Consider the following 72,089-nt stretch of genomic DNA (forward strand, 5'->3'; position numbering starts at 1 on the left):
CATACGATGTTTATGCAGAATGGCGCTCCACCCCATATTGCTAGATATGGTGATGATCGTGTGCTCAGCCTCCACTTTCGTCATGCTTGGCCTCCCAGGTCCCCAGACCTCAGTCCGTGCGATTATTGGCTTTGGGATTACCTGAAGTCGCAAGTGTATCGTGATCGACCGACATCTCTAGGGATGCTGAAAGACAACATCCGACGCTAATGCCTCACCATAACTCCGGACATGCCTTACAGTGCTGTTCACAACATTATTCCTCGACTACAGCTATTGTTGAGGAATGATGGTGGACATATTGAGCATTTCCTGTAAAGAACGTCATCTTTGCTTTGTCTTACTTTGTTACGCTAATTATTGCTATTCTGATCTGATGAAGCGCCATCTGTCGGACATTTTTTTGAACTTTTGTATTTTTTTTTGGTTCTAAAACCCCATATCATTCCAAGCATGTGTGTCAATTTTTACCTCTCTATCTATATTATTCCGTGATTTATTCAGTTTTCAAGTTTATACTGAATCCAAAATGGCCAAAACTCGAAGATGACGGATTGGGATGGATTTAAGGACACATCGAAAAGACATTAGAATTAATTTAAAAAAGTTCAAATACATGCTCGTAAGCCAGCGCTACAGTGGAAATTAACAGATGTTAAGGATGGATTTGCTTGGTACTACAGGTTTATGTAGCGTCACGGACTTAGCATGCGAACTAAAACCAAAATAGGAGAAAGTATTATCTTTCCATTGCTTTATTATTTAACACTGAAAGAAAATCAGTGTGTAAGTAAGCCAGATAGTGAATATGGACGAAATTCCTCTGACATGTATTTGCTGTGCTAAATTTGTAACTATAAAAACAAGTGGACATGAAAAAAAGCACTAACTGTTGTCCTTTCATGTTGTGCTGACGGTACTAAACGTAATCCAATGATTATTGAAGAGCAAAACAATGTCAAAACCGGCAGGTGTCGTTGTTGTTCACGTGCATGACACGATTTGGACGGACGAGGCTGGTATGAAATTTTGGGTTAACAGAGAGGAAAGGTGCTTTAAGAAAGAAGAGTTCTCTTCCTGTGCTAATCAGTTTAGCAGTCATTTGAAAAAAATCTGTGAAAGAGAAACTGAGACAGAGAAATTCAGAGCTTGCTTTTATTCCGTGAGGACTTACTTCGCAACTGAAACCTCTTCATGTCTCAGTAAATAAACCATCGAAAGTGTATATCAGAGCGAAATGAAACAAATGGATGAAACCCAATACGACTTCATACCGAAGGGAGCTTTAAAACAACCTACAGTCAAACAAGTGTGTCAGCGGATAAAATAGTCGTGATCTAGAGAGAGAAGACATTATTGTTAAATCTTTCAAGAAGTGCCGCATGAGTAACGATCTAAACGGCACTGAAGATCATGTGTATGAAGAGAACAACGATGAAGAAGAAGAAGAAGAAGAAGAAGAGAGCTCAGATGACGAATGTCAGGGATTTTAAAGCTCTCGTCGGATTTATAAACTAAGAATTTTTTTCTCAGTCTGGCTTTGATGTCTAATAATAAAAATGATAAAAATGTCATTTTTTAAAATGCTTAAAAATTAAGGTGCGTCTTATAGTCGGTAGCGTCTTGTAATGCGAAAAATGCGGTAAGTAACGGTGTGTTATAGGGCAGGTGTAGCCAACGATACCTTCCTTCTGTCATTCTCTCATTTCTCCAGTACGAGATAGCTGAGAAGATTGCATATATATGACTGTCATATACGGTTCACTGGATCGATGGACGTCAGTGTTGGAAAGTCAACCAACAGCGCTCCAAACCGACAATTGTGCTCTTCTAGGGGAGTGATAAATGTTTTTCTTTTGTAACATTAATTCTCAGTGTATGATCAGTTGCCTTGCTTTTACTCTGAATGTATTCTGTATCAAGTCCCCATTAGGGTGAATTTATGTGCACCTTTCACTTGGTGAAGCCTTGGAGCCGAAGTTGTAGTAATGCAAAGGTATTACAAAGTGTAAACGTAGAAAGATTTCGTTGTAACTGACACGCTGGAGAAACCTCAGCACATATAAAACGAGAGTTTTACGAGACACGAAGGGACGCGCGCGAAGAGCTTTAGCCAGCTGTCGTTCGATAACTCCAGAGGCATTTGGAAGGTTGCAACAGATGTTTTTCGTCAATATATTTTGAGGGCCGTTGAGCGAAATGGCCCTGTTCCACAGAATATTAAGTTTATTCTGATTACGCGTTTCGGTAGACTACCATTATCACATCAATAACTTATAGAAGCAATAAAACGTTATACGTCAAATGATGCCGAGTACAAGCGCATATTTGTTTATACGATCATATACTAATTGACATTCTACTTTGTTGTGATTCTGTAAGTCATTGATCTGTTGATGGCATGCTGCCGAAACGTGTAATCGGGAGAAAACATAAAATTTTGGAAGTACATCATTTTCGCTGACCTTTATAAGGAATTTTTGTCATCCGTTGCCAAATAGCATTGTGTTACCACGCGTGAGACACTTCGAACTGGTAACTAATGCATTCTGTGCAGTAAGTAGGAGTACATAAAGCTGGTCGCGAGTAGCCGAGCGGTTGTGGGCGCTTCAGTCCGAAACCGCGCTGCTGCTACGGTCGCAGGTTCGAATCCTGCCTCGGGCATGGATATGTGTGACGTTCTTAGGCTAGTTAGGTTTAAGTAGTTCTAAGTTCTAGGGGACTGATGACCTCAGATGTTAAGTCTCATAGTGCTCAGAGCCATTTGAACCATTTTTGATTACATAAATGTAAATAACGTTTGTGGGGCTCTATAACTATTAAATTATTGATATGAAAATGCTTCAAAGTAGCTAAAACAACTCTAGCAACGTGGCGCTGAGTAGACAAATTCATTAGCCGTATATGCGCCCACATATTCTGTAAGGACACGACAGACTCCGTGTTTTCAAACTTGAAATCGAACTTAACTATTTTCCTGTATTTGTTTTTGAACATTTTTACGTAATCGAATTCTATGTGAGAGCCGTCAGTGAAATGAAAAATGTGGAAAAGTAATAAGAGCGGCTGTGAGAGGATGGTACAAAATTCGCTACCATATTTAAAGTCAGTGAGCGGACCGAAATGTAACTCCGGCGGAATGTGACAACATCATGTTGAAATATTAGTTTTGGCGATCCGAAACCTTTTTTACTGGAGCCTGCCACCCCCCCCCCCCCCCCTTGAACCGTTGGTGGGGATGCTTGCGTGCCCCAGCGATCCAGATGGCCGTACCGTAGGTGCAACCACAACGGAGGGGTATCTGTTGAGAGGCCAGACAAACGTGTGGTTCCTGAAGATGGGCAGCAGCCTTTTCAGTAGTTGCAAGGGCAACAGTCTGGATGATTGACTGATCTGGCCTTGTAACATTAACCAAAACGGCCTTGCTGTGCTGGTGCTGCGAACGGATGAAAGCAAGGGGAAACTACAGCCATAATTTTTCCCGAGGACATGCAACTTTACTGTATGATTAAATGATGATGGCGTCCTCTTGGGTAAAATATTCCGGAGGTAAAATAGTCCCCCATTCGGATCTCCGGGCGGGGACTACTCAAGAGGACATCGTTATCAGGAGAAAGAAAACTGGCATTCTACGGATCGGAGCGTGGAATGTCAGATCCCTTAATCGGGCAGGTAGGTTAGAAAATTTAAAAAGGGAAATGGATAGGTTAAAGCTAGATATAGTGGGAATTAGTGAAGTTCGGTGGCAGGAGGAACAAGACTTTTGGTCAGGTGATTACAGGGTTATAAATACAAAATCATATAGGGGTAATGCAGGAGTAGGTTTAATAATGAGTAAAAAAATAGGAGTGCGGGTTAGCTACTACAAACAGCATAGTGAACGCATTATTGCGGCCAAGATAGACACAAAGCCCATGCCTACTACAGTAGTACAAGTTTATATGCCAAATAGCTCTGCAGATGATGAAGAAATTGATGAAATGTATGACGAGATAAAATAAATTATTCAGGTAGTGAAGGGAGACGAAAATTTAATACTCATGGGTGACTGGGATTCGTCAGTAGGAAAAGGGAGAGAAGGAACCATAGTAGGTGAATATGGATTGGGGGGAAGAAATGAAAGAGGAAGCCGCCTTGTAGAATTTTGCACAGTGCATAACTTAATCATAGCTAACACTTGGTTCAAGAATCATGAAAGAAGGTTGTATACCTGGAAGAATCCTGGAGATACTGAAAGGTATCAAATAGATTACATAATTGTAAGACAGAGATTTAGGAACCAGGTTTTAAATTGTAAGACATTTCCAGGGGCAGATGTGGATTCTGACCACAATCTATTGGTTATGAACTGCAGATTGAAACTGAAGAAACTGCAAAAAGGCGGGAATTTAAGGAGATGGGACCTGGATAAACTGAAGGAACCAGAGGTTGTAGAGAGTTTCAGGGAGAGCATAAGGGAACAATTGACAGGAATGGGGGAAAGAAATACAGTAGAAGAAGAATGGGTAGCTCTGAGGGATGAAGTAGCGAAGGCAGCAGAGGATCACGTAGGTAAAAAGACGAGGGCTAATAGAAATCCTTGGGTAACAGAAGAAATATTGAATTTAATTGATGAAAGGAGAAAATATAAAAATGCAGTAAATGAAGCAGGCAAAAAGGAATACAAACGTCTCAAAAATGAGATCGACAGGAAATGGAAAATCGCTAAGCAGGGATGGCTAGAGGACAGATGTAAGGATGTAGAGGCTTGTCTCACTAGGGGTAAGATAGATACTGCCTACAGGAAAATTAAAGAGACCTTTGGAGAGAAGAGAACCACTTGTATGAATATCAAGAGCTCAGGTGGCAACCCAGTTCTAAGCAAAGAAGGGAAGGCAGAAAGGTGGAAGGAGTATATAGAGGGTTTATAGAAGGGCGATGTACTTGAGGACAATATTATGGAAATGGAAGAGGATGTAGATGAAGATGCAATGGGAGATAAGATACTGCGTGAAGAGTTTGACAGAGCACTGAAAGACCTGAATCGAAACAAGGCCCCGGGAGTAGACAACATTCCATTAGAACTACTGATGGCCTTGGGAGAGCCAGTCATGACAAAACTCTAGCATCTGGTGAGCAAGATGTATGAGACAGGAGAAATACCCAGAGACTTCAAGAAGAATATAATAATTCCAATCCCAAAGAAAGCAGGTGTTGACAGATGTGAAAATTACCGAACTATCAGTTTAATAAGTCACGGCTGCAAAATACTAACGCGAATTCTTTACAGACGAATGGAAAAACTGGTAGAAGCGGACCTCGGGGAAGATCAGTTTGGATTCCGTAGAAATGTTGGAACACGTGAGGCAATACTAACCTTACGACTTATCTTAGAAGAAAGATTAAGAAAAGGCAAACCTACGTTTCTAGCATTTGTAGACTTAGAGAAAGCTTTTGCCAACGTTAACTGGAATACTCTCATTCAAATTCTGAAGGTGGCAGGGATAAAATACAGGGAGCGAATGGCTATTTACAATTTGTATAGAAACCAGATGGCAGTTATAAGAGTCGAGGGGCATGAAAGGGAAGCAGTGGTTGGGAAAGGAGTGAGACAGGATTGTTGCCTCTCCCCGATGTTATTCAATCTGTATATTGAGCAAGCACTAAAGGAAACAAAAGAAAAATTCGGAGTAGGTATTAAAATCCATGGAGAAGAAATAAAAACTTTGAGGTCCGCAGATGACATTGTAATTCTGTCAGAGACAGCAAAGGACTTGGAAGAGCAGTTGAACGGAATGGACGGTGTCTTGAAAGGAGGATATAAGATGAACATCAACAAAAGCAAAACGAGGATAATGGAATGTAGTCAAATTAAATCCGGTGATGCTGAGGGGATTAGATTAGGAAATGAGACACTTAAAACAGTAAAGGAGTTTTGCTATTTGGGGAGTAAAATAACTGATGATGGTCGAAGTAGAGAGGATATAAAATGTAGACTGGCAATGGCAAGGAAATTGTTTCTGAAGAAGAGAAATTTGTTAATATCGAGTATACAGTTAAGTGTCAGGAAGTCGTTTCTGAAAGTGTTTGTATGGAGTGTAGCCATGTATGGAAGTGAAACATGGACGATAACCAGTTTGGACAAGAAGAGAATAGAAGCTTTCGAAATGTGGTGCTACAGAAGAATGCTGAAGATAAGGTGGGTAGATCACGTAACTAATGAGGAGGTATTGAATAGGATTGGGGAGAAGAGGAGTTTGTGGCACAACTTGACTAGAAGAAGGGATCGGTTGGTAGGACATGTTTTGAGGCATCAAGGGATCACAAATTTAGCATTGGAGGGCAGCGTGGAGTGTAAAAATCGTAGAGGGAGACCAAGAGATGAATACACTAAGCAGATTCAGAAGGATGTAGGTTGCAGTAGGTACTGGGAGATGAAGAAGCTTGCACAGGATAGAGTAGCATGGAGAGCTGCATCAAACCAGTCTCAGGACTGAAGACCACAACAACAACATCTTTACCTGCAGTCCTAAAGCCCGATTTGAGGTTATCAGGCTAGAAAACCTTCGTGTTACTATTGCTATTGTACTGTTTGCCTTTACTCAGATGAACTTTAGTAACGTGTGGTAGAAATTATTGCAGCAAATTTGAAAGATGCGCTAAAACTGAAATCCTAAAAGACTAAAAACTGGGTAATCAAAACGTCAAAAGGAGACCTGCACAAGTTACTAATATCGTTATTGAACCACTGGATTATTTTTTTGTGTTTAGTGTTGTTGAAAACTGGGACTGGATGTGGGGAAAGTGAAGGAAACACAAGAATTAAAATACGGTGAAGTGCTTTGCGTAAGCTATGGTAATCCGGATACGACTTCTGTTGCAAAACCATTGAAAAATGGAAGGTTCGTGGCACTACCACATAATATGTTACAATGCGGCACAGCGTTACAATTGAAATATTCATGTTTATTCTTTTTCACCAACGCATGTTTTTAAATTTGTCATGTGGAGTACGATCAGTTTCACTACTAGGTAGATATTGTAAATTAAATACGAGAAATGCGTTTGTTATACATAAAATATTGCCTGGAACAATTTAAGAGTATGGACACCTTGACAAAGTTAGAGACTCTGTTTTGTGTAGAGTCAGTGAAACTGTGTGGTTAAAACGAGATCGCCGAGGTCAGCAGCAGCAGACTGGTGCAGCTGCGAGTGTGTTAGAACGTAAGTGTGCCAGAGATTGTGGCGCAGCGAATGTGTACGCAGCAGTTCCTTGTGGTTGCAAGAGGCTCTGCAAGCTACAAAAAGCCTCAGTACATACGTTACTCACAAGATCGCTTAAAGGGAAAGTACAAGTACTGTTTACAAAAGGCCTGGCAGTGTTTTGAGTGATTTGGACAATATAACTTTTGTGTGAAATTGAATTATAATTTCACAGTCATCAATAACCGAAGTAATTATTACCTGGAGCAGCATTCATGCAGTATTGTGATATATTCCAAATGACACTGTACGAGTGCTAAATTTAATTACGAGGCGTGGTTTTTTTTAAAGTAAGTACTGTTTTTAAATTAAAAAAAGACGTGCTAAGATATCTCAATAATTTTATTTTTACATGAAAGCCTGTACCTTAATCTACTTTTCTAATAATTTCCGTCAATATTGAGGAACTTGTCATAGCGTTGTACCAGTTTTTGAATACTCTCCTCATAGAAGTCTGCCGCCTGACTTGTTAACCACCGCATCACCACTGTTTTGACTTCGTCATCGTTTTGAAGACGCTGAACGTCCAAGTGTTTCTACAAGTGCAGGAACAGATGGTAGCCACTGGGCGCAAGATCGGGGCTGTACGGAGGATGATCTAGAGTTTCCCATCGAAGAGATGTGATGAGATCTTTGATATGATTCGCCACATGCGGACGGGCATTGTCTTGCAGCAAAACGATGCCCTTGCTCAACTTCCATGGACCGTTGCTTTGATTCTGGTGTGGCGTAGGCCACCTATGTTCTAACGCCCGTAAGAAATCATCATCGTGGTACCGCTCAAGGAAAGTCAATGCACTGCCTAAACGCTTGCCGGCCGGAGTGACCGTGCGGTTCTAGGCGCTACAGTCTGGAGCCGAGCGACCGCTACGGTTGCAGGTTCCAATCCTGCCTCGGGCATGGATGTGTGTGATGTCCTTAGGTTAGTTACGTTTAATTAGTTCTAAGTTCTAGGCGACTGATGACCTCAGAAGTTAAGTCTCATAGTGCTTAGAGCCATTTGAACCATTTTGAACCTAAACGTTTGGTTTTGTGCACATCCGTCAACATTTTCGGTACCCAACTTGCGCACAGTTTTCGGTAATTCAAGTGCTCGGTCACAATGCCATACAAAACTCTACGAGATTGGGAAAGTCATCCCGCAAGGAGGAAATCGTAAAGCGTCTGTTTTCTCTCACCTTATTGTCCACTTCCTGCACCAAACTTTCATTAACGACCGACGGACGCCTACTGCGTTGTTAATCATGCACATTTCTGCGGTCATCTTTAAATACTCTCACCCACTTTCTTACCATTTCATCACTCATAATGTTTTCTCCGTAAACTGCACAGATCTCACGATGAATATCGACTGCTTTTAGGCCTTTAGCACTAAGAATCCTTATAACAGCCCGTACTTCACAGCCGGCGGGATTCACGATTATCGGAGGCAACACTTAGTAGACAACGTAAACAAGGAAGAATCAGACTGTAATGACGTCAGTGCGTAGATTAAGGTACAGGCTTTCATGTAAAAACAAAATTATTACATATTTTAGCACGTCTTTTTAATTTCAAAACGGTACTTACTTAAAAAACACGCCTCGTATACTGAGGACGGGAACCCTCCCAGAACGGAAAACAGAATTTTTCTTGTGTTTGACTGTTCATATTGTTGCTGATTGATTCACAAGTCGAAGACTGAGTAACAAGAATAGAGACAAATTTTTCAAATAAACTTTGAAGTTAACTGCAACCCACTGAGTCTGCAATTATACTTCTGATCCAACCTCATTAATTATTTTTCTATGATTCTGGTAATTTAGTGTGTAGATGTCTTGGTTATCGTATTGCAGCTTTGTCACCAACATTCGCTCTTGATTTCAAGTAGCTAACTTGTAAATGAAGTAACAGAGAGAGCAAATTTTGGAAAATATCGTCTATCAACATTGGCAACACTAAAGATTATAGTGAAGTGAGGCTACGTCATTATTATCGCATCGATAATATTGTACTCAACTTTCATTTTCCAGAATGAGATTTTCACTCTGCAGCGGAGTGTGCGCTGATATGAAACTTCCTGGCAGATTAAAACTGTGTGCCCGACCGAGACTCGAACTCGGGACCTTTGCAAAGGTCCCGAGTTCGAGTCTCGGTCGGGCACACAGTTTTAATCTGCCAGGAAGTTTCAACTTTCATTTTGTTTATCATTACTTTAAACAGTTCTAAAGTTGTGAATATGAGCATTGACTTAGCTAAATTATTTTAATTCCCCGTATACCAGGAGCTACTATCGCGCATCTGACTGATACCGTCAATACATGGATAGCTGACTGTTGCTCGCTTTTGGACTAGCGACGAATTATTTCGTACTATGATAGGAATTACACTAAAATAAAAATTTCAATTACTGAAAGATCGGAAGTGTAATCGAAACGGTGTATCTACCTACAGTATCGTTCATCAGTTGTAGACTTCTGACAAATTGCTTCGGAATCAACGCACTTCCGACAAATTAGGTACGGATAATCACAGTCGATCGTGGCGTATGCCGCAGGACGTGGTAGAAGTACTGGTTGCCCAGCGAGCAATTTATCTATGCAGGGACTTTAAAAATTTGAGTTACTCGATTCGTCCCACGCTATGACCTTTGCACAACAAAAAAGGTGCAGTGTCAGAAGAGAGTACGGTGCCTGTTCAGAAAATTGCGGAACTTTGTCAACAAAATTTTTCCACGGTTATTTTTTATTTGTTGTGCATGGCCTCCTTCGAAATACCCTCCTCCACAATTGATAGACCGCTCGCAACGCCGTTTCCACTTCTGGAAGCGCCGTCTGCGAATTTTATTTTATCTCGTTTACCGTTGGAAATCTCCTACCTTACAACGGGGTTTTCAACGTCCGAAATAAAAATGTGGCCGCAGGGCCCAGGTCTCGAGAGTACGGGGGATGAGACAGCGCAGTGATTTCGTTCTTTGTGCAGTAGCCACGCACCAACGGGGATGAATGTGCTGGTGCGTTATCGTGATGGAAGAGCCATGAACTGTCTCCCCACATTTCAGGCCGTTTCCTTCCCACATCTTCTCGCAGGCGTCGCAACACCTCCAGATAGTACTATCGATTAACATAATCATCTTGTGGTGTTGCCGATCATCTTGTTATGTCCGTGCTTGCAACGAAATGGGAAGAGGAATTCCGCCTTATGCAAGAAAACGTTTTTTCTGTTTTGTTTCACCCAGACATGTTTCCGCACGTTTTGTGCTGTCTTCAGTGGGTTCTCTTTTATTTTTTAACTTACATGTTACTACTGGATATTTATTTTGGTAGCTATTCTGCTACACAATGTACCACTTCTCATGGTTATGATATTGTGGTGTGAAAAATCGGAGAAAGTGCAGTGTCAAGCGACCATAGGCCATGAAATCTGCCTATTCACTTCGCCAACAACATATGAGAAAGCTCACATTTGCTAGTGCCAAAACAGCGGACATGCTTACAGTTTGTAGTGAGTGTAGGAAGCACTACGTTCGTTTGTGTACCGTCAACGCCGAAAGGTATTCCAATAGAAGTCAGCCTCTTTACAAAATTACAGTTGATATAAAACGGCGTATTATTCCTGCCTGCGCTGCAATTCCCCCTGAAATGCCAGAACGTGTGCAGCAGTCGTTGCGTGGAAAACTGCAACCTGGTACTGTGTCTACTGGTTCTTTACGTGTCAGACCCCACAGATACACTGCATTCACCTTTGTTCGTCTTTAGTTTGTCTTAGGAATGCACCGTTTATCAACAAGACACCTCTGCAGACGTATTAACATCTACTCGTTTACGCTACAACATGGAACACACAATTGTCGGAATGTACAATGTTCAAGTTAGAGCGGATCTAGGCGCTACAGTCTGGAACCGCGCGACCGCTATGGTCGCAGGTTCGAATCCTGCCTCGGACATGGATGTGTGTGATGTCCTTAGCTTAGTTAGGTTTAAGTAGTTCTACGTTCTATGGGACGATGACGTCAGAAGTCCCATAGTGCTCAGAGCCATTTGAACCATTTGAATTCAAGTTAGAATATTTCGTAAACTAGTTGCACTAGACTTTTCCGAAAACACCACTGACGTTCTAATTTCGTCTACTTGGACTGTGAAACTGTCCGTAGGCGATGTTCCATTGAAATATTTTTACCATTTTTTAAATACGACGGTTGGAACATCAATAGTGGCTACTATTTATTTACCGCTCGTGCAAAATATATATCTGTTTCAAAGTTTTACTGATTTTCAAATTAGTCACCAGCATTGTGTATAACCCGTTGCCAGCGTTTTAGAAGTCGAAGGATACTCTTAGCAGTGCCAGTTGTGTTGACCGTTTGAGCGGCGCGGTCTGTTGCCCAAAGAATTTGTTGGAGTTCTGAAGCGAATGCCGTGAAGTGTTTCCTTGGTTTAGAAATCGAGTTGAACTCATGAGGGCTTAAGTCAGGGGAGTTCAGTAGGCGGTATAGCACTTAGTAGCACCATCAGTCAAAAAAATCAGTAACAGCTTGCACTGTACGTGCTTGAGCATTGTCCTGGAAAATGATGGTCAGGTCCTGCAGAAAGTGTCATCACTTCTGTTTCTACGCTGTTCATTTATGGAACACAACCTACAACCAGCTTAGAGACTGCTAAGAGTATCCTACGACTTCCTCATTGCTGGCAACGGGTTATACACAATGCTGGTGACTACTCTGAAGGTCAGTAAGACTTTGAAACATATTTCGTACGAGCGGTGAATAAATAGTTGCCGCTATTAAAGTTCCAACCCTCGTAAGGGCACATTTGGAACTCATAGCACTCTGTGTATGGGCTGCGTAGGTGGGCCCCAGCCTACCACATCCGTGAAATCCGTATATCAATGGCGCTTCCATTATTGAAATATGTGCGATACAAGTTTTAGGTGATTCACCCTGTACATCAAAAACTTGTCACTGCTGCATTAGCCGCTCGGGATTAGCCGAGCGGTCTAAGGCGCTGCAGTCATGGACTGTGCGGCTGGTCCCGGCGGAGGTTCGAGTCCTCCCTCGGGCATGGGTGTGTATGTTTGGCCTTAGGATAATTCAGGTTAAGTATTGTGTAAGCTTAGGGACATGACCTTAGCAGTTAAGTCCCATACGATTTTACACACAACACACTGCTACATGAAACCTTGTGACCTGCTTTATTATAACTAACTGTACCTACTGAAATATAACCATGGTAGTGATTCGAACAGGTATGAATATAGGGGCTAACGTGCAGAAATATTCGTAATAATAATGGCTGAATGGTTTCAAAAATTATATTTTTGTTTCTTCAAAAATGTTCAAATGTGTGTGAATTCTTATCGGACCAAACTGCTGAAGTCATCGGTCCCCAGACTTACACACTACTTAAACTAACTTATGCTAAGAACAACACACACATCCATGCCCGAGGGAGGACTCGAACCTCCGGCGGGAGGGCCCGCGCAATCTGTGACATAGCGCCTCAAACCGCACGGCCACTCAGCGCGGCTTTGGATCTTTTGTATTTCATCCCTCAATTGTGCTTCAGTGGACATACACTGAAGTGGCAAACTGCATGGGATAGCGATATGCACATTGTTGTTGTTGTTGTGGTCTTCAGTCCTGAGACTGGTTTGATGGAGCTCTCTCCATGCTACTCTATCCTGTGCCAGCTTCTTCATCGCCCAGTACCTACTGCAGCCTACATCCTTCTGAATCTGCTTAGTGTATTCAGTTCTTGGTCTCCCTCTACGATTTTTACGCTCCACGCTGCCCTCGAATGCTAAATTTGTGATCCCTTGATGCCTCAGAACATGCCCCATCAACCGGTCCCTTCTTCTTGTCAAGTTGTGCCACAAACTCCTCCCCTATTCTATTCAGTACCTCCTCATTAGTTACGTGATCTACCCATCTAATCTTCAGCATTCTTCTGTAGCACCACATTTCGAAAGCTTCTATTCTCTTCCTGTCCAAACTATTTATCGTCCATGTTTCACTTCCATACAAATACTTTCAGAAACGACTTCCTGACACTTAAATCAACACTTGAAACGCTTTCCTTGCCATTGCCAATCTACATTTTATCTCCTCTTTACTTCGACCATCATCAGTTATTTTGCTCCCCAAATAACAAAACTCCTCTACTACTTTAAGTGTCTCATTTCCTAATCTAATTCCCTCAGCATCACCCGATTTAGTTCGACTACATTCCATTATCCTCGTTTTGCTTTTGTTGATGTTCATCTTATATCCTCCTTTCAAGGCACTGTCCATTCCGTTCAACTGCTCTTCTAAGTCCTTTGCTGTCTCTGACAGAATTACAATGTCATCGGCGAACCTCAAAGTTTTTATTTCTTCTCCATGGATTTTAATACCTACACCAAATTTTTCTTTTGTTTTCTTTACTGCTTGCTCAATATACAGATTGAATAACGTCGGGGAGATTCTACAACCCTGTCTGACTCTCTTCCCAACCACTGCCTCCCTTTCATGCCCCTCGACTCTTATAACTGCCATCTGGTTTCCGTACAAATTGTAAATAGCTTTTCGCTCCCTATATTTTACCCTTTGCCACCTTTAGAATTTGAAAGAGAGTATTCCAGTCAACATTGTCAAAAGCTTTCTCTAAGTCTACAAATGCTGGAAACGTGTAAGATGTATGCATCGCCGGCGATGGGCGAGGCATGGCAGAGTCTCTGACCAGAGTTGTTGCTTGTCGCGAGTCGCTCAGTCGGCTTTAGTCTTCAGTCCGTGCTAGTAAGCGGTAGTCTGCTGTCTGCGCGAGTCGACAGTAGTAGTCGAGTAGTAGTCTGAGTGAGTCGGCGGGAGTCGGCATTTGTCGGCTGTGTGCTCTGCTCGCGACTCTGGTCAGGATTCTGGACGATGGGTATTGTTGTAGAAGGTAAAGAAGCAGCATTGCGCATATTTAATTATGTATGTTAATTGTAATTTAATTTGTTCCAAAAAAATGCCCCAATAATAATTTTTACAATATAAACTAACTCTTTTAAAGAAAAGCATTCATTTCAATTTAAAGAATATTTCCAATGCATTATCATTCCTCCCAATTAAAAAATATATATATATATATATATATATATATATATATATATATATATATATATATATATATATGCCAGCATTGCACGAAGCTGTGTCGAAAAATATCTAATTAAGAGCAGATATAATTGCAGTTTTTATTGAGGTAAGAATTTTTTGCTTTTTTTATTCAGAATACAAGGCCGAAGGACAGCGCTACTGTCCTCATAAAATTTATCAGGTTACTGAACGTTTTTATTATGTTTGGGAGCCAATTTTGTTCAGAGGTCACAATATAAAAAAAAACGCATTTAATTATTATTTTTGTAGGGAGGTTACACTTGGCTCACATTTCTATTTTTTATTTTTTTTTGTGGGGAAGCTACACTTGGTTCATGGTTCGCGTTTTCATTATCAATTTTTGTGGGGAGGTTACAAACGTCGGTTTGCCTTTCCTTTATCTTTCTTCTAAGATAAGTCGTAGGCTCAGTATTGCCCCACGACTTCCATACACAGATGACTATATTATTGCGTAAACATGGTATAAAGAGGCAGTACATTGGCAGGGCTGTCGTCTGCTCCGACGTGAATCGTGTGAAAAGGTTTCCGACGTGATTCTGGCCGCACCATGGCGATTAACTGAGTTTGAAAGCGGAATGATAGTTGGAGCTAGACGCGTGGCACAGTTCATTTCGGAAATCGTTAAGGAATTCAGTACTCCGTGATCCACAGTGTCAATAAAGTGCCGAGAATACCAGATTTCAGGCATTACCTCTCACCAAGGGCAACTCTGTGGCCGACGGCCTTCTCTTAACGACCAAGAGCAATGGCGCTTGGGTAGAGCTGTCAGAGCTAACAGACAGGCAAGACTCCATGAAATAACTGCAGAAGGCGATGAAGGACCTACGACGAAGGTATTCGTCAGGACAGTGCAGCGGAATCTTGCGTTAATGTCCTACGATAGCAGACCACCGACGCTAGTACCTTCGCTAACAGCACAACATCGACTGCACCGCCTCTCCTGGGCACGTGATCACATACTTTGGACCATAGGCGACTGGAAAACGGTGGACTGGTCAGGTAAATCAAAATTGATTCAAATGGCTCTGAGCACTATGCGACTTAACTTCTGAGGTCATCAGTCGCCTAGAACTTGGAACTAATTAAACCTAACTAACCTAAGGACATCACACACATCCATGCCCGAGGCAGGATTCGAACCTGCGACCGTAGCGGTCACTCGGCTCCAGACTGAAGCGCCTAGAACCGCAAGGCCACACCGGCCGGCACGGTAAAACCCCATTTCAGTTGATAACAGCTGATGGTAGGGTTCGAGTGCGGTCCAATGGACCCAGCTTGTCAATAAGGCATTGCGCAAGCCGTTGGTGGCTTTATAACGATATGAGCTGTGTTTACATGGAATTCCGGCGGGAGTGGCCGAGCGGTTCTAGGCGCTTCAGTCCAGAACCGCGCGACTGCTACGGTCGCAGGTTCCAATCCTGCCTCGGGCATGGATGTGTGTGATGTCTTTAGGTTAGTTAGGTTTAATTAGTTCTAAGTTCTAGGGGACTGATGACCTCAAATGTTAAGTCCCACAGTGCTCAGAGCCATTTGAACCATTTTTTGTTGTTGTTTTTTTACGTGGAATGGACTGAGTCCCCTAGTCCAACTGAAGACATCGTTGAGTTGACTGGAAATATGTTTGGCTCCCTGGAGATCATTTACAGCCATTCATGGACTTCATGTTCTCAAACAACGATGGTATTTTTATGGACGACATTGCGCCATCTCACCGCACCACAGTTGTTCGCGTCTGGTCTGAAGAATATTCTGGACAATTTGATCGAATGATCTGGCCACCCAGATCGCCCGGTATGAATACCATCGAATATCTGTGAGACGTGATCGAGAAGTCAGCTCATGCATAATATCCTGCATTGGCAACACTTTCGCAGTTATTGATGGCTATAGAGGCAGCAACGTGTAATGAGGCAGTACATTGTCGGAGCTGTCATCTACACTCTATAGGGCTGCAGGGGATATCCATCGACTCGCTGAGTCCATGCCATTTCGAGCTGTTGCAAAAGGAGGTCCGACATGATATTAGGAGGTATCCCACGACCTATGTCACCTTATTGTAAATAACGTGGCTAAGTTAGCTGTAAAATTTTTAAATTTTTATCTTCATTGGTTAAAAAATGTTCAAATGTATGTGAAAGCTTATGGGACTTAACTGCTAAGGTTATCAGTCCCTAAGCTTACACACTACTGAACGTGAATTATCCTAAGGACAAACACACACACACACACACCCAAGCCCGAGGGAGGACTCCAACATCCGCCGGGATCAGTCGCACAGTCCATGACTGCAGCGCCTGAGACCGCTCGGCTAATCCCGCGCGGCTATCTTTATTGGTTCCGGAGATAAAGGCACATAAATTTGGCCAATTTAGCACTGACTGCATAGGCCCTGCAAACTACCCTTGAATTCAGTTGCAAAAGAAAGTAACATAATAAAAACGTATTAAAAGTACCAGCGGCGTTATAATAATCTATCCTTAGGGTCTGTTGGTCTAAAATTTCCTGTATAATACTTAATTAGAAAACATGAAGATTGCAGTAATAAAATGTAACATCTGCAGCCGTCATTTCGATGTTATTTATTATATAGCTAACAGTTTCGGTGTCAGTACACCATCTTCAGGCCTCAACTGATAGCGAGGGAGTGAACTTGATGTAGTGCATAGTGCAGTGGTTCCAAATCTTTCTCTTACACTACTATCCCTACGTAGCCCCCCCCCCCCCTACAGCACTGCCTAACTAAAACTTAGAATGAAAATATTTTTTTGCATTTTTTTTAAAGTAATAAAAGACAAACGATATTTACTTTGTGTTTGTTTGTTTGTTTGTTTGTGTGTGTGTGTGTGTGTGTGTGTGTGTGTGTGTGTGTGTGAGAGAGAGAGAGAGAGAGAGAGAGAGAGAGAGTGAGTGTGTGTGTGTGTCTTTTATGTCTTTGTGTGCTATAATGAATGCTGAAGCTATTCCTGGTGAACAGTGAGGGCAGTCATGGAAGCTAACTATCCACAGAGAGGGTAGACATTTGTTACTAAACATGCTTTTTCTGCACTACTCCTCCACCTAGCGGCAACTTCTTCACTCACACCATGCATCCCCATTTCAAACTCACTAGTTAACACTTGTGCACTACACTCTTTGTAAAGCACTTCGCTGCTGGACTCTTTACTTCTGAAGAGGCAGACATTGGAAGACTTCAGGCTGTTAACGTTATTGTCTGACCATTCAAATAAGACCAACAATGATAATAATTCTGTTTACAGCCCCGTAGTGTTGTGCTGCCAGTTAATTCATATACGTGTTTCAAAGTGAGTAATGAAGCAATTTCTGGTCTGTTGCAGGAACTATCTACAACTTGCAAAAGATATTTTCACGAGACATTTGTGACGTATGTCTTACTTCTTATCTTCATAGATATACAGTTAAAAGAACAAAGTATGTTTGCAGTCGGCAATCTAGGTGAGGTACCTGTGACCTCCACCGCCTGGTGTCATGCGTTAATGCTAGTAAGTGAGGAAAAAGTGATTACTGATAATTTATACACTGAAGCGCCGAGGACAGTGGTATAGGAATGCATATTCAAATACGGAGATATGTAAACAGGCAGATTACGGCACTGCCGTCAGCAACGTCTATATAAGACAACTAGCGTCTGGCGCAGTTGTTAGATCGGTTACTGCTGCTACAAAGGCAGGTTATCAAGAGTTAACTGAGTTTGAATCTCGTGTTCTAGTAGGCGCACGACCGATGGGCCGCAGCATCTCCAAGGTAGGGATGAAGTGTGGAATTTCCCGTACGATCATTTTACGGGGTGAATATCAGGAACCCGTTAAAACATCAAATCCCCGACATCGCTGCGGCCGGAAACGTATCCGGCGAGAATGGGACCAACGAGGACTGAAGAGAATCGTTGAATGTGACAGAAGTGCAGCCCTTACGCAAAATACTGGACGATTAACAAGAGTCAGCGTTCGAACTATTCAACGAAACGTCATGGATATGGGCTTTCGCAGCCGAAGGCCCACTCACGTACCCTCGGTGACTGAATGATACAAAGCTTTACGCCTCACCTGGACGCGTCAACATGGACATTGAACAATTGATGACTGGAAAAATGTTGTCTAATCGGACGAGTCTCGTTCAAATTGTATAGAGCGGATGGACGTGTACGTGTATGGTGACAACATCATGAATTCATGGGCCTTGCATGTCAGCAGGGGACTGTTCAAGCTGGTGGACGCTCTATAATGGTGTGCGGCGTGTGCAGTTGGAGCGATGTGGGGCGCCTGATACGTCTAGAAACGACTCATGCAGGTGACACATACGTAAGAACCCTACCTAATAACCTGCATCCATTCATGTCCACTGCATTCCGACGGACTTCGGCAATTCCAGCAGGACAGTGCGTCACCCCACACGTCCATAATTGCTACGGAGTTACTCCGGGAACACTCTTCTGAGTTTATACACTTCCGCTGGCCACCAAACTCCCCAGACATCAACATTATAGAGAATATCTGGGATGCTTTTGGAACGTGCTGTTCAGATCTCCACCCCCTCGTACTTTTACGGATTTATGGACAATCCTGAAGGCTTCGTGGTGTCAGTTCCCTCCAGCACTACTTCAGACATTAGTCGAGTCCATGCCACGTCGCGTTGCGGCTTCTGCGTGCTCTCGGGGGCCCTACACAATGCTAAGGGGGGTAGGACGTCAGACGGGCCGACTTGGAGCAGGAGAGGCACCACAGGACATTTTAATGTCTACTATCTACACTTTTACAAATAAGTTCAGAAAACTTTGTCAGCATGACCAGAAAGACTTCAGGATTCACACCACAGGACATTTTAATTTCTACTCCCTATACTTTTACAAATAAATTCAGAAAGCTTTGCAGCATGACCAGAAAGACTTCAGGATTCACACTCATAGAAGTGGAAGTTCAAAATCATAACAATTTTTTTTATTGCAAATGAAATTTGATCATTGTTTCACTTACTATGGGCTGCATTTGTTTCTGTAGGTACACTTTTCTTCATAGGTAAGAGAGATTCTTCGATGAATTTTGCACAGCATAGAAACCATACTTACAGGTGTATGAAACTCTAGAATTTATTTAATTTATCAAAAAATGAATGAGCTGTTACATTTTTAAACTTCATGATTAGAAAAACTCAAATTTTATAGTTAATTATCTCAATTTTTATCACAGTTTTTAATAGATTAGGAAAATTCTAGATTTTCATACACCTGTATGGTTTGTATGCTGTGCAAAATTCATCGAAGAATCTCTCTTACGTATGAAGAAAAGTGTACCTACAGAAACAAATGCAGCCAATAGTAAGTGAAAAAAATGATGAAATTTCACATGTAAAAAAATTTGTTTTGTTATGTTTTTGAACTTGCACTGCTAAGAGTGTGAATCCTGAATCCTTCCAGGTCATGCTGACGAAGTTTTCTGAATTTATTTGTAAAAGTATAAGGAGTGCAAATTAAAATGTCCTGTGGTGCCCCTCCTGCTCCAAGTCGGCCCGTTTGACGTCCTACCCCCCCCTTAAGCAGGTGTACCAATGCCTTTGGCTCTTCAGTGTATAATCTGTATTAAAGTCTTCAGAAAATTGTGATAGTAGTGTTGATGCTCTAAATGGTTCAAATGGCTCTGAGCACTATGGAGGTCATCAGTCCCCTAGAACTTAGAACTACTTAAACCTAACTAACCTAAGGACATCACACACATCCATGCCCGAGGCAGGATTCGAACCTGCGACCGTAGCGGTCGTGTGGTCCAGACTGAAGCGCCTAGAACCGCTCGGCCACTGCGGCCGGCAGTATTGATGTGTTAAAAGTGAATTAGTTTCATGAGTGAAACACAATGACGCCCTTTTGGTTTTGTTACCCCTTACAAATTTGCCCCAGGGTGAGAACCACTGATATACTGTAACACCAAAAGTGAGAGTTATGTAATAAATATCGGAAGGACGGCTGCAGGTGTTTCATTTTGTTACATAAGTGAACGACCGAAGTCCCTCAAAGCTTCAGTCTGGATGGATGTGCAAAAACGTGACTGCTGAATCTCGAGCGCTCTCCATACGTGCAGAATCATCTTCCACTACGATGAAAGGCGAACGGCCCGTGTCGCAATGGAAAGCGGAAGCTGGGCCGACGCAGCTGGGCGACTGGTCAGCCGGCGACAAGTCGGCGGAGGTTCCACTTCGCTGGCCTAAAGGTCACCCACCACGCCTCGTCCGCGCGGCAAGTGTCCGCGCGTCGCGACCGCTGCGGCCGAGCGAGCGAGAAAGCTCGCCGGCATCGTGTGGAGGGCCCTGCCCAGTGCGCGCTCCGGTCTGCTCCAGTGAAAGTAGTTCGCCGCCTCCTTTAGTGGCCGCTGCAGCTCACCGGGAGGTAAGGGGGGAAAAAATGCAGTCCACGCGTGTGTGCGACCTCTTCCCCCGCCAGCGTCCGCCGGTTTCCGATTCCCCACCCCGCGAGAAGCGCGCCGCACCTCGCTAACGGGTCACCTCGCGGGTGGGGGATGGTTTTGGCCGGCAAACTCCTCCCTTTCTCCGCGACCATCCGCTGCCCGCGCCCAGTTCGGTGGGTGTTTGTGTGTATATAAACTGGCGGCACTCTGGTGGAGGCATCAGTTGAGATCCTCTCGCAGCATCCACAGCATCTAAGCAGGATGAGGATAACTGCGCTGGTAAGTTCTAGTAGCACCACAGGGCTCAGTTCTTGGGCCCATTCCGCAGTTTCACAAACTATATTCAAATGGAGAAAATTAGAATACTTTTCTGGTCAATATCACAACTTTGGTCTGTAAGGACTCTCAGTCTTCTGCAGCCTCATCTAGGAAAAATCTTCTTAACTTTGTAGTGTCTCACGGATAGGCAGCTTCAGAACACTGGATGAGCGCAACAGATCCGGTAGTTTCTTGCACTACTACAGTGTTCAATTCAGGGACCAAATCTGACGGCTTCCACAGTTATACAAACCAGTTTCAAAAGTATAAAATAAGAATGCACCTGGCAAATCTTCTCTAAATGGTCTACAGAATCCATAATAGTTCTCATCCGTCAGGCAGTTCTTCTATTTTCTTAATTTTGTAGTGCATCATCTGGTACACTCGTGCAGAAAGGAGCCTGTTGAAGAACGCAGGGCAGATACTGTAGTTCATTCCTGTAGTGGGGACCAGTTCAGGGACCAAATTTTCAAACATTCTTGTTTGGAGATCTGTTTCAAAATCGATTACATCAAAAGTGAGTTCTTAAGCTAGTCCTTTAAATCATATCCTATGATCATTTTTCTGAACTATATTCTTTTCTACACTCGCTACATTCAAGAGGGCGAATTCTCTTTTCTCATTCGGTATTCGGTTAGGAAGCTTGTCTGAAAAAGCAGCTAAGATTACAGTGTGTCTTAAATTCGACTATCATAACTCCTCTTGTAAATTTCTCTATCGCTGCAACACTCAAACTTGAGGAAAATTAAATTGTGCATTTTGAGAAGGCAAGTTTGTTACATCTCTGCCGTCTTTCGCTACTAAGTAACCAGTCTTGTATGTCTTCCCAATACCCTACTTTTCTTCTTCAGTTTTCCATACTTTCTTGAACTTTCATACTCTAATCCCACTTAGCCCACTCTTTTCTTGCTGCATTAATATTTTGCAGCATCAGTCATTAGGTATTTTTTTAAAGTGTCTAAACCAACTAAATCACATCGTTGCAGTTGTTTCTTAATATCACCTCAAGTTCTGATTCTGTCTCTCATTTATTCATTTACTTTTCAAACCCTTCTTATTATTACAAATTCGCATTTCCAGTATTCCATTTCACTGCTGTTACTTTATTTTCCTCCCTGATTTTAATTTGTCGCATTCCTTATAATTTTCAACTGTTGTTCTGCATAATAGTCTCTTCGTATTGATTAGTCCACAGCATGCTCCATATTTCCTTTATGAGCTGCAACAAATATCTTGAAATGTCATTTGTAAAATCACTATTTTTACATTATTTATTTATTTATTCACTGCAGTCGCTTCCTTGATAACAACAGTGACCTGTTTCAGAACAAATTCCATTTATATAAATCATGAAGACGATTAATGTTTAGAAAGCTGATTATCTACACTACTCTCATGAAGTTACTCCATGACGTCTTTGTCCACTCAGTCTGAAAAAATTGCTTATTTTAGTCTGCAGTCCCATTTTTGAAATTTTTGTTTACAGTATTGCCTCCCGATTTTGACAAACAATAGGGTCCACAGGCGATTTGCTTGCACAAAGTCAGCATTCTTGCATCCCTAAAAATTCCTAAGACAAAATGAACAAAAAGGGTATTTTGAGCTCTGCAAGATAGAAGAATGTTTGCTGTTATGGCTCTTGTTTATTGTAATTACATGTTTGTTTGGTCCAAAAATATTTGATTCATTTTCTGACGCATTTTGGCCACTCTCCATACTGAGGAGTAAATGAAACAGGCTGATGTGAAGTATATTGCCAATACAAGTCGTGACACACTTTATTTATGATTTTTACAGACCAGAATGCGCAATGTCTTGTAACAAACTATGGCTCTGAGCTCAAATGGCTCTGAGGACTATGGGACTTAACGTCTGAGGTCATCAGTCCCTTAGAACTTAGAACTACTTAAACCTAACTAACCTAAGAACATCACACTCATCCATGCCCAGGCAGGATTCGAACCTGCGACCGTAGCGGTCACGCGGTTACAGACTGAAGCGCTTAGAACCGCTCGGCCACTGCGGCCGGCGACTATGTCACATCCTTTTAAGATCAGCAATGGTTGAAATGCCAATAAAAAATTTTCACACAGACAAACATATTATAAAAATTCGAATATTCGAATATGCAACTATGACACCTGCACCTCAGTCTGCGTTCTTACAATGTATTTTTAAAGGAGTGTTCGTCTGTTCGACAGGTATGCCTCGCGGCTGTGCTTCTGGCATCGGCCACAGCTGAGGATGCTGCAGGAAAGGGGGCAGAGGCCACCAAGAAGGACAAGCGTGGGATTCTCTATGGAGGTTACGGCCTGGGAGGTGGTCTAGGAGGCGCTAGCCTCGGGAGCTACGGAGGAAGCCTCGGAGGCAGTTACGGTGGCAGCTACGGAGGCGGCTACGGAGGCGGCTACGGCGGCGGCTACGGCGGTGGTTACGGCGGCGGCTACGGCGGAGGCTACGGCTATGGTGGAGGCTACGGCTACGGTGGAGGCATCGGCCTGGGCTCCGGCGGAATCGGTCTGGGCAGTGGCTTAGGCGGAGGCCTCGGAGGAGGTCTCGGCGGTGGTCTCGGCGGTGGTCTCGGAGGTGGTCTCGGAGGTGGTTTCGGAGGAGGTGCCGGCATCGGCCTCGGCGGAGGCGTCGGGGCTGTAGCCATTGCTCCGACCAGGACCGTCGTCCAGACGGTGACCGTCCCGGAACCTCAGCCCGTCCCTGTCCCGGTGGAGCGCCCCGTCCCGGTTCCTCAGCCCGTCCCCGTCCCCGTCAGTCGCCCCGTGCCTGTCCCGGCGCCTTACCCAGTCCGTGTGCCCCACCCTGTGCCTGTTCCAGTCCCCAGACCTGTCCCAGTTCCAGTGAGTCGCCCTGTCCCTGTGCCCGTTTCCCGTCCAGTCCCCGTTCCAGTCCCACAGCCGTACCCCGTGCGAGTACCCCACCCCGTCCCGGTGGCCGTTCCCCAGCCTTACCCCGTAACTGTACCTGAACCCCGCCCCGTAGCTGTGCCCGTCCCAGTCTCCAGCGGAATCTCCTCCGTCGGCATCGGCAGTGGAATCGGTGCCGGTGGTATTGGCGGAGGAGCCGCACTCATCAGCTCTGGCATCGGTTCCGGCATCGGTTCCGGCATCTCTGGAGGCATCATCTCGTCCGGATCACTCGGCGGTGGATACGGAGGCTCCTACGGATACGGTGGTGGATACGGTGGTGGATACGGAGGTGGATACGGAGGTGGCTACGGCGGCGGCTACGGCTCTGGAGCCATCATCTCCTCCGGCATCAGCAGTGGAAGCCTCTACTCTGGCAGCCTCTCGGGCGGCTACGGTGGTGGATACGGTGGCGGCTACAGAGGCCACTCGAAGATCTGGTAAAATCCTCACCACCCACCTCGCACCATTGATCGACAGTTCTGCACCGCCTCCATCTGCGCTATTGCCTCATACACGGAGTTGTCACATCGTCGCCGCATTTTCGTAGATGGCCACAACTAGTCCCACTCCAGAAGCGAAGACAGCACCTTCCGAACAGATCTGCAGCTGTGGTTCGGTGGAATGGGCTTCAGATCTCAGTTGACAGATGGAAGCAGCTTTCCCCCCACACAGTTTGGCCGCTTGTCTTACCAGCTTCATTTTCACTCTTGTGGCAAGAAAATACTGGGTTCATTTTCCTTCTCTTCCTTTAATTGAACATCTCATGCATTTCTTCAAAGTCATACATCTGCACTTCATCTGCACTTCATAATGCCTGCACATTTCTCTTCATGGATATTTTGTACTGTACTGTTTTTGTACCTCTTCTGCGTGTGATATACTTTGTAATTATTTTTAATACCTGAAATACAGGATTTTTAAGAAAATATACCTAGTGACTTAATTTGGAGCTCCATACCCTATCCCATGCAACGTTTTATGATATGCCTTTGACAATTTGTTGATCTAGGTTGGAGGAAAACATAAAACGGCGGCTGTTCAACAAAACTGTTGTTCTAAAATACTATATGTTTTTAATTTTAATTTGTAGTTTTTATTTTCGTGATATCATGAGTGCAATATCACACAATTAATAATTTTCCGTCGTCTTGTAGAGTCGTGTAGGCACCTTTAGCGGATGTTGTCAAAAGAAATAAAAAGAAATGCATATTGTAACTTTTATTATAATTTTATGAACTTAGTCTTTAGCACCAAAAATAATGAAATAATTCATTTAACGATTCTGCCGCAAAATGGTCCCAGAAGGGTATTAGCATTACACTATTCATTTAGTAGTCAGACATCTGGGAAATAGGGATACAAAAAAATAGAAGAAAATATATTTCTCGTATCCACAAACAATTATTTAAAACTTTCTTCCATTGACGTCACCAAGTTGGGAAATAGGGTTACAAAAAAAAGGAAAAAATTTATATTACTCGTATCCACACATAATGCTTTAAAAACTTCTTCCATTGTTCTCGAATTATTTCTTAAACAAATGCGTTTCTTATGTTTGAACATATTGAAAGCCTGTTTTACTTACCTTTACTACGATGAGTATTTTTAACAAAAAACAAGGTAATCTCGTTCTATTATATTTGCTAATTTGTGAAAAACATTACGGCGGTACGTCTTCAATAATTTACAGATCTGCAATGGCAAATACAAATTGCAAATACCTTACGAAATTGGACAATAATCTAAGGTTAATGGTTTTTCATACATAAACTGAAAACTTATATGTTTCGCTTAGGATGTCATTTTATTATGACACAGAAAAGTGTATCCTGTATCAAACACAGCAACGTTAAGTTTATATATGAAAAAGGATTAAACTTACATTACTGCACAGTTCGTAAGATATACTACTTGATATATACACTACTGGCCATTAAAATTGCTACACCAAGAAGAAATGCAGATGATAAACGGGTATTCATTGGACAAATATATTATACTAGAACTGACATATGATTACATTTTCACGGAATTTGGGTGCATAGATCCTGAGAAATAAGTACGCAGGACAATCACCTCTGGCCGTAATAGCAGCCTTGATACGCCTGGGCATTAAGTCAAACAGAACTTGCTTAGCGTGTACAGGTACAGCTACCCATGCAGTTCATCAAGAGTAGTGACTGTCGTATTGTGACGAGCCAGTTGCTCGGCCACCATTGACCAGACGTTTTCAATTGGTGAGAGATCTGGAGAATGTGCTGGCCAGGGCACAGTCGAACATTTTCTGTATCGAGAAAGACCCGTACAGGACCTGCAACATGCAGTTGTGCATTATCCTGCTGAAATGTAGGGTTTCGCAGGGATCGAATGAAGGGTAGAGCCACGCGGCGTAACACATCTGAAATGTAACGTCCAGTGTTCAAAGTGCCGTCAATGCGAAGAAGAGGTGACCGAGACGTGTAACAAATGGCACCCCATACCATCACGCCGGGTGATACGCCAGTATGGCGATGACGAATACACGCTTCCAATGTGCGTTCACCGCGATGTCGCCAAACACGGATGCGACCATCATGATGCTGTAAACAGAACCTGGATTCATCCGAAAAAATTACTTTTTTCCATTGGGGAACCCAAATTCGTCGTTGAGTACACCATCGCAGGTGCTCCTGTCTGTGATGCAGCGTCAACGGTTACCGCAGCCACGGTCTCCGAGCTGATAGTCCACGCTGCTGCAAACGTCGTCGAACTGTTGGTGCAGATGGTTGTTGTCTTGCAAACGTCCCCATCTGTTGACGCAGGGATCGAGACGTGGCTGCACGATCCGTTACAGCCATGCAGATAACATGCCTGTCATCTCGACTGCTAGTGATACGAGGCCGTTGGGATCCAGAGGGTGTTCCGTATTACCCTCCTGAACCCACCAATTCCATATTCTGCTAACAGTCATTGGATCTCGACCAACGCGAGCAGGAATGTCATGATACTATAAACAGCAATCGCGATAGGCTACAATCCGACATTTATCAAAGTCGAAAACGTGATGGTACGCATTTCTCCTCCTTACACGAAGCATAACAACAACGTTTCACCAGGCAACGCCGTTCAACTGCTGTTTGTGTATGAGAAATCGGTTGGAAACTTTCCTCTTGTCAGCACGTTGTAGGTGTCGCCACCGGCTCTAACCTCGTTTGAATGCTCTGAAAAGCTAATCATTTGCATATCACAGCATCTTCATCCCGTCGGTAAAATTTCGCGTCTGTAGCACGTCATCTTCATGGTGTAGCAATTTTAATGGCCAGTAGTGTATTTTGCAATAAAGCCCCGTAATTATTTTATTATGGCACGTTCACTTAAAAATGGCTCTGAGCACTATGGGACTTAGCATCTGTGGTCATCAGTCCCCTAGAACTTAGAACTACTTAAACCTAACTAACCTAAGGACATCACACACATCCATGCCCGAGGCAGGATTCGAACCTGCGACCGTAGCAGCCGCGCGGTTCCGGACTGCGCGCCTAGAACCGCTAGACCACCGCGGCCGGCGGCACGTTCACTGACAGACTTATTTTACACCTCTTTTATTTCCTTTGGTGTGATTTCATTTCACCAAGACGGGGAAGAGCCTGCAGCTAGGACTGGTTTCTTTTAAGATGCACAGTTTTTGTAAATTTCAACGTAGCAACAAGAAACGTTAGAAGGTGAAGAACAAATGGTTCAAATGGCTCTGAGCACTATGGGACTCAACATCTTAGGTCATATGTCCCCTAGAACTAACCTAAGGACATCACACACACCCATGTCCGAGGCAGGATTCAAACCTGCGACCGTAGCAGTCCCGCGGTTCCGGATTGCAGCGCCAGAACCGCACGGCCACCGCGACCGGCGGTGAAGAACAAAGAGTTGGAATTATCTAAACAGGTGACCATCGTCTGCTGCTAATGATTCGGACAGTGGTCTTCGTGCTGCTGATGTGAAGGGTTGTGAAACTGCTGGCTCTGCAGCTTGGTTGGAAAATAGTATCTGGAGGCATCTGAACAAACTCCAGGTAGACGGAAGGGAGTTACGGCACCATGCTGCGATTAAGAACGTTGAAATAGGATGCCGACTGAGCAGCTGATATTCGTGGTTGGAGATTAGAATTTGTCTGGCTGTAACCCGAGATTTGGGGTAGGGGAGAGAGGAGCTACAAGTTCCGATTTTTAGTTCAGCTCAAAATTCGTTAAGACTACTTGATTTTAGTATTCATGCGATGCAATCAAATTAACTTATGTATGTAACTTCGATATTAACGAAGGTTTTGTTGTCATTTGTTGTGAGATTTGCTTTAGTAGTAATGTTTTAACGTCTAAAGTCGTAAAATAATAACTTACCCCTACTTGGGGCAAGTTGTTAACAAGCCAGGATTAGTTGTTACCATAGTTGTTAAAACCGTTATTTATGAAATAAAAAACAATAAATGATTAAACCATATCTGTTTATTTAAGTAATAATCAACAATGTCGCACGAATCATCGGGTGAACATTTGTATGTCATATAACAAGTAACTATAATTTGTACTCAAACAGCTATTAACCCTTTAGTAATTAACAGATTCTCAAATTACTTGTAACTACTTAGCCTTGATAGTTAAGTCTTCAATCATATCAGCCTTGTCTTAGGCTGAAATTGTCTATCGCTGTCACTGGCAGAAAACATATATACTTATAATTCATTAATGATCACAAGATATATCAACCACAATCACAGTTCGGGCATACGTAGGTTAATAAGGCTACATCTAGAATGGACCAAGTTCTTACATTCTTGACACTGAATCCATTCTTCCCGAGAAAGTGAACTCGAGTAACTGTCACAGCACACTAGACGATAATACTCTAAACTGCCCTCTCCACGCTCAGACCTTTCACTACTCGTTTGTAAAACCTTTCGTTTAACACACTTCACTTCCGAGCATTTAATTTCAGTGCACATTGGTACGCTAACTTTTTGACTCCTTCTGGCAGAAGACCAAAGAAAATTGAAGCACTTTACAACAGATATTCTGCTAACTTATCTTCCTGTTCTTCAGTAAAGACCAATTTTAAATTTTTCTAACCAATCGCAATATTTCCTACCCCAGATCTTTGCTTTTGGAATATCTGTATAACATCATGTAACAAATATTTAATTCTTTGGCAACAGTTTTCATTTTCCTGCCATCGTTGAGAACTGCGTCTGCTGCTTTTTGCATCAACTCCTGTGACACAGAACCTCGTGTTGTTTTTAGGGTATACGTCCTCATACTACAAATGAAAAAAATAACGATACTTATATTCCATTATTGGTACAAATGAACTGGGGAAAGTTGTTTCGAGGTCGCAACGTCCCCCGAAAAACGGAACATCTAGCCCTCATCACACGTGTTGAAATAAAAGCAAGGTATTGGTTACGTTACGAAACGTAGGTAATTTACGCATTGTGTAGCAAAACAGTAGATAAATCCTTACCATAAAACACTGAAACATTAAAGGCTACTCGTTAAAATTCGTGAGGTAGATCAAAAATACCAAATACGAAAGTATTTACTTGCGTGAACCAGTGACGCACGTGCTGTCGTTCTGATGTTCAGGGGACCACTAGCCTGTTTACAATGGCTGCCGTGGATGCGCTGTGGTGTTTCATTCCACGGCGTCTTTACTTCATATTCATACCTCTTTCCATCGGGGAGTTATTTCAGTCGGAAAAACTTAAAAAATGGCTCTGAGCACTATGGGACTGGACTTCTGAGGTCATCAGTCCCCTAGAACTTAGAACTACTTAAACCTAACTAACCTAAGGACATCGCACACATCCATGCCCGAGGCAGGATTCGGTTCCAGGCTGTAGCGCATAGAACCGCTCGACCACCCCAGCCGGCGGAAAACCTTACCCCGGTACTTTTTGCCCCACTCTCACGTAATCGAATATGACGTGCTTATGATTGTACTGGGAGACTGAGTCCATTATGATCAGGATGTGATTCACATGTACCAAATAAGGGTATCTATGACCTGTGTATTTTTCTTCGTGGGAAATTTGTGTAACAGTTTTTCTGTGTTCACTACTCGTCGTATATAAGTTCAACCAGTAGCTTTCGATGATATTCCCCTCCGCGTTCTTCTTCATTAGATATACAAAGAAGATGGTGAATAGCTTTCAAAGCTCCTGTTGTAACTTGGACATAACAGATCCTGGAGGCCGAGAAAATGAAAGTAAAATGAGAGTGACGCTGAATGAAGCAAACGACTGCCAAGTGTAATGTTCAACTGACAACCAGTGTGACAAGTTGCGATGCTTTTCGCGGATGTTAGTGACAAAACGAAATCTTTGAGAATGAACTGAACACTTACTACCAAATACGACACAGCATGTCGTTCTTAGCGGAGAGAATCTTCAGAGGTGACCTGATAAGGAAAGAATGTAAGCGCAGCAGAAGCGAATGAGAAATCATTTTCAGTGACGATGTTGTTGTTGTGGTCTTCAGTCCTGAGACTGGTTTGATGGAGCTCTCCATGCTACTCTATCCTTTGCAAACTTCTTCATCTCGAGTACCTACTGCAGCCTACATCCTTCTGAATCTGCTTAGTGTATTCATCTCTTGGTCTCCCTCTACGATTTTTACCCTCCACGTTGTCCTCCAATACTAAATTGGTGATCCCTCGATGTCTCAGAATATGTCCTACCAACCGATCCCTTCTTCTAGTCAAGTTGTGCCACAAGCTCCTCTTCTCCCCAATTCTATTCAATACCTCCTCATTAGTTATGTGATCTACCCATCTAATCTTCAGCATTCTTCTGTAGCACCACATTTCAGAAGCTTCTCTTCTCGTCTAAACTATTTATCGTCCATGTTTCACTTCCATACATGGATACACTCCATACAAATACTTTCAGAAACGACTTCCTGACACTTAAATCGATAGTCGATGTTAACAAATTTCTCTACTTCAGAAACGCTTTCCTTGCCATTGCCAGCCTACATTTTATATCCTCTCTACTTCGACCATCATCAGTTATTTTGTTCCCCAAATAGCAAAACTTCTTTACTACTTTAAGTGTCTCATTTCCTAATCTAATTCCCTCAGCATCACCCGACTTAATTTGACTACATTCCATTATCCTCGTTTTGCTTTTGTTGATGTTCATCTTATACCCTCCTTTCAAGACACTGTCCATTCCGTTCAACTTCTCTTCCAAGTCCTTTGCTGTCTCTGACAGAACCTCAAAGTTTTTATTTCTTCTCCATGGATTTTAATACCTACTCCGAATTTATCTTTCGTTTCCTTTATTGCTTGCTCAATATACAGATTGAATAACGTCGGGGATAGGCTACAACCCTGTCTCACTCCCTTCCCAACCACTGCTTCCCTTTCATACCCCCCGACTCTTATAACTGCCATCTGCTTTCTGTAAAAATTGTAAATAGATACGGGATGCAAATAGATACAAGCGACTTCCACAAGCCCGCATCTCGTGGTCGTGCGGTAGCGTTCTCGCTTCCCACGCCCGGTTTCCCGGGTTCGATTCCCGGCGGGGTCAGGGATTTTCTCTGCCTCGTGGTGGCTGGGTGTTGTGTGCTGTCCTTAGGTTAGTTAGGTTTAAGTAGTTCTAAGTTCTAGGGGACTGATGACAGTAGATGTTAAGTCCCATAGTGCTCAGAGCCATTTGAACCATTTTTTTGACTTCCACAAACGGTTGGTTGTTACGCAGGGCGTGTGGGAATAAACATCGCTGATCCGCTGTTCATGTGCCACTGGGGGCCGAACCGCTCAATAACCCTTGGTTTTCATTGTGGGGTGGCGGTGGGGTGGGTGGACTGCTGTGGCCTGTTGTGGGGTTGTGAACCGCTACGGCGGTACGAAGCCTCTCCGTCGTTTCTAGGTCCCCGGTTTAAACACACAATACACACCTAATCTGAGTAGCTTTCTACACTACTGTGTAGAGAAGGGAAGAAAGAAGCATGGGATCCGGAAAAGACTCCAGCTTCTTAAACAATATTGATGACTTAGGCTCGGTGTGTCAAGGAGGCGATAACATTGTTTTGGCTCATCAGTGAATATTTACATGGTGACACTGAACACCGCTGAGAAAATGAGATTTTCAGTGATATATTGTGAGCATTTCGGCAGCGGGAACACGTGATCTGCGGTGACCGGTTTGAGAGTAACTTTATTTCATCTGGTTTCTTAACCAGATTTATTTTTGTGTCTGAACTGTACTGAAGCTGTCCGTCCAACTGTGCAAATTTCGACAGTAAGAGCTGTGTGTCTTGCTTGAAATCAAACTTGTTCCTTTAACCCGCTGTTCTTGGTGTTATACCCACATTACTCCTCGCACCCACGTTTTTATTGAGTACAGCTCGTACGTGGCTCGTATTTTGCTCTGCAATGTTAGTTGTGCGGCGGCATTAGTATTTGGCAGTATGATTAACTTAACTTACGAATAGCTGGCTGTACGCTCCTCGTGTGATACTTCACTTAACGCAGTGGAAGAGCGTATTACATTATTACTGTTGATCGAGCCACCTCAGACCACAGGTCCCTTACATGAGGGTTGGAACTTCAATAATAGCAACTATTTATTTATAGCTCGTACAAAATAGATACATGTTTCAAAGTTTTACTGACCTTCAAAGTAGTCACCAGCATTGTGTATAACACGTTGCCAGCGATGTGGAAGTCGTTGGATACTCTTAGCAGTGCCAGTTGTATTTGACAGTTTGAGCGGCGAGGTCTGTTGCCCGACGAATTTGTAGCAGTTCTGAAGCGAACGCCGTGAAATGTTTCCTTCAGGTTAGAAATTGAGTTGAACTTACGAGAGCGTAAGTCAGGGGAGTGAAGTAGATGGTATACCACTTAGCAGCCCCATCAGTCAAACAAATGAGTAACAAATCAGTTGGTGTTGGGACAGCAACCAGCCACAAATTTACTTTCAGTTCCTTTGTTCAAGGGTACCGTTGCCGGTATCGAATCGTTATAATTCATCTTCAGACGGTTTTCACGCTTTCCTTATAACATGGGGTGCGTTTTTTGCACATGTTACGAGGAAACCGTGTAAACCGTCTGAAGATGAATCATAACGAGTCGAAACCGGTAACGGTTCCCTATGAATAAAGGAACTGAAAGTAAATTTGTAGCTGGTTGCTGTCCCAACACCAACATTTGTCTTCAAATAACAGCAGCGGGCTCCAACCATGTCATCATATGACAAAATTGCACAAATCAGTGACAGCTCTCACTGTACGGGCTTGACCATTTTCCTGCAGAATGGTTGTCAGGTCCTGGAGAAAGTGTCATCACTTCTGTCTCTAAGCTGGTCGTAGGTTGTGTTCCAAAAATGAACAGCATAGAGACAGAAGTAATGACACTTTCTGCAGGACCTGACCATCATTTTGCAGGACAATGCTGAACCACGTACAGTGCAAGCTGTTACTGATTTGTATCACTGATGGGGCTGCTAAGTGCTACACCACCAACTGCACTCCCCTGACTTAAGCCCTCGTGAGTTCGACTCGATTTCTAAACTGAAGGAAACGCTTCACAGCATTAGCTTCAGAACCGCTACAAATTCGTTGTGTAATAGACCGCGCCGCTCGAACTGTCAACACAACTGGCACTGCTAAGAGTGTCCTAGGACTTCCACGTCGCTGGCATCGGGTTATACACAATGCTGGTGACTACTTTGAAGGTCAGCAAAACTTTGAAACACGTATCTGTCTTGTACGAGCTGTAAATAAGTAGTTGCCACTATTAATGTTCCAACCCTCGTATGATAAACATTGTAGCAAATATCGCTGAGATACCTCTGAAATCTTTTCGTTGGGGGAACAGATAACTTTATATACAGGGTGAGTCACCTAACGTTACCGCTGGATGTATTTCGTAAACCACATCAAATACTGACGAACCGATTCCACAGACCGAACGTGAGGAGAGGGGCTAGTGTACTTGTTTAATACAAACCATACAAAAATGCATGGAAGTATTTTTTTTAACACAAACCTACTTTTTTTTAAATGGAACCTGTGGTGTCACCGCCAGACACCACACTTGCTAGGTGGTAGCCTTTAAATCGGCCGCGGTCCGCTAGTATACGTCGGACCCGCGTGTCGCCACTATCAGTGATTGCAGACCGAGCGCCGCCACACGGCAGGTGTAGAGAGACTTCCTAGCACTCGCCCCAGTTGTACAGACGACTTTGCTAGCGATGGTTCACTGACAAATTACGCTCTCATTTGCCGAGACGATAGTTAGCATAGCCTTCAGCTACGTCATTTGCTACGACCTAGCAAGGCGCCATTAGCATTTGCTATTTATCTTGTGATGCATGTACCGTCAGACCGATGTTCACCAATTATGGATTAAAGTTAAGTATTCCAGCAGCTACGTACTTTTTTTTGCTAGTATAATTACTTTACCTGTTCCAGACCTCACGCCAGCCTGCGTGAGCTTAAACGCGTGGCTTTCGGCTTCACCTCGTAGTGGCTTGGCTGTCTTGCCAAGTCACAACAGGGACCACATTAGTTTTGTTAGCACATCTGAACATATAAACAAATACGTAATCAGTGCCGTTTGTTACATTGTAAAATGTTAATTACATCCGGAGATATTGTAACCTAAAGTTGACGCTTGAAACCTCCGACGTTCAGTTGCGTGTTGTAACAAACACTTCATTGCAGGGGCCCAAACAGCTGCAACATACATCGCGTTTCTACAGAATGATCTGCCAACGTTGCTCGAAAATGTCCCGCTGGAAACGCGTCGACGTATGTGGTATCAGCATGATGGTGCACCTGCACATTCCGCAATTAACACTATGCGGACCCTTGACAGGATGTTCGACGGGCGTTTCATAGGACGTGGAGGACGCATAAATTGGCCAGCCCGTTCTCCTGATCTTACACCTCTGGACTTCTTTCTGTGGGGTACGTTAAAGGAGAATGTGTACAACCCCAGAGGATATGAAACAGCGTATTGTGGCAGCCTGCGGCGACATTACACCACACGTACTGCGGCGTGTACGACATATATTACGCCAGAGATTGCAATTGTGTGCAGCAAATGATGGCCCCCACATTGAACATCTATTGGCCTGACATGTCGGGACACACTCTATTCCACTCCGTAATTGAAAACGGAAACCTCATGGTAATGTACATGTGCGTCAGTGGAAAAGACCAATAAAAAGGTGTTAGCATGTGGACGTAATGTGCTGTTCCAGTCTCTTCTGTACCTAAGGTCCATCACCGTTCTCTTTGGATGCCTACGTAATTCGGTGCTCTCCGATACACACGATCGAACAGCGGAGGAGTGGTGCTCAAGCGTCAACTGTAGGTTGCAATATCTCCGGATGTAATTAACATTTTACAATGCAACAAACGGCACTGATTACGTATTTCTTTATATGTTCAGATGTGCTAACAAAACTAACGTGGTTCCATTTAAAAAACGTAGGTTTATGTCAAAAAACATTCTTCCGTGCATTTTTTTATGGTTTGTATTAAACAATTACACTAGCCCCTCTCCTCACGTTCGGTCTGTGGAATCGATTCGTCAGTATTTGATGTGGTTTACGAAATATATCCAGCGGTAACGTTAGGTGACTCACCCTGTATATATATTGAATTTCGAGGAAGGACAAAGGAAAGAGAAGGGATTACTGATGCCAGCTGCGTCGGGAATTCACGTCTTATCAGCGCTGACGAGTGAAAAATGTGTTACGGGTCCGACCCTGGGATATCCTGCTCATTAGACAATTGCGTGAATCGCCTCGCCACCCGGCCACGGTGTTTATGGCAACTGCGCGGACATCTCGGCATGCCTCCCTGCCTACCCACAGTCCCACCCGACGACAACAATACGCAGTCCGTTTCCACGTCCTGGGCTTGGCGTGTGTCCGGAAGAGCAGACATCAAGCATTCATATAACTGATTTGCCTCGATGGTCAACGAATCCACCTTCTTCAGCACGGTTTCTAGATTGCGACCGACCTTCTCCGGGAATCTGACAGTAGCGACCATGTAGGAGATTGCGGATAGCTGGCGCTGGGTGGCAATGTGGGTCGGGAGAGAGGCGTGCAGAGACAGTTCGCGCAGCTGCGATTAAAATTGTGTCCGGGCGGCCCAGTCGTTCACGAAAATGCCTAGTAAGCAGGACATCCCGGGTTCGAATCCCAGTCAGGCACAGCTTTTTTCCTTCATCTCTTATGGTTCTGCGTAAAGTCCCGATGCAGCTGGAATCAATAATCCGTGCCCTTTCCTTTCCTTTCTCCCCACTTCCACCTTCTATTTACGTATATTGTGTCACAGCTGCGGATGCCGCATGGTGTCTGTTCTTTCGGACATACCCACAATTTACAAAGGACTGAACACTGTTTTTAAACTTACAAGGAGACGGCATGACCGTGGGTTCGAGGATTTGTCCGAAATTTTGTGTGGTGAAAGAGGACCCCTAACACCTCACGTTGTTAAAATATTAGGACGCACTACCCGGAAAATCCCGGGAAAAATCGATCCAAAGTTACTTAGCTGTCGTATGAGCATAAAATGTTAGTGCATTGCCGAGCCGCCGTCTGTCACAGATGTCTCTTACGCCAGAGGTCTCGGGTTCGATTCTTCCTCCGGCACTTTTTTTTTCTTCTGCTTCATTTTCTTTTGTTATTCCACCAATTATTCAGAAAGTTTCGCAAACCTACATTACCTTTAACAAATTAGTTACATTATTGAATAAAAATTATTTTCTTTTTGTCCAACAACACAATTCATGGCGGTGGGTTTTCCACTTTTCATTGTAAAGTATATGAGGAGAAACACTGGGTTTTTAATCAGAATAACAAAGTCGATTGTGAAACATTCAATTTTTATACATATAATAATTACACTCCTGGAAATGGAAAAAAGAACACATTGACACCGGTGTGTCAGACCCACCATACTTGCTCCGGACACTGCGAGAGGGCTGTACAAGCAATGATCACACGCACGGCACAGCGGACACACCAGGAACCGCGGTGTTGGCCGTCGAATGGCGCTAGCTGCGCAGCATTTGTGCACCGCCGCCGTCAGTGTCAGCCAGTTTGCCGTGGCATACGGAGCTCCATCGCAGTCTTTAACACTGGTAGCATGCCGCGACAGCGTGGACGTGAACCGTATGTGCAGTTGACGGACTTTGAGCGAGGGCGTATAGTGGGCATGCGGGAGGCCGGGTGGACGTACCGCCGAATTGCTCAACACGTGGGGCGTGAGGTCTCCACAGTACATCGATGTTGTCGCCAGTGGTCGGCGGAAGGTGCACGTGCCCGTCGACCTGGGACCAGACCGCAGCGACGCACGGATGCACGCCAAGACCGTAGGATCCTATGCAGTGCCGTAGGGGACCGCACCGCCACTTCCCAGCAAATTAGGGACACTGTTGCTCCTTGGGTATCGGCGAGGACCATTCGCAACCGTCTCCATGAAGCTGGGCTACGGTCCCGCACACCGTTAGGCCGTCTTCCGCTCACGCCCCAACATCGTGCAGCCCGCCTCCAGTGGTATCGCGACAGGCGTGAATGGAGGGACGAATGGAGACGTGTCGTCTTCAGCGATGAGAGTCGCTTCTGCCTTGGTGCCAATGATGGTCGTATGCGTGTTTGGCGCCGTGCAGGTGAGCGCCACAATCAGGACTGCATACGACCGAGGCACACAGGGCCAACACCCGGCATCATGGTGTGGGGAGCGATCTCCTACACTGGCCGTACACCACTGGTGATCGTCGAGGGGACACTGAATAGTGCACGGTACATTCAAACCGTCATCGAACCCATCGTTCTACCATTCCTAGACCGGCAAGGGAACTTGCTGTTCCAACAGGACAATGCACGTCCGCATGTATCCCGTGCCACCCAACGTGCTCTAGAAGGTGTAAGTCAACTACCCCGGCCAGCAAGATCTCCGGATCTGTCCCCCATTGAGCATGTTTGGGACTGGATGAAGCGTCGTCTCACGCGGTCTGCACGTCCAGCACGAACGCTGGTCCAACTGAGGCGCCATGTGGAAATGGCATGGCAAGCCGTTCCACAGGACTACATCCAGCATCTCTACGATCGTCTCCATGGGAGAATAGCAGCCTTCATTGCTGCGAAAGGTGGATATACACTGTACTAGTGCCGACATTGTGCATGCTCTGTTGCCTGTGTCTATGTGCCTGTGGTTCTGTCAGTGTGATCATGTGATGTATCTGACCCCAGGAATGTGTCAATAAAGTTTCCCCTTCCTGGGACAATGAATTCACGGTGTTCTTATTTCAATTTCCAGGAGTGTATAAACAAGAACCGCAGTGGTAATTATCGTAAAAACAAACAAAGCAATAATTTTTGTGACATTTTGCGCAACATATAAAAGCGGATTTTTTACAATTACAGGGCGTTTGCAATAAATCTGTACAAAAACATGCCCCATTAACATTTACGAAAATGCTTTGAGTTTCTGATAATTTTGAGGCAAACCAGGAATATTGAATCATGTCTCGGAATATTGTTGACGATAATTGATGGTGAATTATAGAATGAATTTTTATATAATCTTCCCGGGAATTAATTTCACGATTCTCGTGTAAGAATGAGGTGCAATTTTACAAGTAACAGAATAAAAAAAAATTGCAGAAGGAGGAATCGAACCCCAGACCTCCGGGGTAAGGGTCCGAGAGTTAACCATGTAGGCCAAACAGCAGCTCGGCAATGGACTAACATTTTACTCTCATACGGCACCTAAGAAACTTTGGCGCGATTTTTCTCGGGATTTTCGGAGTAGTGCGTCCTAATACTTTAACTAAGTGAGGTGTTAGGGGTCCTCTTTCACCGCACAAAATTTCGGATAAATCCCCGACCCCAAGGTCGTGCCGTCTCCTTGTTAGTGGGAGATTAAAACTTTGTGCCACAAATGAATGGTCGTATGAAGACCGCTGGAAAACTGTAGCGAACAGCAGGGAAACTTGTAGAGGATCGTGCTTGTGGGCGGGATGGGAACTGGCACTCAGTATGTTACGGCTGATCAGAGTATACTAGGTGATCTGAATGAAATCATAGATTGCTTACGACTGAGCTGCGAGAAAGACCCATCGTCGAGTAATTAGGGACACAGTCACTCATGAGGTTCACAGGCCCGCATGCAGAATATTTCTGCATAGAGCGTTGTAATCCGAGGACTGTATGATTTATCGCAAGCTGGTCTCGTAGATATGTGAGACTACTCTCGATCGAATATTCATTTCAAGAATATTCTAACAGATACATATTGCGAATTGGCTTGGAGTCTCCCTGTGTAGGAAGGACTTATCAGAAGCTTTCAGCAGTCCGGAAAGAAGCGATGTCCTTCAGTCCGACCATGGGGGTGAATTTCACAACAGACATTTCAAAGAGGTAATGAAACGATATGGCATAAACCACACTCAGCATGCTCCCATGTGAAAGATAGAACTGTCGAACAGTTGAGCATAAAGATGAAAAAACCGAATGTGGAAGGAATTTAATCTTCACAGGACATACAAACGGCTAGACATCCTACCACAAATCATTCACGACTATAATCGCACTATTCACCATACAATTAATCTCCGACATAATGGACTAAGTGCACTCTACAACCATATCGAGGAGGTGGATTTACGAGAGAAGAAGTTCAGCGTAGGTCACTTGTTACGCATTTTCAAATACAAAACCGCGCTTGAGATGTTCTATCCAATGAACTGGTCAACAGAGATATTTACAATTTTCATGGTGTTGCACACAAACCTGAGAACACACATCATAAAAGACAGTGCTGGTGATGTAATTGTAAGGAATTTTTACACGGCGCAGCGTCTCCCCAGACTGATGCGCCTAGAACCGCTCGGGCACAGCGGCCGGCCAAACGGAGGTGTAGCGGTATTCTCGAGAATCTACCATTCGTTACTACACTTGAATCCGGTTGTAAAATACTACAGACGGGAGATCGTTAGGTGATCGAAATGAACAGGAAAAGAAGTCAGTCAGATCGAAACCAAGGTTAGGGGAGAAATGTGGCATCGATAGCGAGGTTAGCAGGATCGGCTGCGTTCTTCGCAAAGGAAGAATCCCTGCACGGAAGAGTAAAACCTGTTTGTAAAATCACTCTGTTCGTCAAAACCAACCTTTGCAAAACTAGGTTTTGATTCGCAGATGATCTGTGTCTACGACTGCTGATATTTATAAAAGGTCGGGGATCAGATATATCGATATTTAAAACGTCATAATCGATTCTCGACGTATGGAGAAAAAATATCGATGTATCGTTATATAGACGGAGAAAATATCAACGTACGGGCCCATAAAAATATAAGCTTGACATTGTGAATATACTGCCTGTTTCAGAACTGTATGTTAAACTATTGATTGGTTATTACATATTATGTATATCAACAAACTAGCCGCCTGCCTATCCCCATTAGAGAGAGAATTGTAAGGAAAACGATGCACGTTGACGTTTGGCGATAACCACTTTGCTAACGATGGTAACTGCATGTAAGTGGCACAATAAAAGGTGTCCGATGGGTCCTTCGTCCTGTTCTGTGACATATCGTATTTGTCCGGAACAGTTTATGTCGACTTCCCTGTTTTTTTTTTTATTTTATTTATTATTTCTGCCAACGCGAGCGATCTAGCAGTTGTGGTGTCAAACTTGTGTTGTGAATTCAAACGCTACAAATACTGTTGGTAGCGTCGAGCGTCCATTACGTCAGCATTACGTCACACATCTCCGCCCATCGCTAACACCGATCTTGCAACTGTTTTTGATGAATGCCGACGTGAAGAAATGGGACACTAGTTTCGTTAAAAATTTCTTCACACCGGAAATCTTGTTATACCATTCACCTCCCCCCCCCCCCCCCCCCACCCCAATTGCACTCGAACTTTTTCTTTTATGCCACGTATACTATCTTCATACAGTGAAAGAGAAAGATTGGACGTAATGAAAGCTCGAAAAGTAGTAAGACTCCTTCGCACAGTGAAAGTAAAATTATGTTCTACGGCAATTTCGAAAGAACAGCTTTAAATATGCACCATAAATTGTGAAAAAATAAATGAATCAAAAATATCGGCACTCAATACAGCCGTTTTGATATCGATACATCGGCGGAAGCATGTCACCAATATATATATCGGGTTTCGTTGGAAAAAATATCGATATATTATCATCAGCCTACTGCGCACCACATCGAAAACGGTTTAAAAAAAATGGTAAAAGAATGACTCGGTGTTTGTCCATTAAAAAAATTACTTATCGGTACTGAAAGGTGTGCCACTGCACATTGCAAAGTAGCAGATTAACACACGTGTTGCTCCTAAATTTGTTCCGCGCCTTCTCACACAGGAGCAGAAAACCACCCGCATGAATGAGTGTCAGGACTTGAAAACAGAGATTGCACGTGATCGAAACTTCTTGAACAAAGTCATTACAGGGGATGAGAGTTGGTGTTACGGGTATGACCCAGAAACCGAGCCAGTGGAGGACTCCCAACTCTCCCAGACCAAAAAAAGCGAGGCAGGTGAGGTCAAATGTGGAGACGATGATCATTGTCCTTTTTGATGTTCGTGGAATTGTGCATCGGGAATTCGTACCCCCTGGCCAGACTGTTAACCAGCACTTTTACTTGGATGTCTTAAGGAGTCTGCGAGAGGATGTGAGGTGGAAACGCCCGGAACTTTGGCGATCAGGTGACTGGTTTCTGCATGACGACAACGCTCCAGCACACACGGCCTTACGAGTGAGCCACTATTTGGCATCTCAGAGGTGATCTGTCGTTCTCCACGCTCCCTATTCGCCGGACCTAGCCCCGTATGACTTTTTCCTATTTCCACGAATGAAAAAAACGCTAAAAGTGGAGCGTTATGACGATGTGGAGGCGGTAAAAACAGCTTCGCAAAGGGCACTGGACAATATCAAACTTGAAGAGTTCCGAACATACTTCCAACAGTGGGAAAAGAGACTTGACAAGTCGCATCGCATCTAATGGAGAGTATTTTGAAGGTGACTGAAGTAAATTCGTAAAAAGGTTCATCAATAAATTTTTTATGACAACAATCCGGATTCTTTTGGGTCCCCCCTCGTATACACAAGGTATTGCCTACGGAACTGTTCTCGACGCGCCGTACAAACACGAAACTTTCACTCTTTGCCTCTGAGCCTTTTGGTGCCGTACCAGCCAATTTCCGATGCGCCAGTTTAGCCACGCTCTGTTTACAGCGCCCCACAACACACCTCCAACTAATGGCGTGTAATCTGTACGGTTTGAAAAGACGACCACGTTGCACAAGTGCTCAGGTGGTGGCTTGCATAATTTCCTGACAATCCAAACAGCTGAAATGCGTATGTAAGAGATATTTGCAGAGAGTACTATGGCGAATTCGAGTACTGTCTGTCGACAAATTATACTGTGGCAGTCAATTTGTTGTCTGTTCACCCAAAGACAGTACTATGAAAGAGCTCATATCGTTTTTAGTGAGTGCACGGCGCGGTGAAATGAAGATGAACTATTTAGCCGGTCGGGGTGGTCGAGCGGTTCTAGGCGCTTCGATCTGTAACCGCGCGGCCGCTACGGTCGCAGGTTCGAATCCTGCCTCGGGCATGCATGTGTGTGATGTCCTTAGGTTAGTTAGGTTTACGTAGGGGACTGATGACCTCAGATGTTGAGTCCCATAGTGCTCAGAGCCATCTTTTTAATTATTTAAAGCAAATGTTAATTGATGCAATAGTGATATTCGCAGCGCTTTTTCTGTCTGTCCTCAGTTCCCTAATTGTCCATTTACATTACGTTAGCTTCCCACTCCACACAAGGTGGTACACGTAGTCGTAAGTGACACGTTGACACCTCAGAAATACCAATTAGGTTTCTCTGTTCCTCTTTTTTTTTTTTTTAGATCTCATTTTGTTCTGTATTGTTCGTTGAATTTGTTCGTGGCGGACGTTCGTTCGTTGATCCGTTCACTCAGTTTTTTTTTATTACAGAGGGTAGCTAAACCCTCTGTCCGAACACTCTGAGCTACCGTGCCGGCGCCAACTGTAGGCTCTCGAAAGATGTTTGCCTGAAAAATTCAGCTTCTTCGTCACAGCAGATTTGTGATACAAGTTGACACGAGGAAGAGAAGAGGAACTACTGGTGTGACGACGCGAGTATAGAGCTTCTGTCATTGAAATGTTAACCTCACCTGTCAGAGATGTTCCCCGCCAACTAGCGAAGTTTTGAGGACGAAAATGAGCGGTATAACTCTAAAATAGAGAGCAGAGGAAATGCTGTACTAGGCATCATTTAAGAAGAGTGAGACATCTGACCGGTAAGAAAACGGCGACCCCATCGTCAGTCGTACCCACCAGGCTTACCTGCTCTGGGTTTGTAATCCATTCAGACACATTTCAAAATGCTGAATGGTTCTTCGCCTACGCCAAGTTTTCATGTATTTGATTCTACAGATACGAGGTGGAATCCAAAATTTTCGGGACTGCTGCTGCCATCTGGTAAGTAGCAGTTGTAGATCTTTGCACCGCTAGGTGGCGAGAGCTGCGTATCTGGTGAGTCAGTGTGCGGAGTGGCACTCAGCTGGGATGACGTGTTGCGTGCCCACAGTGATTTCTGTAATACTCTGTGTTTGGTGTGAGGTGAATTTACGATGGATCTGCGAACAGAAGTGTGCACGGACCTTCGACAGACCGCGTCTAATAATCGAACTCTCTTGTCACGAGTAATCACCGGCGACGAGAGCTGGATTTTGGTTATGACCCAGAGACAAAGCAACAATCATCTCAGTGGAAGAGCCCGGGCTCTCCAAGACCCAAAAAACCGAGACAGGTGAAGAGCAAAGTGAAGGTCATGATGATCGTTTTGTTTCATACCAAGAGAATTGTGCACAAAGAATTCATCCCACCCAACGAAATTCCACTTACTACTGTGACGTTCTGGGACGCCTCCGTGAAAACGTGGCGGCAACGTCGGCCCGAACTTTGGTGTCAAGGGAACTGGCTGCTGCATCACGACAACGCGTCCTGTTACACGTCCTTGCTCACCAGGACATTTTTGGCACAAAAACAACATGGCGGTTGTACCCCACCCACCGTACTCGCCAGATTTGGCACCCTGCTACGTCGCTCTATTCCCAAAACTGAAACTGAAGTTGAAAGGCCGTTGGTCGGACACTCTACAGAGATTCAACACGCATCGCTGGCAGTGGTAAACACCCTCAAAGAACAGGACTTCCAGAAAACGTTTGACTATTGGCGGAAGCGCTGGGACCGGTGTGTACGTGCGGATGGGAACTACTTGGAGGGTGATGGTGACCATTAGTCCAACGGTAAGGTTTCGAACAGATGGCAGCACCAGTCCCGAAAATTTTGGATAGCACCTCGTATGGTCTTACATTTGGTTTCTGAAGTAGATTTTACGATATTCGGGTTTTTGACTGTCACTCTAAATGTATGTTTCTCCAGGATCGGTTCACTGTTTGCCAGGAGAATTGCATCGTAAGCGCAACAAACGATTTTTATTTCTTTGTCCCCCAGTCTATAATCTCTACAGGCCACGTCTGTGACTGTTTTGAAAAGTAGTGGGCTCAGTGAGACACCTTGTCTAATGCCACTATTAACTGGTATAGAGCCAGTTAAGTTGGAACCGGTGTTCTAGTGGATGTGGTTGTTGGAATAAATGTCTTCAATTTTTTTTATTGAGTTGGAAGGAATGCATCGACTATAGAGCAGGTTTATCGCATCTGTTAACTGTGTCCTATCGAAAGCTATCTGTAAGACAGTAAATCAGAGATAAGCTGGTCTGCTGTATTCGATGGACTACAACATGTCTAAGAACGAATACTTCATCTGTGCATGACGTACCAGATCTACGACGGCGTGCTGAAAAGTAATGCCTGCGATTTTTTAATGTGAAAACTCGTAACTCTTTTTAAATAAAACAAACGTTAATAGTATTCTATATTTTTATTCTTCATATCTACATATTTGCAGCCCTCTTCCCCTAGAGGGCTGCGAATTGTAGGATACAATACGGCGGCGTCTAACATAACTATGCCGGTGCGTGAGAAACAGTGTGCTGTAATTGAGTTTTGAATTCGAAGAGGTCGTCAACACATGGAGCACACTGTACTTCACCATAACAATGCCAGACCACACACCAGCACTGCGACGTCTGCAACAATCCGACGCTTTGGGTTCACCGTCACCAATCATGCTCCGTAGAGTCCTAACTTGGGCCCATCCGATTTTCATCTGTATCCAGAACATGAAGAACACCTTCGGCGATTTCACTTCGATAGTGATGAAGTAACTTTGAAGTTCGCCGATGACATTGTAATTCTGTCAGATACAGCACAGGTCCGCAGCTCGTGGTCGTGCGGTAGCGTTCTCGCTTCCCCCGCCCGGGTTCCCGGATTCGATTCCCGGCGGGGTCAGGGATTTTCTCTGCCTCGTGATGACTGGGTGTTGTGTGATGTCCTTAGATTAGTTAGGTTTAAGTAGTTCTAAGTTCTAGGGGACTGATGACCATAGCTGTTAAGTCCCATAGTGTCAGAGCCATTTGAACCTTTTTTTTTTTTTGACAGCAAAGGACTTGGAAGAGCAGTTGAACGGAATGGACAGTGTCTTGAAAGGAGGATATAAGATGAACATCAACCAATGCAAAACGAGGATAATGGAATGTAGTCGAATTAAGTCGGGTGATGCTGAGGGAATTAGATTAGGAAATGAGACACTTAAAGTAGTAAAGGAGTTTTGCTATTTGGGGAGCAAAATAACTGATGATGGTCGAAGTAGAGAGGATATAGAATGTAGACTGGCAATGGCAAGGAAAGCGTTTCTGAAGAAGAGAAATTTGTTAACATCGAGTATAGATTTAAGTGTCAGGAAGTCGTTTCTGAAAGTATTTGTATGGAGTGTAGCCATGTATGGAAGTGAAACGTGGACGATAAAGAGTTTGGACAAGAAGAGAATAGAAGCTTTCGAAATGTGGTGCTACAGAAGAATGCTGAAGATTAGATGGGTAGATCACATAACTAATGAGGAGGTATTGAATATAATTGGGGAGAAGAGGAGTTTGTGGCACAAGTTGAGGAAGGGAACGGTTGGTAGGACATGTTCTGAGGCATCAAGGGATCATAAATTTAGCATTGGAGGGCAGCGTGGACGGTAAAAATCGTAGAGGGAGACCAAGAGATGAATGCACTAAGCAGATTCAGCAGGAAGTAGGTTGCAGCAAGTACTGTACAGGATAGAGTAGCATGGAGAGCTGCATCGAACCGGTCTCAGGACTGAAGACCACCACAACAACAATAACAACAACAAGTGCTGAAGTGATGCGGTAAAGCTGTAGCTCTGTAAACATAGTGAAACATTCAACAGTGACTGTATCGACAAACTGGTCTCTCGCTGGAAGAAATGTGTTCGTCACCAGGGTAACTGATGAAAAATAAATATGTGGATATGAATAATAAGGATGTAAATGTTATTGCTTTTATATCAAAAGCTTTAATAGTTTTCACGAAAAGAATACGGAGGAATTACTTTTCAGAACTGCCTCGTACAGCCACATCGCTCCTCTGCAAGGGTTGTAATTTTTTTTTTTAATTTTATATCCTGTTATTTTTGTTGTAAGCTTAATAACTGAAGTTAATAGATTTATCCCTCTGTAACTGGACGGGTCTTTCGTATCTCACATTTTGTACTTGAGAATAGTAATACTAGTTCTCCGTTTATGTGGAATTTTATTACGAGTTATAATAAAAAATGGTTTAAATGGCTCTGAGCACTATGGGACTTAACGTCTATGGTCATCAGTCCCCTAGACTTAGAACTACTTAAACCTAACTAACCTAAGGACATGACACACATCCATGCCCGAGGCAGGATTCGAATCTGCGATCGTAGCGGTCGCGCGGTTCAAGACTGAAGCGCCTAGAACCGCACGGCCACACCGCCGGCCGAGTTATAATATTGTTAACTAAGTTGCTTAATTGTTTAGTTAGTGGATATCCTCCATAACTCAGTGCTTCATTGGTAATCCTATATCTCCCTTGGGACCCTATTTTTATTAGCAGCTTCATCTATCTCTACATGGGAAACAGACACATCAACCTTCACTTGTATGCCGAACTCTGATTTCTTTCCTTTTTCTGGTATTTTATAAGGTAATCAGGTTATAAAGAAAACACTATTACTTTTGAATCTTCCGCTGATTCTTAGCACCGTCCCGCTAGAGCAGGGTCATACTTTGGGTCAATGAGCACCATTTCTTACGTCTAACGCTTCTTGTGGATTTAGGCCTCTTGATCTTAGATCTGCATTTGTAGTATGTGGGCCGCGCAGTTTAGGTCTTCGACGTTGTCTGTAGCCTTCGACAGTGAAATGATAGGCCGAGCCGATGACTGATGTAGACGGTGTCCAAATGATGGATACACACCACCAAAATTTGCATTCTTGCGTTTTTTCCTTGACTGGAACCACTCCAGTCGAATGATTGCAAAGTAAAGATGATGTCACTGGGGCTCACGCCATGAGTTTGCACCCGCCATCGTCGTCAAAAACCGTTCGCCGCCGCAGACCGAATACAAACCGCTGCATTTCTGTCAGAGAGTGAGTGAAACATCATACTCCCTTCTCCACAGTTTACGGCACCATCCCAGCGATTATTTTGCCTTACAAAGCTTTGCTGCGCAGCATGAACAACAGAATGGAACATATTAGCCTCAAGACCAGATACACAGGATGTAATGGATGTGCTAGCATATATTTCTATTGGCGACCGAGGACGGTGTACTGAACAACACTGCATCAGTAGTTACGTCATTTGCAGACTAATAATTATAGGTACTACGTTTTTTTGTTGCTTAGTTCCCCCACGTACGAGAGGCAAGAACAAGCTGTCACTGTTTATTTTCCCCTGGGTAGCAGGTTAGGTGTTGAAGAGTGGACGCGCGAGCGCAGATACTGACAGATGCACTCCACTTAATGGTGCAGTCACGACCATGCAGAGAACAACAGGTCGTAAAGTTTGCGACATGTTTGTAGAAAGACTATTGGACGCAGGTATCACATATAAAAATATCTGCAATTATACCCGTTACATCCTGTATGTATATCACAATGAATCATTTGCAAATCTGGAAATCAATTATAGAACGGAGCAGTAAGTGTGAAGCTGAAAAATAGCCACGCTGTGTACTGCTTGACGGGAAAATAGGTATGTTATTAACGACATTGCACCTGATACGATTATAGGTTACAGCATATACAGGGTGTTACAAAAAGGTACGGCCAAACTTTCGGGAAACATTCCTCACACACAAAGAAACAAAATATGTTATGTGGACGTGTGTCCGGAAACGCTTACTTTCCATGTTAGAGCTCATTTTATTACTTCTCTTCAAATCACATTAATCATGGAATGGAAACACACAGCAACAGAACGTACCAGCGTGACTTCAAACACTTTGTTACAGGAAATGTTCAAAATGTCCTCCGTTAGCGAGGATACATGCATCCACCCTCCGTCGCATGGAATCCCTGATGCGCTGATGCAGCCCTGGAGAATGGCGTATTGTGTCACAGCCGTCCACAATACGAGCACGAAGAGTCTCTACATTTGGTACCAGGGTTGCGTAGGCAAGAGCTTTCAAATGCCCCCATAAATGAAAGTCAAGAGGGTTGAGGTCAGGAGAGCGTGGAGGCCATGGAACTGGTCCGCCTCTACCAATCCATCGGTCACCGAATCTGTTGTTGAGAAGCGTACGAACACTTCGAGTGAAATGTGCAGGAGCTCCATCGTGCATGAACCACATGTTGTGTCGTACTTGTAAAGGCACATGTTCTAGCAGCACAGGTAGAGTATCCCGTACGAAATCATGATAACGTGCTCCATTGAGCGTAGGTAGACGAAACTAAAATGAGCTCTAACATGGAAATTAAGCGTTTCCGGACACATGTCCACATAACATCTTTTCTTTATTTGTGTATGATGAATGTTTCCTGAAAGTGTGGCCGTACCTTTTTGTAAACCACGTTAGCCAGCACGTCCCGTGTGTCGACGGCGCCCTCTCTCGGATGTCCCGTCCGCGTCCACGTCAACGTTAGCAGCATCGTCCCGTGTGAGGGGGACGGCTTAAGAACTGAATGCAAATGAGACGTGTCTGATTTTCGCCTATCAGTTCGGAACACTTTCTGCAGCACGGCAGACCATCATCGCAGGCCGCACCTGGCGATGCGTTACCCAATCCTGTCCCGATCTCAGTAAGTGGTGCGTATCTAAAGACCGCGCCGCCGGCAAAACGCGTCTCTCTGTCTCTCTCTCTTCTTGTAACTGTGCATGCCAGCTTATTATCTGCCGCAACTGGATCAACGGGTTGCCAGCCGCCAGCTGTTAAGCTTTGAGGAAGCCGCTGAACACGTAACACTCTGACATCTGGGTAATAAACGACGACCAACAGAAAAGGGAATGGCACAGTGACTGGACTGATACGTCGTGAATGCCGCTGGGTTTTTCCGTCCGAGTAGCGCTAAAGCTATTTCCTAAGAAATAAAACAGTGATCCACTGAGTATAACATAAGTAATTTTTTGATTTTAAGACACTGACAACGCCGTATGTAGCTTCATTTTAACTGTTATGCTAATTTATTTCGATATCTTATACGCTGGGACATTGTCAAAACTCGCATAAGGGACGCATTTTTTTTTCTCTTTTTACTTATGAGGTTCGCATCTGAAAGAGTTGTCCACCCCCGGTAGCTCAGTGCTCAGCGCGACAGAATGTTAATCCTAACGGCCCGGGTTCGATTCCCAGCTGGGTCGGAGATTTTCTCCGCTCAGGGACTGGGTGTTGTGTTGTTCTAATCATCATCATTTCATCCCCATCGACGCGCAAGTGGCCGAAGTGGCGTCAAATCGAAAGAGTTGCACCCGGCGAACTGTCTACCCGACGGTAGGCCCTAGTCGCACGACATTTATATTTATCTGAAAGAGTTGTGCCCGTAACTGCGAAGCCTATTCGGAAAGTAAATCCAGTTGGACTTTAAATGGGAACCACAGTGAAAATGCGATGAAGCTTTGCACAGATTTGTTGAGATGTGTCTCTAGTATGCCCTTCCATTGGATCAGATCGTTCTTCTCTGTTCTAACAAGGGAACCTCCCCATCGCACCCCCCTCAGATTTAGTTATAAGTTGGCACAGTGGATAGGCCTTGAAAAACTGAACACAGATCAATCGATAAAACACGAAGAAGTTGTGTGGAACTACGAAAAAATAAGCAAAATATACAAACTGAGTAGTCCATGAGCAAGATAGGTAACATCAAAGATAATCTGAGCTCAGGAGCGCCGTGGTATCTTGGTTAGCGTGAGCAGCTGCGGAACGAAAGGTCCTTAGTTCAAGCCTCCCCTCGAGCGAAAAGTTTTTCTTTATTTTTGCAAAGTTATGATCTGTCCATTCGTTCACTGACGTCTTTGTTCACTGTAATAAGTTTAGTGTCTGTATTTTGCGACCGCACCGCAAAACCTTGCGATTAGTAGACGAAAGGACGTGCCTCTACAATGGGAACCGAAAACATTTGATCGCAATGTCATAGGTCAACTGATTCCTCCACAGGAAAACACGTCTGATATATTCTATACGAAACTGGTGACGGCATGTGCGTCAGATGACAGGAATATGTTGTCGACCCACATAACTTGTACACTTGGCGAATGGGTAAAAAGATTCTTCTACCTTGCCCGATTTAGGTTTTCTTGTGGATGTGATAATTACTCCCAAAAAAGTGATGAAAACATAAGAGTTTGTCACTTATACTGCAAAAAATGAATCCAACAGTTACACAGTCGCACACTTTTCACTGTGCTCTGTCAAAACATATGTTTTTAACGTTTTCAAATTTTTCCGTGTGTAGACCGTCAAATCCTGCATATGTCCAAGCAAATCTGAACATGTCCTATAATTTTGGAGAGCGAAGTTGATTATGTGTGAGTGCCTGAACTTTGATAATTGTCTGAAAATAAAAAAATAAACTTTTCTCTTGAAGGAAGAATTGAACCAAGGACCTCTTATTCTGCAGCTGCTCACGCTAACCACGGGACCACGGCGCTCCTGAGTTCAGTCTATCCTTCATTTTGCATATCTTGCACATGGACTACTCAGTTTGTATAATTTGCTCATTTTTTCGTAGTTCCACACAACTCCTTCCTGTTTTCTCTTTGATCTGTGTTCAGATTTTCAAGGCCTATCCACTGTGGCAACTTATAACTAAATCTGAGGGGGATGCGATGGGGAGGTTCCCTTGTAAGCGCCGAGTCAGAGCATGAAGATCACTCGAAAATAGCGTCTCCCGCCAAGTATGGACGCCCATCTTGAGATTTCGAAGTGTTTGAAATAAACCACATAACGTAACTGTCATGCATTTCCTTCTTCGTTACAAAGTTCGGCGCACATTGTAAGGGCAACGAAGATTCTCCTGCAGCGTTTTCGGTGGGAAATCTTTGATCACCAACCCGTACAGCCCGGACATGGCCACGCCTAACGTTCATCTCTGCTCAAATGAACCGCTGGCTATGAATACAACACTGTGGCACAGACAACGAGCTGCAGAGCAGAGCAGAGAATTGGCGAAATGCATAGGTGGCTGCCTTATACGACGAGGGTACTGGAATGCTGATATGACGTTACGACGATGTAGCTGGAAGATGTAGCTAGCTGTTCCAAATAGCCGGCTGAAGTGGCCGAGCGGCAAAACCATAAAGTCATATTTTTGCGGAGAGTAAAATATGTACGTATTATTTGTTTTTGGTTCATGAACCGCAAAAAAAAGTTGGTAGAGTACTTGCCGGCGAAAGACAAAGGTCCCGAGTTCGAGTCTCGGTCCGGCACACAATTTTAATCTGCCAGGAAGTTTCATATCAGCGTACATAAAAAAAAAGAAAGCGGTTGTAGGCGCTTCAGTCTGGAACCACGCGACCGCTACGGTCGCAGGTTCGAATCCTGCCTCGGGCATGGCTGTGTGTGATGTCCTTAGGTTAGTTAGCTTTAAGTAGTTCTAGTTCTAGAGCACAGATGACCTCAGAAGTTAACTGCCATAGTGCTCAGAGCCATTTGAACCATTTTTGATGTTTCTTCACATTAGCGTTCATCAAAAACAGTTACTGAAAATGATGACTTGATGGACAAAAATCTAAATAACAATATTGATTTTTGCGATGGGAGGAGAGACGTGTGAGTGAAACGCTCATTTAATCGGCGCTCTGCACTACAAGGAGAAACTGCAACGTTTAGCTTGACCACGGGATTTTGACGCTGAAACTGCTAGGTCGCTGGCGCTGGCAGAAATGAGAAAACAGTGAAGTCGTCATAAAGTGTTCCGGACACATCCGATACGTGACTGAACCGAACGAGGCACACCTTTTATTGCATCACTTACATGCAGTTACCATTGTCAGCCAAGCGTGAACGTGCGTCGTTTTTCTTTTAGTTCGTACTCTAATGGGGATAGGCAGGAGGCTACCTTGTTGACGTACAGAATATGTAATAATCACTCAGTACCTAAATATACAGCTCTAAAAGCGACATTATATTTACAATGTGCAGCCGATAATTTTATAGCCCAGTACGTCGATACTATTTGCTAGAGATAACGATATATCGATAATTATCTCCGTAGTATCGAAAGCCAAAAATTACATTTATATTTAAAAATATCGATATACCGAAGTTCCAATCGTTTTAAGAGTATCAACAGGCAGGCCGCGGTGGCCGGGCGGTTCTAGGCGCTTCTGTCCAGAACCGCGCGACTGCTAGGGTAGCCGGTTCGAATCCTCCCTCGGGCATGGATGTGTGTGATGTCCTCAGGTTAGTTAGGTTTAAGTAGTTCTAAGTTTCAAGATTTTAAGATTTTATACATGGCTGAAACAGCAACTGTTGAAACTCTTCACGGTAAATGATAACAGCCAAACAGTTGCAGGATAAAGATTTATTAAAATTCTTGACCACGGTTTCGGTATATCTAAATATACCTTCATCAGAAGCAAAATACACTAAAATCACATCCTGCACTGGAGATACATAAAACAATTGTGCCAAAGGTGTCATCAGTAGTTAAGATTATGTTGTATAAATGGAGATGATGTTTTAACTACTGACGACGCCTTTGGCACAATTGTTTTATGTATCTCCAGTGCAGGATGTGATTTTAGTGTATTTTACTTCTGATGAAGGTATATTTAGATATATTAAAAAACTAGAAACCCGCCTCGATTGCGAAAAAAGCACCTAGTGTTAACCTAGGTTTCGGTGTAGATGACTACGGCTTCTTCAGAACAATAAAACCCACAAGTGCCTAAGAAGACCTTTGTCAATGATTAAAATAACACCAGAGCTATACATTTATAAACGAAAAAAAGTAAAACACAAACAGTACATGTGTACGAAGTCTAAACCGTTACTTAACTTAATGGTGTAACCTCCACCTCACACCGGCCTATGTTCGATGGGCCATGACCCGCCATAAACTGCCAGTTTATCATTGACAAAGGTCTTTTCAGGCACTTGTGGGTTTTATTGTTCTGAAGAAGGTGAAGTTATCTACGTCGAAACATAGGTTAACACTAGGTGCTTTTTTCGCAATCGAGGCGGGTTTCTAGTTATTTAATATATTTACCAACGATTGCTGACGCACTGCGATGTTGAAGGTTCTTATTTTTAGATATACTGAAACCGTGGTCAAGAATTTTAATAAATCTTCATCCTGCAACTGTTTGGTTGTTATCATTTACCGTGAAGTAGTTCTAAGTTCTAGGGGACTGATGACCTCGGATGTTAAGTCCCATAGTGCTCAGAGCCATTTGAACCACTTTAGTATCAACATTCCTAACTCTCTCTCTCTCTCTCTCTCTCTCTCTCTCTCTCTCTCTCACACACACACACACACACACACACACACACACACACACACACACACACATTTTTTATGATATGTATGGCTTATGAACATCTGTTCCACGACCCCTATTCAAAACGGGAATGACCTGCCTTTTTTGTTTCAATCATTCGCTCTTCGTTGCTTCAGCGACCTACGATAAACTACTGTTGGAAGCGAAACATCTTTCTCATAGTCTCTGTAGAAACTTGCAGGTATCTCACATAGTCCATGTGCGTTTCCAGTACTAAGCGATTGTAGTTGCTTTCCTATCACGCGATTATTTATCTCCACATATTGTGAACGTTGGGTGTAGGTTTTTTTCGTGGCGTGAATAGAAACGACTAGATAAGAACATGAAAACATACATAGCTTTCGTAGATGTAGAGAAAGCCTTTGATAATGTTAAATGGGATAAGATGTTTGAGGTACTCAAAAAAGTAGGAATAGACCATAAAGATAGAAAAATGATATGGAACCTGTACAAAAACGAGACATCAGTTATCCATGGACGGACAAAACAAGAAGAGGTGCAGATACGGAAAGGTGTCCGACAAGGTTGCGCACTATCCCGTTATCTTTAACGTATACATTGAAGAGGCGCTGAAAAAAGTAAGGGAAAATTCACAGACAGGTGTAGTAATTCATGGCCAACGAATAGATATGATAAGATATGCCGATGATATAGCTGTCCTGGCTGAAAGTGAAGAAGATCTTGTAGTCCTACTGAATAGAATGGATAAAGTTATGGGGGAAGAATATAATATGAGAATTAATAAAGCAAAAACAAAAGTAATGGCATGCGACAAAGAAGATCAAGTGGAAGTCCAAGTTCATGTAGGCAATGAACTGCTTGAACAAGTTGATAAATTCACTTATCTGGGCAGTAGTATTACCGGGGATGGAAGGAGGAAGGCAGAAGTGAGAAGTAGAATAGCTCAAGCAAAGGCTGCTTTTAACAAGAAGAAAAACATATTAACATCTTAGAGCATCAGCCTTGAAATCAGGAAAAGATTTTTGAAATCATATGTTTGGAGTGTGGCATGCTATGGGTGTCAAACATGGACTCTCCGGACAGAGGAAGACCAGAAGCTAAATTCTTTTGAAATGTGGTGCTATAGACGCATGCTCAAAATAAAATGTATCGACAAGGTCACAAACGAAGTGGTTCTGGAAAGAACAGGTGAGAAGAGAAGCTTCTGGAGTTTCATTGTTAAAAGAAGAGTGCAATTTACAGGCCATCTATTAAGACATAAAGGACTCCTGAACACAATCATCGAGGGATATGTCGGGGGAAAAAGACCAAGAGGAAGACCACGACTGAGGTACATGGATCAAATCGTGAAAGATGTGGGATGTAACACCTATAAGGAAATGGAGAGAAAAGCAGAAAGACGCACAGAATGGAGACAAGCTGCCATTGTAGCTGTTGCAAACCAATCCTTGGATTGACCGCTACAGAAGAAGAAGAATAGATTGGCACACGAGGGGAAATCCCGGCAGGCCTCATCGAACTATTCAGACAGTTAATCGCTCAATAGAAAAATACAAGGAAAAAAGGAGATGACGTCGTTTGCAAAGGTACAAGCGAACAAAGCAACGTCTGGATGCTTTTCCCTACTCTTTCATTGTACCGTTTGTGCTGCGTGTCTAACGACTTCGTTGTCGGCAGCTCTGCTTTCTTTCATTTTTTTGCGTGTTACCGTTCTTCTTAGTGTATTTATTACCCACAGCAAGCAACCGGAACGTTTTATACAATGGCGCCTATTACACCTGCGACTGCAGCACTAATGCTAGTCATATGTTGAAATGAACAGCTATACTGGCTCTGCTGTTATACTTTTGTCCCTCGGATCCTGCAGCCGCTGAAGTGGAACTGCTTAATGGATAACGAGTACCATTGGCAGTAATATGCCAGTATTGCCACAAATGCGAAATGTGTAGCCATACGGAGAAAGCTTTAGCAGGAAGAAAAGTAAATGGTCTATGACACTGATGATTGGGAGACCGTGAGCCGCCTGTTCAGGAAAGCATTTCCGTCCTCTCGGTGTTTGGGAGTTGTATCTTTTGGTATCGTCCAAAGGCTGCTGTACCACAGCACAGTAGGCAGCTCACGTCGATACCAAAGAATGGGAGAGGTTGAAGATGGCACGCCCTCAGCACAGCAGCACCCTCTCTCAGAAGTAAATATAGAGCCGAGCTTGGAAGCATTCAGCCTAGTTCATGACCTGAGCTCAACAGTTCAACATGATACAGTAGGAGGGTTGGGTTGTTTGCGGAAGGAGACCAGACAGCGAGGTCATCGGTCTCATCAGATTAGGGAAGGACGGGGAAGGAAGTCGGCCGTGCCCTTTCAAAGGAACCATCCCGGCATTTGCCTGGAGCGATTTAGGGAAATCTGGGAAAACCTAAATCAGAATTGCCAGACGCGGCATTGAACCGTCGTGCTCCCGAATGCAGATCGTCTAACCACTGCGCCACCTCGCTCGGTGACCCAGTAGGATTAAAGTATTATTTCAAGGCGTAAACGTACTTTTGTAAATGGTGAATACTGACCTTCCAGAGAAGAGTTTTTTAATTAGTGCTTGAAGTGATGTTTTAACAGTCAGTGACAGTTGTAAGTTATCAACCACTCTTGTGCCAAAGAATGGTATCAGATTATGTAAATCTTTCAATCGTTCATGTAATAAAGTGAAATACGCTGAACAGCCAAAGAAACTGGTACAGGCAAGCATATTCAAGTACAGAAATTTGTAAACAGACAGAATACGGCGCTGCAGTCGGCAACACCTGTATAAGACAACAGGTGTCTGGCGCTGGTGTTTGATTGATTACTGCTGCTGCAATGGCAGGTTATCAAGATTTAAACGAGTTTGAACGTGGTGTTACAGTCGGCGCACTAGCGGTGAGACACAGCATCTCCGAGGTTGCGGGGAAGTGGGGACTTTCCATACCATCATTTCACGAGTACAACATCAAATCTCCGACATCGCTGCGGCCGGAAAAAGATCTTGCAAAAAAAAAAAAAAAAAAAAAAAAAAAATGGTTCAAATGGCTCTGAGCACTATGGGACTTAACATCTGCGGTCATCAGTCCCCTAGAACTTAGAACTACTTAAACCTAACTAACCTAAGGACATCACACACATCAATGCCCGAGGCAGGATTCGAACCTGCGACCGTACAGTCACGCGGTTCCGGACTGCGAGCCTAGAACCACGAGACCACCGCGGCCGGCTAAAAGATCCTGCAAGAAAGTGGCCAACGACGATTGAAGAGAATCGTCCAACGTGACAGAAGTGCAACCCTTCCGCAAACCGCTGCAGATTTCAATGCTGGGCCATCAACATGTGGTAAGCGTGCGAACCATTCAACGAAACATCATCGATATGGCCTTTCATAGCCCTTAATGACTGCACGACACAAAGCTTTACGTCTCGTCTCGACCCGTCAATACCGACATTGGACAGCTGATGACTGGAAGCGTGTTGTGTGTTCGGAAGAGTCACGTATCAAACTGTATCGAGGGGAATGCATGTGTACGAATATGGAGGAAACCTAATGAATCCATGAACCCTGCCTGTCAGCAGGGGACCGTTCAAGCTGGTGGAGGCTCTGTAATGATGCGGGGCGTCTGTAGTTGGAGTGATGTGGGACCCCTCATACGTCTAGATACTACTGTGACAGGTGACAATTACGAAAGCATCATCTCTGATCACCTGGATACATGTCCATTGTCCTTTCCGACTGACTTGGGCAATTCCAGCAGAACAATGCATCATCCGACACGTCTAGAGTTGCTACAGAGTGGCTCCAGAAACACTCTACTGAGTTTAAACACTTTCGCTGGCCGCCAGACTCCAAAGACATGAACATTATTGAGCATATCTAGGATGCCTCGAAACTGCTTTCCAGAAGAGATCGCCACCCCCTCATACTCTTAAGCATTTATGGAGAATATCCAGCAGTACCTTGATTTCAAACAAATGATTACAGAGCATTTGTCAAGGGGCTAAGAGGAACAACATACTGAAGAAGAAGATGACAATTATGAAGAGGTGAAGAGTATTGCCTTCGCAATCAGCTCACTTTCTGTAGCCCATTTCCCAGAATGTTGAAAAATAGCATGAGGTACAAGTAGACTTCGCGCATTTTTGCCTGTTATCGACGTTGATACTGGCGAGATACAGGTCCCAAGGATTTCCAAATTTTAGACATTGGTTTAATTTTGGTAAAATAAAGCTGACAAAGTCACGCTGGCGATAGGTGACAATTATTATAGTCATAAATAGTTTTACATTCAGGCCGTCTGGGTCGCAATGGTAAAAGTCTAACACTACACAGGCTAGTTTGCTAATGTTTGTTTAACTTACAACTTGAAACGACGTATCTACGTCCTGTGGTCGCTCCTGGATATCTGATGGTGGATGAATTCCGAAGCGCATCATATGAGTGTAAACGCATCCTTTGCCTGATGTTTGACTTTTACCATCACACCTAGCCAGCTTGAATGGAGGACTACTCTTAGTCTTAATTTCAAGTTTGACGTCGAATAACAAATGATAAAAGAGATATTTTTTTAATGTGATAAAATTACGTTAACCATTTGCTGTTTATTTCCGATACTTGCATTGTAATACCTTACTTCTTGCCAAATTTCAACATTGTAGATCAAATGGCTAAAATGGCTCTGAGCGCTATGGGACAACTTCTGAGGTCATCAGTTCCCTAGAACTTAGAACTACTTAAACCTAACTAACCTAAGGAGATCACACACATCCATGCCCGAGGCAGGATTCGAACCTGCGACCGTAGCGGTCGCGCGGTTACAGACTGTAGTGCCTAGAACCTCTCGGCCACTCCGGCCGGCGTAGATCAAAGGGCAGTATCCTACAGTGTTTGACGAATGAGATTTCGAATATCAAATGTGTGACATAAATTGACATAAATGGCTGTACCTTTTGATTGCCTTGACTTAGGCGCTTACAGTTATTACACCGCGAAGGGCCTGTAGGCCTGTGGTGTGACATATATTCAAAATTGATACCTCTACTCCTTCCTACGAGAAGGGGTCATAACACACGGAAGAACAGAGGGTCTTACAAAAAAATGACAAAAAATTTCGTGAGATAGAATTACAAATTTACAGTTTCTGAACTTTTTTCTTTAGGTTGTACTCCGAAGTCTTGATTCTTGCCAAATGTCATGATTATAGGTCAAGGATTTCGGTGTGTGTGGTTGCGTGTAATAACATATGTGACATAAATGACCGTATCTTTTAATTGCATTGACATAGAAGCTTAAACATTTTATACCGGCGAGGGACATCAGACCTTAGTTTGTGACGTAAATTTCAACTTGACATGTCTACCAGTTCCCGAGAAAAAGTGTTTTTAACCGTCGGGCTGACGGACTGATGGCCGACAAAGCGATCATAAAGGGTTCGGTTTTACCGATTACGGCACGGAAACCCATAAAAGAAGCTTCTAAGTCCACTCACGCGAAAGTTATGACCATTTATATCACATATTTGCAAACTCGCACTCATCAAGGTAGAGGGTACTTGGAGTTGAAGTAAAATAACGAAATTTGACGAGAAGCACCACAATCGAAGGAAAAAACATCCGAAAATTGTCAATTTGTGACATTAAAAAATATTTTATCATTTGTCGTCAGACTGTCTGTCCATCCGTCATTTTTTCTCAGGACCCGCTAGACGTATGAAGTTGAAATTTTATACTGAGGTCTATAGTCGTTTAAATTTCCTTTACTCCACATGAATGGTCACAAAAATTTTTGTCGTCAGACTACTGGTTTCGGTCTTTAACGGGGACCCTTCACATCTGTTTTATAACAACATTTTGAAAACAGATCTGAAGACGTTCATTATAGACCGAAATCGGTAGTCTGATGACAAAAAAATTTGTTACCATAGACGTGAAATAAAGTAAATTTATTCTATATTCGGGTCACTGTTTCATTCGTGACCATGTCACAACTTGTGAAACTATAGACATTTGGTGGTGTAAAAATGTTAAGCTTCTAAGTCAGCGCAATAAAAAAAAAATACTGACGTTTATGTCACTTATTTTGTTACTCGAAAACTCACTCGTTACAACCTATACGTTACTTACACTTGAAGTGCAATCATTAAATTCGACTCGCAGAATGTTTTCACAGTACAAGTAAAGAAAAGAATCCGAAAATTGAAATTTAAACATTCTCGAAAGTCTTGAAATGCCTGGGCCCGATAACTTACCAGTACGCATATAATAGGCAAGAAACGCCGAGACCTTCGATTAGCAGAATGAATGAACTGTCTACATACACTGAAGGGCCAAAGAAATAGGCATGCGTATTCAAATACATAGATATGTTAACGGACAGGATACGGCGCAGCGGTCGGCAACACCAATCTAAGACAACAAGTGTCTGGCGCACTTGTTACATCGGTTACTGCCGCTACAATGACAGGTTTCCCAAGATTTAAATTCGTGTCGACATGGTACTATAGTCGGCGCAAGGGCGATGGGACATAGCATCTCCGAGGTGGCGATGAAGTGGGCATTTTCCCGTACGATCATTTCACGAGTGTACCGTGAATGTCAGGAATCCGGTGAAACATCGAATCTCCGACATCGCTGCGGCCGATAAAAGATCCTGCAAGAACGGGACCAACGACGCTGAGGAAACTCGTTCAACGTGACAGAACTGAAACCTTTCCGGAAATTTCTTCAGATTTCAGTGCTGCGCCATCAACAAGTGTCAGCGCGCGAACCATTCAACGAAACATCATCGTAAGTGATTTCGGAGCCGAAGGTCCACTCGTGTTGTTGACTGCACGAGACAAAGCTTTACGCCTCGCCCGGGCCGTCAACACCGACATTGTATTGTTGATGACTGGAAACATGTTGCCTGGTCGCAACAGTGTCGTTTCAAACTGTATCGAGCGGATCGACGTGTACAGCTATGGAGACGACCTCATGAATCCATAGACCATGAACGTCAGGGTGGAGGCTCTGTAATGGTGTTGGACGAGTGTAGTTGGAGTGTATGGGATCCCTGATACGTCTAGACACTACTTTGACAGGTGACATGTACGTAAGCTTTCTGTCTGATGACCTACATCGATTCATGTCCACTGTGCATTCCAACGGACTTGGGAAATTCCAGCAGGACAATGCGACACCCCACACGTTCAGAATTGCTACAGACTGTCTCCAGGCACACTCTTCTGAGTTTAAACACTTCCGTTGGCCACCAAACTCCACAGACATGAACATTTTTCAGCATATCTTGGATGCCTTGCAACGTGCCTTCTTTCAGAAGAGTGTCCCCCCCCCCCCCCTTCCCCTCGTACTCTTACAGATTTATGGGGAGCCTTACTAGATTCATGGTGTCAATTCCCTCCAGCACTACTTCAAACGTTAGTGGTGTCCATGTCACGTCATGCTGTGGTACTTCTGCGCGCTCGCGGGTGCCCTACACGATATTAGGCAGGTGCACCAACTTCTTTGGTCCTTCAGTATACATAATTGAGTTTCTGCGGAACCCTCAGTGCACGAGTCCTATTCGCATCTGGCCATTCATTTAAATCTTGTAATAAGTGTTAATGTAAGTGCCATTGCCTAATAAGACTGTATGTAGTTAAGTTAACTACTGCATCTTCACTTTCTTTCTAGTGCTTACTTATACGCCACCAAGACGCAGTGTCCATTGTAATTGGCACTCGAGAAAATCTTTTTTTTTTTTTAGTTGTACAGTTTTTATGAATTATCTTTCTCTCTCTCTTCTGTTTAGCATGGACATAAAATGTATTTCGAAAAAATTCATGACAGCTGACGCTAGTTAAGTGTTAAGCAAGCACTTGCAACTAAGGGCATAGCTGTATCTAGTATTGTTCCTTAGAAATACTTTTTTTTGCAATAAGGAACAGGCTTTATGTTTACCTTCTACATCATTTCTACTTTGCTCTTTTCTCCGTAACTGAGCACCGAATTTTTTTTTCTCTGTCCTTCGATTTCTACTTGCACGTTTTCCCTGCCCCTAGACCCCAACCGGTGCCTGCGTCGCCCGGGTGACCTTCTTGCCGAGTGCCGGGCAGCCCGGCGCATCCAGTTTGGCGCGCATCTCGTGCAGTTCCGGTAGCGACCGTAGGGGGACCGGGCGGGGCTGTTCTGGCCCGAGTGGGCTGCGGCTGGCCAACTCTTCCCTTTCTCCAGGGACGCGACCCGACAGCTGGTCTGGCGGCAGCACGTGTTCTTGGGTATATATAGCGGGGGTCGCGTCTGAGACGGCATCAGTCGCCTCCTCTCGCAGCATCCACAGCACGCAAGCAACATGAGGACGACTGCGCTGGTAAGTTTGCGACGTCCCTCACGGATCAGTACACGGACCAACGAAACTCTGGAAGTGTCAGCTGTAGGAGTGAAACTGAGCAACGCCACGACGTTCGCGCGGTCTCTTAGTACTGTAGGGATGTAAGAAACCGACCAGTTCAAACTGATGCCCTGTTTTAGTTGTGAACAGCCGTTATTTTTCGAAATAACAAGCGTTTTTCATTTTTTAGAGTAACCAAGTAAAAAACCGAAATAGCAATTAGTTATAGCAACAGCGCAAAAAATTTTCGGTTTTTCAATGAAACATTGTTTTCAAAAAAAGGAAACGGACAATTTTATTCCTAAAATATACAATGCTTTGAAAAGTTGTATTATTGTAGAAAATGGAAAACCCGATCAGTGCTGTGTCCATAACAATCCCAACAGAAATGTGTAACAAGCACACGGTAAAAAGGGACTGGCACAGCATTGTTGAGAGAATAATGTACCTGCTACCATGTGGCAAGGCCTACTGGATGGTGCAGTGTGGTAGACGTGCCCCATCTGGTTCATTTGGTAATTTCTCGCTGTTGTCGTCGGACATCAGTTGTATAACAGAATGCTTCCGTCCCTAGCCTGGTAGAATTTTACGAAGTCAGGCATCAGTGAAGCACAAAGCTCCATTTTCTTTAAAATATTAAGAACGGAAGAAGTCACAAAAAATTTGCGACATCATATCGGGAGAGAAAACTTAAAAAATTAACAACAGTTCACTCATAGTTTATTTTAAAAATTCTGGGAAATTACTAATAATCCGATAATGACAGGAAGAATTGGTGAAGAAGTCTATGTCGATGAAGATGATATTTACGAGTAAGAGGTTACTTTATAAGGGGTGTAAAGGGCAAATTAACCCGCCTCCCACTCTCTCACACGCTAATTTAAAAAAAATTGTCTAGCTACTGATGCGGAGATAATGGTTTCCATTCCCGGTGGGCATCTCGAATCTGTATACAATAAGGGAAGTCTGGAACAAGTGCGGTCACCCTCGCGGTGCTAAATCAGGAGCTGCTTGAATAAAGAGCCTACGAAACTGACAAGTAGGCAGCTGAAGCGATGTTAAATCGAAATTCTTCCACCAAACTGAGCGCCACGAGGCGTTGTAGTTATAGTGAGAACAATATGAGAGAAATCCTTGATGCTGAACACAGTATAACCAACGGAAACTTTTCATTTGAACGATATCTTCAGTTGTCAGTGTCAGTGAAATCCGCCAACAGCCGTGCAACTGAAGATGCTATTTTATTTTATTTTCAAGGCTACCAATTTCAGCAGTTCATTATGCTATCTTCAGGCCTACATGAATCTCTCCAAATAAACGAAAATGCCTTGCACAGCCATAAGTCACTGGCTGCGTGGATTCAATAGCGCTTCACTAGTGCTTCATTCGAATACTTGATGGCATCCTGATGTATCAGTTAAAGTCACGACATCTAGTGATTTATGACTGAACATGACATTTTCGTGTATTTGAAGAGATTCACATGGGGCTGAAGACGGAATAATGAAATGCTGAAACTGATAGCCTTCAAAATAAAATAAAATAAGTTCTAAAGTTACACTGGGACCAGACGATGTCCCCTGTCCATAATGGGCCAACTGAGATTTCCTTAATGGTCCTAACTGTCTTTATAGCCCCTTTCGACCTTTCACAGCCGTGATTTAAAACCCGATATCTCTAGGAAAGTGAAATGGGTAACATGGGTTAAGTAAATGCTAAATATAACAGGAATGAAAGCATTGAGTACAGTATCTACATACTCACCTTCTTTTCGTGTCAGATGACCGATACAGAGACAATTCCATCTTTATGAATCTCATTGTCTTTTCACTAATCAGTGCAATCGAGCGTTCACTCGTGTCGTAATATTTGCTCGAACATTTTCCATGTTCATTTCCTAATTTTTTGGAAGTAATTTCTTCTCGTATAATCGTACAAGACTTCTTCATTCGTAGATAGATCAACTCATTGGTTCTTAAACAATCTCCTGTAATATGAAGTTTCAAAGCTTCTAATCACCTCATTTTTAACTTCCCCCGCCACCCATGTTTTGTGCTCAACAAAGCTGGTTATAATTGCGTCTTCTTATAGTTATTGAAACCATCTTACGTCGTAATGGGACTTGATCTACGAAACTCTTCTAAGCCAATAACGCTTCGAATAAATCGGGAATGAGCTCTCAGATATGAGACAACAAAATTAAATGCATGATACAGTTAGAATCTTCGTAATGCGTATATTAACAATAAAGTAAGGAGTAACTTGGAAAGCTAATAACTCACAGAACAGTGGGGTAATGTAAATGGGTTTCCCTATGCTTCAATTAAAATAGCCATCAAACATATTCTTCGAATAAGACACTTTACTCGCCGGGTTTCAAAAATTTAGCATAATTAACCTGTACAAATGTCCATGTATATGTGATTGTACAAATCCTACTTATAAAACGCAGACTAAGTCAAAATTAAACAGAAAATCAAGATGCGTGTCCTAAGTAAATTATCTATCTGAGTATAAACCACACTGCTGAACACAATACGAGGTTACATGTTCACACCTATTTCCAAACGATCTGTGTACCATGCGCACCTGTGTGTTCAGACTGGCAATGACACTGTGTTTTGTAACACAACTTATATTCAAACATCCTGGCAGATTAAAACTCGGGACCTACTGGCAGAAGTACAGCTGTGAGGAGGGGGCGTGAGTCGTGCTTCGGTAGCTCAGTTGGTAGAGCACTTGCCCGTGAAAGGCAAAGGTTCCGAGTTCGAATCTCGCTTCGGCACAATGTTTTAATCTGCCAGGAAGTTTCATATCAGCGCAAACTCCGCAGCAGAGTGAAAATCTCATTCTGGAAACTTATATTCAGTTAAATTAGTGCCGCATTTGGAATACGTCATAGTATTTTCTCTTATTTTTGACTTCATGTACGATCTTCCAAAAGTTAATGTAAGGAAAATGTGTACATGTGCACTTTGAAGTGAATCTTCCATTAAGCCGGCCGGAGTGGCCGAGCGGTTTCTAGGCGCTACAGTCTGGAACAGCGCGACCGCTACGGTCGCAGGTTGGAATCCTGCCTCGGGCATGGATGTGTGTGATGTCCTTAGGTTATTTAGGTTTAATTACTTCTAAGTTCTAGGGGACTGATGACCCCAGAAGTTCAGTCCCATAGCGCTCAGAGCCATTTGAAACTTTTTTTTTCTTGCATTGAAATTGGCCAATAGTGGCGTATAACGTATATTATTCAAATAATATGTAGCCTCTGCGGAACTGTGGCTTCGTTTAAGGATGGCAATGACAGGTTTCATTCGACATGTTGCATGACACTGTTTCCTTTTTGGTTGTAGGTGTACCTCACAGCCGTGCTTCTGGCATCGGTCATAGCTGAGGATGCTGCAAAGAAGGACACCCCAAAGAAGGACAAGCGTGGTATTCTTTACGGAGGACTCGGTCTGGGCGGTATCGGGGTAGGCGGCATCGGCGGAGGCTACGGCTACGGTGGAGCCCTCGGCGGCGGTTACGGAGGCAGCTACGGCTACGGTGGCGGAATCAGTAGCGGCTACGGAGGAATCAGCGGTGGCTACGGAGGAATCAGCGGTGGCTACGGAGGAATCAGCGGCGGATACGGAGGAATCAGCGGCGGATACGGAGGAATCAGCGGCGGATACGGATACGGTGGTGGTATCGGCCTCGGCTCAGGCAGTATCGGATTGAGCTCTGGCGGCATTGGCCTCAGTGGAGGTGCTGGTGGGATCGGCGGAGGGTCCATTGGTCTTGCATCAGGTGGGGCAGGCATCGGTTCCCTTGGAAGTGGCATCGGTGGTGCCGGAATCGGCATCGGGTCAGGTGTGGGGGCTGTAGCAGTCGCTCCGACCCAGACGGTCGTCCAGACCGTTGCAGTTCCTGAACCCCAGCCCGTGCCTGTTCCAGTAGATCGCCCAGTCCCTGTTCCCCAGCCCGTTCCAGTTCCAGTCAGCCATCCTGTACCTGTCCCCCAGCCGTACCCCGTCCACGTGCCCCACCCAGTCCCCGTTCCAGTCAGCCGACCAGTCCCCGTTCCAGTGAGCCGTCCAGTTCCAGTCCCCATCTCACGCCCCGTCCCTGTCCCTGTGCCCCAGCCGTACCCCGTGCGAGTGCCGCACCCAGTTCCAGTCGGTGTCCCTCAGCCGTACCCTGTGACTGTCCCTGAACCGCGACCTGTACCAGTCCCAGTCCCTGTATCGACTGGAGTCTCCTCTGTTGGCCTCGGAAGTGGAATTGCTTCTGGAGGATCCTTCGCCGGTGGTTCTGGAATAGGATCTGCTGGCCTCATCGGTGGAGCTGTATCATCTGGCATCTCCGGTGGAATCATCTCGTCCGGTAGTTCCCTGGGTGGTGGATACGGCGGTGGATATGGAGGCTCTTACGGCTACGGCGGTGGATACGGTGGTGGATACGGAGGCTCTTACGGCTACGGCGGTGGATACGGTGGTGGCTACGGATCTGGAGGGGTAATCTCCTCTGGCATCGGTAGCAGCATCAGCGGTGGAAGCCTATCGAGCGGCCTGTCCGGTGGCTACGGATATGGTGGTGGCTACAGCAGCCATGCTAAGGTGTGGTAAGGTGCCAGCCAAGCAGCACTCTAACAGTTGTGGGTCATCCAGGTTGTTCCACTTCATCCTCCCCATCACCATCGAACCACCTGCAGTATCAAAGCAACTCAGTAGTCTCCATTGGCCCGATCCCATCCTTCACAAACAGTGACAGAGAGAATTGACAGTCGGTCGTAGGAAAGGGCTTCAGATCTCAGAAACAGATGGAAGCAGCTTTCTTTTACTAAAATCGTGCTGTGATACCAATTACGGATAACGAATGTCAATTCTTGTGGCTGTTTCCTTAGCCCCATTATTACATGTACTCATTATGTGTGATCATGTCATCTCCACGCTATTCTCATATGTTTACCTTTTCTTAGCACAATCAAATTCTTCTGTATTTTAGACATTTTCCACTTTTTTTGTATTAAAAATCAATCAGTGTGTTGTTCTATGACTGAATAAATATATATTTTTTTATTGAATCTTTGTATATATTTCCTTTCATTGCTCTAACGCCTTTATCCACATAGTGTGCTTTTCAAACTTGTTACTGAAAAAATAATGTGTTGTCCAACACAATCATACTAACTGTTACTGAAAGAATAATATACTGTCCGACACAATGACACTAACTACTTTTAAAACAGTAAGTAACCACACAAGGTGAAGCCGCAAACAGAAGTTTTGTCACGTAGGAGCAGAGGACTACAGCAGATAGCAATATTACATCTTCAACTTTTTTAGTCCTGTCTTCCTCAGTTGCGCGTAATATTATGGTATATTGATAATTTTTACTTATGGACCGTCTGACAGCAACTGAGTAAAACACAATTTTAGTGCCATACTCGTTTCGCCTTTATTTTCTGCAAGGCATCATCAGTGGCCTGGAACAGGTATATATGTTAGCTATTTAATTTACATTTTTGTCACTGTACCTATAGGTTATAAACAGTTCTGGTGGTTGGTATTTCCTATTATTGTTGTTGTGTTTTATTCAGTTCCTGTCAGACGGTCCATAAGTGACAATTATCAATATACAGCAATATTACAGTTTTCAACACTACCGTCAGCTGTAATTTCAAGATCAACTTTTTGGGAACCGATTTCGACGATACACTTCTTCATCAAGCCTTCTAGACCTATAGTGGGTGAGTTTTCCTGGAAGACTTCATCAAAAAGTCCCACGTTAAAATAGTCTCTATCCGCATCAGCTCGTGTAGTAAGCAACCACATCACGGTATACCGTGAACAGAAGTCACTTCTGTTTGGGGTCCCAACAGTGTGTTCCGATTTTAAGCGTAAGGAAATCACATTTCATTCGTAAGTATGCTCGTTCAAGCGATGCTTTCTTTCATATACGTGAATTTTTGTTGTGCTGGTTACTTTTACTGTAGTGGTTTTATATCTGTGATTTGACTTTAGATTTCCTGTCAGTATAGCTCAAAGAGCTCTCTGGTTGAACGCTGTGACACACAAATATTGGTGTTGGTCAAGATAGAGAAAAATATATTCTCAAAATTTTCGGGAAGAGGACGCAGACGGAACACTAATTTGGTTGTTCAGTGTTAAAGACAATGTTGGATTATGGAAGTAGCTTTTCACAGCAACTACTTCGCTTCTTGACGATTCGAAAAGTGTAAGAAAAATAAAGTGAAATTAACAAGGCTAAATGCGTCGTATTACTGGATCAAATACGTCTTTAAGACCAGAAAAAAGTCGGAAATGAATCCCTGACATTGTGTTATTCACGAAAGCACTGTAATAGTTCCCATATCAAACAACTGTTGCGTTGACACGACATACAGGGTGAGTCAGGAGGAAAGGTACATGCTTTGAGGGTTGATAGTATTAGCGTTTCTGAAAAAAAAAAACTTAATGTGGACGTATGCCCTATTCCGCATGGTTTCCGAGATGGAGCACATTTAATATCACTTTTGTACGTTTTTCGTGAATAACTCGAAACCTGCACCGTCCAGCGAAAACGTGTCGTAGTAGAAAATTAAACTGTCTTAAGTTTCCTACAAAAAGGGTGTTATTCATTTTTTTCTCTACAACTAATGGTTTGTGCGAAGAGAGCGCGAGAATATTAACAAACTCTATCGACGCGCATGCGCTGTAGGTTACGTAGTTTTTGTAGGCCAATTTGAGGTAGTTTCTCGACGATAGACCACAAATGTCCCGTATCAAACTGTTCGTCTCAACTTGCTACCTCAATATGCTACCTCAAATTGGCCTACAAAACTACGTAACCTACATCGCATTCGCGTCGCCGGTCGGGGATAGCCGAGCGGTTCTAGGCGTTACAGTCTGGAACCGCGCGACCACTACGGTCCTTCCTCGGGAATGGATGTGTGTGATGTCCTTAGGTTAATTAGGTTCAAGTAGTTCTAAGTTCTAGGGGACTGATGACCTCAGACGTTAAGTCCCATAGTGCTCAGAGCCAACCATGCGCGTCGAGAGAGTTTGTCAACATTTTCGCGTTCTCTACGCACAAACCATTAGTTCTAGAGAAAAAAGTGAATAGGGTCTTCTTTATAGGAAATTGTAGTTTAATTTTGTACTGCAACACATTTTCCCTGGAGGGTGCGGTTTTCTAGTTGTTCATGAAAAACGAACAAAAGTGATATTAAATGTACTCTATCTGGGAAACCATTCGGAATATGGCATACGTCCACGTGAATTTTTTCGTTCAGGATCACTAATCTATCACCCCTTAAAGCGTGTACCTTTCCTCCTGTCTCAAACTGTGTATTAAGGACAAGAAGCAATCGTGAAAAGCAGTCTGCTAACATTTATGGGCTGCTAACATGGTGGTTGGCTTCGAAGCGGTGAAAAGCGCGTCTGTAATGCCACCTCCCCTAATTACGCTTCCAAGTGCTATTCGCTTCGAATTTAATGGTCTCAACTCCGACGTTACTTTTCGGTAAACACACAACTAAAAAAAAAAATCATTCTAACTTTGAAAAATCCACGTACGTTAGCAAATAAACTGCCTTGAAATCGTTAAATACTCATACTATGTACTTTGATTGAAATAAATTTCACTTCTTAACACTTATTGGCGTGGTATTTTTTTTTTCTTTATTGAGTTTCGATTCTCCCCGAAGGGGGCGAGCTGGCAGCAGCTTACTACGCCGCTCTTCAGCCTACCGGCTTTGTTTTACAAGGATGAAGATAATAAATAATAAAAATAGGCGATAAAATCGGAGACTTAAATGGTTACATGGCGGAAAATTGTGGGACTTAAAACATGGAACAAAGGTTTGATGATGCTAATAAAATACATATGAAGCAGACAGGTACAATAATAGACAGACAATTAAAAAAAACACGGCGACAGTCTGGTTTCTGTTCGCAAGAGATATAAAATTCTCACCCAGCGACAGCGTGATTTCTGCTCGCAACACTTTGGAAAGACGAACAACACTGAACGTTCACTTGAATACTGCACTATAAAGTTGTCAAAAATGTGGCACACCACAGCAGAGAGCAGACGGGGGGAATCTGGGCAGATGATGGGAAAGAAAAGAGGGAAGGGGTGGGGGGGGGGGGGACGAAAACGAAGGGGTAGGGGATGGCGTGGTACAACAAACAGAAGTTATATGCTATATATTGACAGATAAACGTCTGAATGCAGTCGCCTTGTAACGACACTTAAAGTCAGTTGCATAACATTAGAAACACAAGATAAAGATTATTTGTGAGTTTATTAATTTCAATGCGTAATCCGGTCTGAAATATTCCGACGTATGAGCCCCTGTTCTGTGTAACCGTAACCAGGGACGCCGTCTGTTAGTTGCGTAAGAAACTGCCTCCACAAATATTGGCGTTTCTGTTTGGGCACTTTAGTATTTGCAGATAACATTATTTGTGTAATCAGTTATTTCAAAAGTTAAGCTACACATTAAAGTAAAATGTGTATTAACAAGAAACAAAGTACACTACTGGCCATTAAAATTGCTAAACCACGCAGATGATTAGCTTTTCAGAGCATTCACACAAGGTTGGCGCCGGTGGCGACACCTACAACGTGCTGACATGAGGAAAGTTTCCAACCGACTTCTCATACACAAACAGCAATTGACCGGCGTTGCCTGGTGAAACGTTGTTATGATGCCTCGTGTAAGGAGGAGACATGCGTACCATCACCGGTTTATCGTATCGCGACATTGCTGCTCGCGTTGGTCGAAGTTCAATGACAGCAGAATATGGAATCGGTGGGTTGAGGAGGGTAATACGGAACGCCGTGCTGGATCCCAACGGCCTCGTATCACTAGCAGTCGAGATGACAGGCATCTTATCCGCATGGCTGTAACGGATCGTGCTGCCACGTCTCGATCCCTGAGTCAACAGGTGGGGACGTTTTCAAGACAACAACCATCTGCACCAACAGTTCGACGACGTTTGCAGCAGCATGGACTATCAGATCGGAGAACATGGCTGTAGTTACCCTTGACGCTGCAACACTGACAGGGACGCCTGCGATGGTGTACTCGACGACGAACCTGGGTGCACGAATGGCAAAACGTCAGTTTTTCGGATGAATCCAGGTTCTGTTTACAGCATCATGATGGTCGCATCCGTGTTTGGCGACACCGCGGTGAACGCACAATGGAAGCATGTATTCGTCATCGCCATACTGGCTTATCACTTGGCGTGATGGTATGGGGTGCCATTGGTTACTCGTCTCGGTCACCTCTTGTTCGCACTGACGGCACTTTGAACAGTGGACGTTATATTTCAGATGTGTTACGACCAGTGGCTCTACCCTTCATTCGATCCCTGCGAAACCCTACATTTCAGCAGGATAATGCACGACCGCATGTTGCAGGTCCTGTACGGGCCTTTCTGGATATAGAAAATGTTCGACTTCTGCCCTGGCCAGCACATTCTACAGACTTCTTCAATTGAAAACGTATCACAAATTGAAAACGTCTGGTCATGGTGGCTGAGCAACTGGCTCGCCACAATACGCCAGTCACAACTCTTGATGAACTGTGGTATCGTGTTGAAGCTACATTGGCACCTGTACCTGTACGCGCCATCCAAGCTCTGTTTGACTGAATGCCCAGGCATATCAATGCCGTTATTACGGCCAGAGGTGGTTTTTCTGGGTACTGATTTCTCAGGATCTATTTACCCAAATTGCGTGAAAATGCTATCATA

At 43.8% G+C, this 72,089-nt stretch overlaps 2 protein-coding genes across 2 annotated transcripts; both read left to right on the forward strand.

Moving 5' to 3' along the window:
- The first annotated feature begins 21,004 nt into the window (after positions 1-21,004).
- LOC124551123 (glycine-rich cell wall structural protein-like) lies at positions 21,005-24,894 on the forward strand. The gene is made up of 2 exons (XM_047126073.1): positions 21,005-21,048; positions 23,289-24,894. The coding sequence occupies exons 1-2, from the start codon at positions 21,031-21,033 to the stop codon at positions 24,447-24,449; spliced, it is 1,179 nt and encodes a 392-aa protein (XP_046982029.1). The 5' UTR covers positions 21,005-21,030; the 3' UTR covers positions 24,450-24,894.
- A 37,413-nt stretch (positions 24,895-62,307) lies between these two features.
- LOC124550790 (glycine-rich cell wall structural protein-like) lies at positions 62,308-66,947 on the forward strand. Its single transcript, XM_047125514.1, has 2 exons — positions 62,308-62,325; positions 65,694-66,947. Exons 1-2 carry the CDS (start codon positions 62,308-62,310, stop codon positions 66,945-66,947), a joined length of 1,272 nt encoding a protein of 423 aa, XP_046981470.1.
- Positions 66,948-72,089: the final 5,142 nt, after the last annotated feature.

The sequence above is a fragment of the Schistocerca americana genome, chromosome 9, assembly GCF_021461395.2.
Source record: "Schistocerca americana isolate TAMUIC-IGC-003095 chromosome 9, iqSchAmer2.1, whole genome shotgun sequence".
NCBI classification, from domain to species: Eukaryota; Metazoa; Arthropoda; class Insecta; order Orthoptera; family Acrididae; genus Schistocerca; species Schistocerca americana.